This window comes from Nothobranchius furzeri, chromosome 2 (assembly GCF_043380555.1).
Source record: "Nothobranchius furzeri strain GRZ-AD chromosome 2, NfurGRZ-RIMD1, whole genome shotgun sequence".
NCBI classification, from domain to species: domain Eukaryota; kingdom Metazoa; phylum Chordata; class Actinopteri; order Cyprinodontiformes; family Nothobranchiidae; genus Nothobranchius; species Nothobranchius furzeri.
This window is the reverse complement of record NC_091742.1, coordinates 99,707,333-99,759,537: the sequence shown is the minus strand read 5'-3', so window position 1 is coordinate 99,759,537 and position 52,205 is coordinate 99,707,333. Positions and strand designations below refer to the sequence as shown.

General features: G+C 42.9%; 2 protein-coding genes across 11 annotated transcripts; both read right to left on the bottom strand.

Annotated features, from left to right (window-relative positions):
* Positions 1-6,995: 6,995 nt before the first annotated feature.
* LOC139066240 (gastrula zinc finger protein XlCGF57.1-like) lies at positions 6,996-24,687 on the bottom strand. Of its 5 annotated transcripts, none has more exons than XM_070548633.1 (4): positions 24,283-24,687; positions 18,060-18,155; positions 17,890-17,972; positions 6,996-11,157 (listed from the first exon to the last, which is right to left on the bottom strand). In XM_070548633.1, exon 4 carries the CDS (start codon positions 10,934-10,936, stop codon positions 9,566-9,568), a length of 1,371 nt encoding a protein of 456 aa, XP_070404734.1. In that variant the 5' UTR covers positions 10,937-11,157; positions 17,890-17,972; positions 18,060-18,155; positions 24,283-24,687; the 3' UTR covers positions 6,996-9,565. The 5 variants fall into 5 exon arrangements, with proteins under 5 accessions (XP_070404734.1, XP_070404733.1, XP_070404732.1 ...); XM_070548632.1 differs by having other exon boundaries at positions 17,890-17,964; XM_070548631.1 differs by lacking the exon at positions 24,283-24,687 and adding an exon at positions 20,095-21,444 and having other exon boundaries at positions 18,060-19,364.
* A 12,795-nt stretch (positions 24,688-37,482) lies between these two features.
* LOC139061523 (zinc finger protein 235-like) lies at positions 37,483-51,524 on the bottom strand. Of its 6 annotated transcripts, none has more exons than XM_070548526.1 (4): positions 51,154-51,524; positions 46,424-46,519; positions 46,254-46,328; positions 37,483-39,907 (listed from the first exon to the last, which is right to left on the bottom strand). In XM_070548526.1, the coding sequence occupies exon 4, from the start codon at positions 39,684-39,686 to the stop codon at positions 37,812-37,814; it is 1,875 nt and encodes a 624-aa protein (XP_070404627.1). In that variant the 5' UTR covers positions 39,687-39,907; positions 46,254-46,328; positions 46,424-46,519; positions 51,154-51,524; the 3' UTR covers positions 37,483-37,811. The 6 variants fall into 6 exon arrangements, with proteins under 6 accessions (XP_070404627.1, XP_070404630.1, XP_070404629.1 ...); XM_070548529.1 differs by lacking the exon at positions 51,154-51,524 and having other exon boundaries at positions 37,483-39,743; positions 39,823-39,907; positions 46,254-46,336; positions 46,424-48,257; XM_070548528.1 differs by lacking the exon at positions 51,154-51,524 and having other exon boundaries at positions 37,483-39,743; positions 39,823-39,907; positions 46,424-48,257.
* Between the last annotated feature and the right edge of the window lie 681 nt (positions 51,525-52,205).

The window sequence follows — 52,205 nt, the reverse complement described above, 5'->3', positions numbered from 1 at the left end:
GTCCACACCGGAGACTCCATTCTTCTCAAGTAAGCGTTACGTAATGACGCAGTGTGCGTGCCCCCCTAGTGGTGAACAACTAAAAGCACAACCTTCTCAATAACACTTCAGTTTACACAGCTTAGAACATGAGTGAACAAGTTTGAACATCTCAACACCTGTTTTTATACAATGTTCACAGATTTCAGTTTTTTGCTATTTAGGATGATTTTTCTCCATTCTTCACTTACTTTTTGCTTCAACATCTTTCATGGTGAGGAGACACCGTTAGTTCTAGTAACACCTGGGCTCCCAAGGCCTATACTGATAGGATGGACGTTACGGGACCCTTAAGGATTCCAGTTGGACGATTGGAGGATTATTTAGGAGGATTGGAATGAACAAACTGGTTTCAGTGGTGAAGGGTTAAATGAGTGGGTGAACCCACTACCAAGGATGAACTCTGCTAACTTTAAAAATCAGCTGCTCTAAATAAGCATGAAGGTCAGAGAGGAGCTCTAGGATGGACACGGATAAAGGAACTGTAATGTAGAGGTAAAGTAGGGCAGGGCCAACGTTAGCAGCTGTCATACGCTCCATCTGAAATGCCTGACTTTCATTTAGCTTGTTATGTGACAGGTTAGAGCACAGTCTCATGTTAGAGTTTTGTCATGAGAACATTGAGATACCTCACATGCTGATGGTGTCTAAAAATACATTTTTTCTTTCTCAAAATAAAGAATAATTTTAATCACAATCCTAGAAGAACCTCGTCCAATCAATGTGCACGTCCTGTTCTCACTGATTGGATAAAAAGCGTGTTGTGAACTGGCGTTGTGATTTTTCACTACTTAGATGTAGCCATCCTTACACTGACAAAAATGTAACCAAGTATCTTTTACTTTGAGTATATTTTATTTAAGATACTTTTTACTTTTACTTGAGTAAAACTTTAGGCAAGTACTTTTACTTTTACTTGAGTAAAACATTATCAAAGTATTGGTACTCTTATTTAACGGTATAGCAATCAATGTTTTTCTTCCGGGTGGATCACGTCAACCATTGGTCCGCAATAATGTAAATTTCTGGTGAAGCCAACCCTGGGTTTGTTTTCACTTCCTGCGCATGCGTACTCTCTGCACCCCCCGCACTCTCATGGAAATCAGGAAGAGGATAATGCGGTCCAGTCCGCTCTCCACAGACACCCCTGTTGCCGGTTTTCTGCTCGAGAGGTAAGCTAACGTTCTGCATGCTGTTTTTAGAGCCTCCTATTACACATTACGGCCGACAGCTACTTGTAAACAGGTGCTGGGAGAGTGTTGCACAACGTGGAGAGGGCAGTCCTTTCTTGATATTCAGAAACATCGATTGCTATACCTTTAAGTAGGAAGTTGTAGTACTCTTTCCACCTCAGGTTGCACCTCAGACATTACAAAAACAGAAAGAATGGAAAAAAGAAGCTGGATTAGTTGGTACCATTGCCGGTGGATGAACCTTCCTTGGTTTGGGAGTGAAGCAGCTAGACCGATGGAAGTGGCGGGTTTTGTCCAGTTTGCTGAGCGCCACATGAAGCTAACCTGCTTTTGCTACCTTTCCATCCAATGCTTGCCCTGCTAGCGTTAAACAGCAAAGTAAAACCTTCTAACTTGTACATGAACTTTTTCTATATGTCACAGTGAAACTTGGATTTGTAATTACAGAAAGTAAAACGTTATGTGTAGATGTGCGAGGGAGAGCCGCTACACCGTGCAGTGGAGCTAGATCAGGGGTGGGCAATTATTTTTTCCATGGGGCCACATGAGAAACAGAAAATATTGTGGAGGGCCAGGCCAAAAGGCTGAAGTCAATTATGCATAATATTAATGGTATTTCTTTATAAAAAGCAGTAAATACCATTGTTTTTTCAAGCTGGTAAGAGTAGACTATATGTTATAAATGAGCAAAAAGGAAAAAGTGAAGTTGGCTTACAAAAATGTGATTTATTCAAATTTCCCAAGGCAATGGTAAACAAAGTGTACACATTTGGTTTTTGTTAAACATTTGTGACTTATATTAGTTAACAGTTTCAGTCACATTCACTCCAAAACACATTCTGAGTTTCAAATATTGTTGGAAAGAGGTTCTTAGCATTCTACAGACACACAGTACTGTCTTTAAAATAAAATCACTGAACTGTGATCTTGAGAAAGAGGTTTTAAAAAAAAGTGTCCCAGTTCACTGCTAGTTGCCTACATTTGTGGTCCAAACACCTTATTTTGTGTTTTTAAGCGATTTTTTTTCTTATTCAGTGAGAGAAATCTAGTCTCTGCTGGGCTTTAACGAGTGCATCAAAGTCAGGATGAATGTCTGAGGTGGAGATGTGAAGCACAGCTGACAAATGATCATCAGTGAGAGAGGATCTATACCTGGATTTTGTAAACTTCAATCATTGAAAGTGGTTGTTCACAAATGTAGGTAGAGCTGAAGAGAACCAACATCTTCTGAGCATGTCTCCTCAGGTTTGGGAAGTTTTTTTTTTTTTTTTTTTTTTTATCTTTTATTTCATTCACAATGTATAAAATAAACACAAATACAGGATACATTAACATATTGAAAAAAAAACATTTGAATGAAAAGGAGCAGACAGAAGAAAAAAATCTTATGATTTCTGCCCCTTTTTACGAAATAAAATTATCCGCCAAACAAACACAATATAACCTCGGTCACTTTATAATATTTTCACGTCTAATCTTTGACATTATAATTATTCTTTTCATAATTACTAAATACATTAGATTTTATACATTTTTTAAATATTGCAAGTGTAGTTGATTCTTTAAATTCCTTGTTAATGGCGTTCCACAATCTTACACCATTTACAGAAATGTTACATTCCCTCACTTTGGTTCTGAATCTGGTTTCTCAAAGACATCAGTTCCTTTTAACATGTACCCACTTACTCTCTTATGAAACATTTTCTGAATATTAGTTGGTAGATTACTTGTATTCGCTCTGTACATTATTTGCAATATTTTCCACTCTACCAAGTCAGGAAATTTCAGTATTTTGTATCTAATGAATAACTGATTAGTGTGATCTCTATAGTTACTGTTATTAATGATTCTCAATGCTCTTTTTTGCAAAATGAACAATGGTTGTGTAAAAGTTTTGCAAGTGGCTCCCCAAATTTCTAAACAATAAAATAAATATGGTTCAATCAGTGAGTGATACAATGTTAACAACCCCGACACATTTAGTAGAAACTTGACTCTATATAATACCCCTATGGCTTTGGCAATTTTCCCCTTTATATAACCTACATGTGATTTCCACGTGAGACTCTCATCGAACATGACTCCAAGAAATTTGGTTTCTTTTACTCTTTGAATTTCCATTCCATCTATCATTAAAGATACATCACAGCTTCTTTTGTTATTAAACAGTATATAGTTTGTTTTGTTCAGGTTCAGTGACAGTTTATTTATATCAAACCATTTTTTAACTTTAATCAATTCACTGTTTATCACTTGAGTTACTTCATGTATATTTAATCCTGAATAAAACAATGTAGTATCATCCGCAAATAAAACTGTGCCAAGTAAATTCGACACATTTACCAGGTCATTAATAAACAATATGAACAGTTTAGGTCCGAGGACTGACCCTTGTGGCACACCATAATAAATATCTTTTAATTCAGATTTAGCATTATTTATTTGAACAAACTGTTTTCTATTGCGTAAATAACTATTAACCCATTGATGCGCCACCCCTCTAATTCCATACCGGTGTAATTTAAGAAGTAACCTTGAATGATCAATGACATCAAATGCCTTTTTTAAGTCAATAAAAACACTAATGAAATGGTTTTTATTGTCAATTGCTGATGAAATTTTATCTACTAAATCCATAACTGCCATTGCTGTTGAATGTTTGGTCCTAAAGCCATACTGTTCATGATTTAAAATTGAATTTTCGTCAATGAATTTGTCCAACCTTAATGCAAACACTTTTTATAATATTTTGGAGAACTGTGGAAGCAGTGACACTGGCCTGTAATTAGTGAAACTCTGTTTATCACCGCTCTTAAATAATGGAGCCACCTTGGCAATTTTCATTAAATCAGGGAAGACTCCTGTAGATAGTGACAGATTACAGATGTAAGTGAATGGCTCAATAACAGATTCAATTATAGCTTTTACAGTCACCATGTCCAGATCATCACAATCAGTGGATCTTTTGCTTCCCCAGTTTTTTACAATGTTTCTTATTTCCTGTTGATCTACTTTGTCAAGGAGAATACTATTGACATTTCTAGGTATTGTATTCATTGTATCGTGAATTATTGGTTTGCTTTCCACCAGACTCCTTCCTACATTTATAAAAAAATCATTGAATTCATTAGAAATTTCTTTAACTTCATAAATGTCTTTATTGTCCTTTACAAGGTAGTTTGGGAGTCTTGCATTTGTCTTATCTCTGTTAATCACATTATTTATTATTCCCCATATAGTCTTGATGTTGTCTTTGTTCTTATTTAATAGCTCACCATAGTACTCTTTCTTCTGTTTCCTAATTATTGTTACTAATTTATTTTTATATTTTTTATATCTGTCTTCAGCTTCCTTTGTTTGTAACTTTAAGAATCTCATATACAGACTTTTTTTTTGGCACATGCATTTTTAATTCCATTAGTCATCCATGGTTGGTTGTCCCTTTTACCTGTTATTTTAATTAATTTACAACTACTGTTAAACGATTTCAGCAGTATTTTAATGAAGGATGTATATGCATTGTTCACATCACTGACATAGACTTCCGTCCAGTTCTGCATTTTAAGATCTTTATTTAGGTCCTCCAGGGCTTTAACTGATTTATTTCTTTTATAATTAATACAATTATGTTTTATGATATTTTTATTGTTATTGTGATATTTAGACACTACAAAAATAGGTAAATGATCACTAATATCTGTCATCAATATCCTAGTTTTAACAACGTCCTCCTTTCTATTAGTGAATATATGATCAATTATTGTTGCACTTTGGGTTGTGATCCTGGTAGGTTTGTTTATCAAAGGAACCAAACCTAAACTATATATCATATCAAAAAAATCACTTGATGTTCTAAGAGCCACAGGATGTTCTAAGTTAATGTTAAAGTCCCCACTCATAAACAATGTTTTGTTTTTAATATGATCCACAAACTCATTTATTTTATCTGTAAATGACCTGATGCAAGAACCGGGTGCTCTATATACACAACTGATTATTATATTTTTTGATGTGTCATTGATAATTTCCACTGTTACCATTTCCATAACATTATCTTCCATCATAGTCATTTTCTTATCTAATTTACATTTTAAATCATTGTTAATGTACAGGGCAACACCACCACCCCTTTTATTTATTCTATTTACAAAATGAAGTTCATACCCTTCTATTTGTACTTCAGTCATCCTTTCATCATAAAGCCAAGTCTCAGTAATGGCAATGACTTTGAATTTACTTTTAAATTTACCTAAATAGTCCTTTATTGTTGACATCTTGGAAACTAAACTTCTACTGTTTATGTGTATGATTGATAATGAATCATTGTTAGTTAACCCACTATTTAGCTGATCTTCTGCATAATAATTACTATTTATATTTAACTCAAATAAACTTTCGTCTATTTTACTGTCAAGTTCATATATTTTCTCATGGGAATCCATTTATTCTTTATGAATTCATTTGTACTTCCATATCCATAGTTAAACTGTTTCCACTATCCACTAAGTTCTCCTCCTTAAGAGAAGAGTAGAAATCCAGCAGAGATCCTGAATCTCTGCTTTCAAGTGCCAAACCCTCTTCAGCACTTTCCCCAGGCTGAGCCATCTGACAGCTGTGTGGAGTCCTCCAAAAGAGCCACAAACTGTCTGTGATTCATTGCCCGTGCCCTGATGAAGTTTATTATTTTCGTAACAACATCAGTAACATGGTTGATTTTAGCACTGACTTGCACAACACATGTTGGTGTATAATTCAATGCAAAAACACCTATTTTTGATCTGCATCGATTTCTATCACTTTGTCTTGCATGCGTTTCAAAAGTCCGACATTTTTCCCTGTAAGATTTGGACAACCGTCTGTTGTGACACCTGACAGTCTCTCCCATTTCAATCCCAGAGTGTCCGTGCACGCATTTACCTCTGTAAAAAGATCACTCCCTGTCGTTGTCCCATTCATCGACCGCATTGCTGCCAGCTCCTCTGTGAGCTTGAAGTCCGTTATCCCCCGGACCTTGGGCTTCCTGACAGGGTTGCGGAAGGCGCTTTAGAAATAAAGCTTTGATTGATTGTTATCCCCGGACAAATACGAGCAGCTGGGCTGTGTCCCGGACATCACAGCTCTCGTCTAATGAGAAAAAGTCAAAACTTGCCACTTCACGTTGCAGCTGAAGCTCCAGGTTCCCCGCAATGTCCTCGGTCCTCCTGGTCACGGTTCGCCTGGACAGCAGGATTTGCTCAAATGCGCCTTTTTTTCAGGGCATATTAGTGCGGCAGAGTCCACCATGCACTCTTTGACAAACTCTCCCTCCGAAAACGGTTCGCTGTTTTTAGCTATTTTGTGGGATATCACAAAGCTGGTCCTGGTTGCTGCATCCCTGGATGTGTGAAGCTTAGTAAAAAAGCCTTGCTGCTTTTGCAACTTTGCTAGCAAAGCTTCGGATGTCCGTGCCCTCTCAGCATCAGACAAGTTCTTGTATTTTTCTGAGTGTTTCTTGTCGTAATGCCGACTCAAATTGTAGTCCTTAAACACGGCAATCTCCTCCCCGCAAACCAAACACGCGGTTTTGCCTCCGACTTCAGTAAAAAAAATACTTAAAAGTCCAATTTTTGTTGAAAATCCTGCATTCGGCATCTTTTTTTTTTTTGCATGAGCGGACATTTCTGGGGCTATGTCAACCGCTGGCACTTGTTGCTATACGTATTGCGTCATTGTGCACGTAAAAAACAACTTCAAAATAAAAGCAATGCAGCCTTAGCCCATGCATGAGGTAAAATGAGAAAATACATTTATTTTGTAATTTCCAATTAACCTTACGCGGGCCGGTCAAAGTCAACCAAAGGGCCTTATGTGGCCCGCGGGCCGTAAAATGCCCAGGTCTGAGCTAGATGAACTCTGGAATCGGTGAGCAAATCTTATGCTCTGTTATTTCAAATAAGTTTGCACTATTTTACCTGAAAAACATTAAAAACAGTTCATTGTACATATTCTGGTTAATAACTGTTGCACAAGTCTAATTTTTGAGAAAACCAGATTTATACTTTTGCTAACTGTGAATCAGTTTCCAATTGTATTTGGATGTCAAACAATATGGATAATATAGGTATTAATTTTTGATCAGGTTTATTTGCATGACAGATAATTACATGAGTGGATTAATCTGGTGACTTTGCTGGCGAGCCTTCTCACTTTGCAAAACATCAGCATTTACATTTAAACTCCAGAAACAGCGAACAACAAACTGAATAGTGAACAAAGAGATTTAATAAAACACTTTGGTGGCAAACATTTCATTTTCAACCTTTTCTTCTCCAAAAACAAAACATTTAATAAAACTGCTGCCTTTCATTTTCAAGTGGTGCTCGCCGCAGAACCACAAAGGCGGAGCTGCACCATAAGGTGGAGCTGCACCAGAGTCAGCCCCGCCCATTCCAGAATCAGCCCCGTCCATTTCATCAGAGTCAGTCCAATTCCTTCCAGTTGTCAGACTTGATAGCATTCTGGAACCAAAGAGGGTGTTATAGCTAATATCATCTACAATGCAAGATTGAGGACAGAGTTGAGAAGTTAATTGAACAGTTTTTGTAAAGGTTCCATATAATTAAAAATCTAACTTTTGGAACTTTTAATCAAGTTATATTGTCATTTCCTCATAAGAAACACACCAAAGCCATTTTTGGCCTCATTCATGCATTTTCCTCCCATCTCAGCTTCAATTTGGTCTCCTCCCCTGAAGTGGGTCTGGTCTTGGTTCTCAAATCTGGATATTCTGTGAATTTTCTGGCAAATTATTTCTGAAATGACTTCTACTGAGACACCGCCAATAAACCATACATCCTATCTGCAAAGACACACTGGATAGGAATTACCAGTAACGCCACTTACTTTTTATCAGATGTGGTGGGGTAGTGGCTATGGATGTAGATTGACATGTAGTTTTGCGCAGGTTCGCCTCCCAGTAGCAGAAATATTAGGTAGTTTACAACCCCTTTTCTTCATTTCTAGCCACACTTGCCAGTACTATGTTTACAACAATTTACTGGTATACCGTTAACAATATAATGACTAATGTGTTTATTTATTTATTTATTCGTTTATTTAGCCAGTGTGAGTCCATTTGTGAGCAGAGTTTCAACTAAAATGCTGTTTAGGAACGACCAAATTCAAAGAACTTTTAGAGACATAAATATTTTGCTGAAAATAAACATTACAACTAAAATAAAAACAAATTAAATGTTTCATCTGGCTAAATAGATAGACGCCGACCCCACCGAGAATCGAACCAGCATCAGCTGAGGGCAAAGCAAAATTTAACTGAGACAATCTTGCCACTGGACTACCACAGCACATTTGATAATCCACTTGCTGTTGTACGACAGTTTTGTTAGAGCAGCTGTGGGCAGAAAATCGCTAAAAGAAACCTTTTCATTTCGAGATATATTCAGGCTTTGTCATGTACAACAAATCTGTCGGATGAAGTGTACTCTGTATTTCTAGCTGTATCTAGTATGGTTATTATTTATTATTTTTTAACCCATTCAGTAGCGGTCAGTGTTGCAGCCAAACTGAAGAAGCCTCTGACTGAAGACACTCTTCCGTTGTCGGACAGTCTTGTGAAGAGAATGCTCAGGGTTGTCCATCATGTTCTTCATTCTCTGGAGAATCCTTCTTTGCATCATCTCCTCCAGCGGTTCCACAGTCGTCCCCAGAACAGAACCAGCCTTTTTTATTAGGCTGTTGAGCCTTTTCAGGTCCCTGCTTCTGATGCTGCTACCCCAACAGACGATGGCTGAAGAGATTACACTCTCAACAACAGACTTGTAGAAGATCTGCAGCATCTTGCTACAGACATTGAAGGACCTAAGCGTCCTCAAGAAGTGCAGTCTGCTGTGTCCCTTCTTGTAAACAGCTTCGCTGTTCTTTCTCTTTTTGTCTCATTGCGGTCGGTCTTATTGTATTTTAATGTTTTTCTCCCTCTGCAGCATAACTTTTACTTTTACTTTGCTTGGCTGTAAACTAAACAAATTTCCCACTTGTGGGACTAATAAAGGTCATCTTATCTTATCTTATCTTATAGCATTAACATTTGTAAAGCAGTAACAGCCGTAATTCATGTGGGTCAGGTTAGTTTGCGATAAAGTTGAAAAACAAAAACGGAAGTCAGTGGGCTAGGTTGAGTTTGCGTGAATGGGCGGGGCTGACCCTGGTGCAACTCCACCTTTGTGGTTCTGCAGCGAGCACCCTCTCTTCATTTTAGTTAAAAGAGCTTCCAGCTCAGTAGCACATTTCATTCAACACCCTCAGAAGTCCCAAAATATATATTTTATTTACGTTCATTAATTCTGTCCTGTGTGGACTCTCGTGTGAAAGTTTAAACTTATCTTTTGAGCAAATCTTTGTCCACAGAGCTCACAAGAAAAAGGCTTCTGTCCTGTGTGGACTCTAATGTGAGTGTTTAAATATGTCTTTCGACTAAACCTTTGTCCACAGAGATCACAAGCAAAAGGCTTCTGTCCTGTATGGACTCTCATGTGTGAGTCTAAATTTCCCTTTTGGGTAAATCTTTGTCCACAGAGCTCACAAGAAAAAGGCTTCTCCCCTGTGTGAACTCTCATGTGTCTGTATAAACTTGACTTATCACTAAATCTTTGTTCACAGAGCTCACAAGCAAAAGGCTTCTGTCCAGTGTGGACTCTAATGTGAAAGTTTAAACTTGACTTATCACTAAATCGTTGTCCACAGAGCACACAAGCAAAAGGCTTCTGTCCTGTATGGACTCTCATGTGTCTGTCTAAATTTCCCTTTTGGGTAAATCTTTGTCCACAGAGCTCACAAGCAAAAGACTTCTGTCCTGTATGGACTCTTATGTGAGTGTCTAAATTTCCCTTTAGGGTAAATCTTTGTCCACAGAGCTCACAAGCAAAAGGCTTCTCTCCTGTGTGAACTCTCATGTGTTTGTTTAAACTTGTCTTTTGGGTAAATCTTTGTCCACAGAGCTCACAAGCAAAAGGCTTCTGTCCAGTGTGAACTCTCATGTGAATGTTTAAATAAGATATGCTACTGAAACTTTTTCCACAGTCGTCACAACTAAATGATTTTAGTTTTGTCTGAACTTTCCTGCTAGAGTCTACATTTTGCTTCACTCTAACACGTTTCTTATCAACACAACAGCTTGAAGACTTCAGTCCTGAATGACTTGTCACTCTCATGTGTTTCTGGAGAGACCGCTCATGGAGAAACTGTTCACCACACTCTGGGCAGCTGAAAGATTTGACAGCCTTAACATGTGATTTAGAAGACCTGCTCTCCTTCCAGTCTTTGTTATCATCTTTGGTGTTTGGCTCAGAATCTGACAAGAGTTTCAGTTGACAGTCAGAATCGTTGCCATCCTGGTCATCATCTTCATCATTGCTGACTTCAGTCTCTGAAGAGTTAGAATCATATTCATAAAGATTTAGATCTGGATTCCTGGTAGTTTCTGCTCCTCCACAGTCCTCTCTACCACTTTCTGCTTTCATCTGGTCAGTGGTGCTGCTGGTTGGAAGATCTCTGTCTTTAGGTTGGTTCTGATCAAACTGTGACAACAGAACTTCTCTTCCTTCTTCCTTAACCTGATGAGAAACTGCAGAGAATGAAATGTTGGTGGCATCAGCTTTAATCTCATCAAGCTGCTCCTCCTCTTCCTGCTTCATGTTGAGGGGCTCCATGTCCTTCTGGTTCAAAGGAGGCCTCAGTTCTTCAGGAGCTCTTCCTTCTTCCTTAAACTGACACAAAACTACAGAGAATGAATTATCACAGTTTAAAATGAATTTAAATATAACAAAACTTTAAAATGTATTTTACTTTGAAAAACCAGTACTGCCGTTTTCCCCCGTGTGCGAAGGAGCCGGCTTCTGTGCGGTGCGCTGCTCTCACGAGTTAAAGAAAACTACAGGGAGAGAAAAGGTGGAAGAAAGGAACCTTACGTTAGAAGAAGGCATTTTTAGTTCAGACCTGTGAAAACCAGCTTCATGCTAACGCACGCTGCTACATGTGAACAGTAACGTAGTCAATGTGGTCTGTCGTTAATGCGTAATTCCAGATCGGTAACAGCGTACAGCTTCATGTCGGGTCATGTTCCCACCGAGACTCATTTCTGCTCGCATTTTCAGAAGAAGAGGAAGGAAGCCGAGGAAGATGTTGAGGTAACGTTAGATGAAGATGCTCATTGTTCTTTATCGTGACCCAGTTCCCTCTGAGTGATCTGTACCGTGATACGTGTGATATTCCCAACGTTCCTATTGGTGACTGAAGGGAATCTAACATGTGGCTAATATATTAGACAAGTAGGCTGAAGTGGAGGAGGTGAGTGAAGGAGAGACAAGTGGAGAGGCAGAGCAAGGAGCAGCATGATGATGGAGAGAGCAGCAGGGAAGCAGAGAATCTGGCTGGGACCCAAAATGTTCCTCCCATGGCTGTAGCACAACAGTCAAGCATTACAATTCATGTCAAGTTAAATAAATATTTTATTTAATTTTAATTAAACATGAGCTGTTTTACACACTCCTGCATTAATGTTCACCAAAAACACACAGTCTCATGTCTCAGAACGACCGTCTCCATACGTCTCTACCACCCTGCATTTAGGGGCGTGGTCCTGGTCAACACCATCTCCTGAACTCCAAACTGAAGGTCAGAATGGGAAAGAAAGGTGATTTAAGCTAATCTGAGCGTGGCATGGTTGTTGGTGCCAGACGGGCCGGTCTGAGTATTTCACAATCTGCTCAGTTACTGGGATTTTCACCCACAACCATTTCTAGGGTTTACAAAGAATGGTGTGAAAAGGGAAAACCATCCAGTATGCGGCAGTCCTGTGGGCCAAATGTCTTGTTGATGCTAGCGGTCAGAGCAGAATGGGCCGACTGATTCAAGCTGATAGAAGAGCAACTGATAGAGAATTGCTGATCGCTGACATTGTTGCTTAAAATCATAACTGCCTTATAAGTAAAACATCTGTTGCTTCATTAAAATACAAGTGTTATCCTGTGCCAGCCTCCTCTTTAACTTGTCAGTTTCTGCGTCCCCACCTCCTGCTCGCCGTATGGTTAGTTCTCGTTTTCTTAATGAGAGCACAGCTAGAAATTTTTCTGCTGCTTTTGATCCACCCTGTTCTTCTGATAATGACCCAGATTCCTTAACTTCTCAGTTTAACGAGCACTGCCTCTCCATTCTGGACAACATCTGTCCTGTCAGAACCAGATCAGTTCCTGCAGTGAACCCTACTCCCTGGTTTAATGACAGCCTTCGCAGCCTGAAGCGCCAATGCAGAAAAATTGAGCGTTTGTGGAAGAAAACCCATCTCCACGTCCATCTGCTGCACCTAAAGGATCTTCTGACATCCTTTAACTCTGCAGTCAGAGACGCTAGGGTTTCCTATTTCTCCAACCTGGTGTCCCAGAGCAAAGGGAACCCCAAGCTGCTGTTTAACACCATCAGCAGCATCGTCTCTCCTGCCTCTCCTACAGCCTCCATCCACTCTGTTGCAGACTGTGAGAACTTTCTGTCTTTCTGTGTGGACAAAGTCAATAAGGTTAGATCTAGCATCTCTCCTTCAGCCTCCACCACCTCCCTTACCCATGGTGTCCAGTGTTTCCCCTAGGAATTTTTCCAGCTGTGGCGGGGGGGCCGGTGGGGGGTGGGGGGGTAACACATTTCTAAATAAAGTAAAATTTTCCAGTGCAGAGTGGAGACAACCCATAGAAGCACTGATTTGATCTCATTTCAGAGAAAAATAGAACAGGTCAGATGCACCTAATAAATAAAATTACTAACAAACTCAGGAATCTTTCTTTGCTTCACTGTTCTGGTGCTGAGAATATCACTAATGCGGATCAAAGGAGATACACAGATGAATGCACCTCTTATTTATTTATGACTTCCTATCGCTGGTTCCTTCAAAGGCAGTTCGAAATCTGGGTGTTGTGATTGATGAACACCTAAGCTTTAAAGATCATGTTACCTCTGTTGCCCGTTCATGCCGCTTTGCGCTGTATAACATACGAAAGATCAGACCATACCCAACACAACATGCCACACAGCTCCTGGTGCAATCTACTGTCATCTCCCGCCTCCATTACTGCAACGCCCTTCTAACTGGTCTTCCAGGCTGTACTGTGAGACCTCTTCAAATGGTCCAGAACGCAGCGGCGCGTCTGGTCTTCAATCAGCCAAAAAGAGCACACGTCACCCCTCTGTTCATTGAGCTCCACTGGCTACCGCTAGCAGCACGCATCAAATTCAAATTGCTAACACTAGCTTACAAAGTCCGAGATGGTACGGCTCCCATCTACGTGAATCCTCTTGCAAAGGCTTACGTCTCGGCCCGGCCGCTCCGGTCATCACAGGATTGTCGGCTAGCAGTGTCTACACCACGCTCAGGACAATCCAGACTCTTCTCATGCATCGTTCCACAAATGTGGAATGACCTTCCTAACACTACCAGAACAGGAGCTTCCTTTTCTATTTTCAAGAAACTCCTGAAGACCCTGCTCTTCAGAGAGCATCTTCTAAACTAGCACCCTCCCTGCACCCGTCCCCCCTCCCTACTGTCCACTCCTTGTTCCCTCCTCTCCATGATTGATGTCAATTTGTTGTTGTTATTGTTGTTAACCTCAAGGGCAACATGCCGATTATCACTTGTAAGTCGCTTTGGACAAAAGCGTCTGCTAAATACATAAACCTAAACATTTAATATTTGGAGACTACATTTACTGCAGCTGGCAGAGGCAGAGATTGTTTCTATTGATACACGGATTTACAGAATCATTTTAAATGTTAATAGGGGAAGACTGCAGGAGGGAGCGGTAAAATACAGGGGGTCCCCAGCAAAAACAAGAAACTTTACCAGTCTGATGAAACCCGCTGGTTTTCCATCAGGCAGTCACGGGGCAGCTCCAACGACCCAGTGGCTGTGCTGGGTCAATGTTATCGAGCCCAGTCCGGCCGTGAACGAGCCGAGGCGGCGTCGTGCTCTGCTTAAGAAGAGGTGTCATTTTCCTGCTTCAGAAGAAACGTCCAACGTGTTTTTACGCTTTCTCCGACACATGTCACGTCGCTAAGTTGTTAGCGCCGCGCGCTAACACGTCAATAGTGCAGCGTAGCCTGCTTGAGGTTTTAAGGGTTCCGATGAAAACACCCGACCTCTCAGGCTGCTCACACATCGATCTTAAGTTGTCGCTGTTGCGCTCACGCCGTAATACAGTATTGGATGCGGTTAAAGTCAGACATGAAAAAATAAATAAATTTTACATGAATAAGTGATGCTTAGCCTGGTGGAGGGAGGAGAACCTGTCAAGATCGTCAACACTCGTTTATCTTAATGCTGCTGAAACATGTAAACCACAAAGCATTATATCCACTGCTACCTTTCTAATTTTAAACTCAGTAACTTATGCTGTAACTGCACCTTGCCCTGCCTGCTCCTCCTTGCTGCCTGCCGGCTGAGATCACAAGCGACAACATGGTAGTTCCCGCTACTTCTTCGGGAAACAGCACAAAAAATAAAAACTTGGGATCTTGTAGGCGTGGCAGTGGGAATCCAGCCATGGCGGGCCGCCACGGCTACGCCTATGTAAGGGAAACCCTGGTGTCCCACAAGGTTCTGTGCTGGGGCCTCTGCTCTTCCTCCTCTATCTGCTTCCTCTTCAGCACATCCTGAGCTCCTTCAAGGGAATCTCCTACCATCTTTACGCAGATGACATCCAACTGTACATCTCCTTTAAGCCCCATGAGATGTCTAAGCTGCAGCTGTTACACACCTGCTTAGACTCTATCAGAACCTGGATGGTGGGAGCTTTCTTCAGCTGAATGAAGATAAGACTTCGATCCTCATCTGTGCCCCAGACAAGCTGGTTCCCAAAGTCAGAGACTCTCTTGGTCAGCTTGCTTCTCACACCAAACCTTCTGTCAGGAATCTTGGCGTGACCTTTGACCCGGCTCTCACCCTGGATTCTCATGTCAGTTCTCTTGTTCGCTCTTCCTTCTTCCATCTCAGGAACGTTGCTAAGCTGAGTCCCATTCTGTCCCGCTCTGAACTTGAGACTGTTCTCCACACCTTCATCTCCTCACGCTTAGACTACTGTAACTCTCTTTTCACGTGTCTGAGCAGAACCTCCCTGAACCGTCTACAGGTGGTTCAGAACGCCTGTGCTCGGCTTCTGACCAAGTCCTCCAAACACACCCACATCACCCCGCTTCTCCTCCAGCTTCACTGGCTGCCAGTCAACTTCAGGGTTCATTTCAAGATCCTGGTTCTGGTCTATAGGGCCTTACATGGACAAGCACCATCTTACATTGGTGATCTTCTTAGTCCCTACACCCCCAGCAGGTCCCTGAGGTCCAGTGATCAAAGCCTACTGGTTGTGCAGCACCAGGCTAAAGGTCAAAGGTGACAGATTGTCTACTGCTGTGGCCCCGAGACTCTGAAACTCTCTCCCCCTGAGCCTGACATCAGTGGTCTCCTTTAAAAAGCAGCTGAAGACTCACTTGTTCAGGCTGGCTTTTGTATGACCTTCGTGATTTTTATCTTGAGAGGCGCTATAGAAATGATACTTTCTTCTTCTTCTTCTTCTTCCCCGTCCAACAGGGAGGACAACGACCTTCCTCAGACCACGCTGGTCTGCGTTATCAGTTATACTCCCATGGGAAACAGCATGTTGACTGAATGCACCTGGTTTTGTTTGAGGGAGTTGTGGTATTGTTTTTACTCCCTACGTTAAACAGCTTTCCACCTGAATCTCTACGGAGCAGTTTAGGAGTGTGATGTGATGTGTTGTGTGTGCTTGCTAATAAAACCCCTCAGAGAACGGATGTTCCCTGAGAGATCCTGTGAACGATGCTTGGGTGTGTATTCATTTCGTCTCTTTTTCTTCCCCGTGTCCTGTCTGGCTGTGAAGCAAACAGAATTGATGTCTGAATGCTGGTAACAAGCCTTACAGATTTACTCTCAGGTGGACCATCAAAGCGTCTGCTTTTAATGTCACGCCTGATACTTAAAACTTTATTGTTATTGTTGTTGAATGCTTTGTAATTCCGACCAGACACGGAGACAGAGGTGAAAGAGAAAGGAAAAGACAAGAGGCGGGGAGATGGGGGGAAGGGGGTGGGAGGTTCCACAAAAATAAACAATAATGAACTAGAGTCTGCTTCTAGACCTGCAGAAAGAGAAAAGATTTAAAAAAAAAAAGGGACACCCTGAACAATACATCAGGAGCAAGCTATCACTGCGTCAACCTGATGATGAAATATAAAATCAACTTTGTTTAACTGAACAATCACACGATAATAAATCACAGTGCATTTAGTGGCAACGACAGCCTTAAGACCTGTGTTGAACGTGCCCAAGCCCATACTTTTGAGAGCACCTGTGTGTGTACACGCACTTGTTTATGTAAGGTTTCTCTATAGGAGCGTCCAATAGAGAGTGTGAGGGACCACAGATGTGTAGGAGACGGGGGGGGGTCGCTGTCCTGAGCCCATAACCCGCTCCGGCTGCTTCTGTCACGTTCAGCCAACCATCGGACACGCCACTCATCACGGATGAAGCTGAACGTTCAGCTCTCCCGTCAGTAAAACAAGCAGTAAGAACAGCAACTCAGTGTTGTCCACATATATAATATCTGCAACAATGATTAAAGTGGTTTCACTGTGTTAAGCATCAGTCTAATGTGCTCTGTTATGCTCTGTTATGTTATGCATCTGTGTAAATATGTAGATAAGAATGTGTGTGTATATACATGTATGCTTTTATACTGAAAAGTACCTGTAGAGGAAGTTAAACTTTGACCCCATAAAGTGACCAATAAAAGGGAGCATTGGTGTTTAGTGGCTGCAATCAGTGTGTGCTACCACCAGTGAAGGCCCGTGAAACAGACGCTCTATATATGGATTTATTTCCTCCTTTTTAATCCTGGAGATTCATTTTGGAGTCTTGGACCAACCGCTGGGTAAACGAAACTCTGCTAACACACTGAACATCCTAATCATCTATGAAGCACACGACAGCTCTGGATGCTAAAATTCTCCTAAATCATTCATCACTGAATAAATCTGATCACACGATAGCTTACAGATAACTTCTGCTGACACAAATGTGAGCTCTCTCCCTCTCGGTTACCACGGAGACGCATTTGCCGCACACGCGCCACCGGTTCTGTCCTGCTCTCGCTTCATCCCGCCCTTCTTGCTCTTCATGTTGATGCTCGTGTTGTGACACATGGTCAGTGATGTCATCATTAATGTTTCGCTCTGGTTCAAAGTGAAAAGGCTGAACAGATGACGTGTTGATGTCGCTCAACAGTCACTACAGGGTCCCAAAGCCGCCGGTGCAACCGAGGTACAACCATATGACGTCACTACCCAGAGTGCAGTGCGATGCTAACAACAATGGCGACCTACGAGTTAAACCATTTTTACTAATTTTATAAAGATTAAGACATCAAGAAGGTTTTTACACCATTTTAATATAACTGATACTAACATTTATCTTTTAAGAAGCACAGAGTTTTGTAACCTGGGTTCCTTTTAAAATGACAACTTTTGTCGCCAATGGCAGTGAATGAGTTAATGATGATGAGGGTGGCTCCTAGAGGCTGAGGTGTAGGGCTAAAGTGTCATCACTCACTTTGGTCTGGTCCAGACGCCGTCTCTTTACTGGTGCTCCTCAGTAGGTGACGTGAAGCTCCAACATCTGAGCGTTCTGTGTTCCTCAGAGGAGAAGAAAAGTAACATTAGCACTGCCTACATTATTTTTACTAGCATCTCAAGGCCTTGGAGAAGCAGATCTTCACTTACCTAAACATCAGACCAGTTTGTCCCAGCTGAGCTCATCAGGGCGTTAGCCTGACAGCCTGTCAGTGAAACACGGCTCCAGCCTTCTGGATGTGGACTCTAAAAAGCAAAGGAGCCTTTTTACTGTTGTTTTCATTATTTTACAGCTGATTTGATCAGATTTCTGACGCTCATGCAGACGAGTGTCGGTGAGAGTTAAAGCTTTAATGTATTTTCCTGTCTTAAATGTTCTTTTTAAGTAATCATGTTTTAAAGTAAGTCTCAGGGCGTTGTCCTTTCAGCCCTGCTCTGGTATGCTGATAAGACATGTAATTTGTCTCTGTGGGGGTTGGTGGAATAATCTGCCCGGCAACAGGAACCCATAGTTTCTGAGTGACTCAGCAGTTTTTGGCTGACCAGCAAGCAACTCCATAAAATGGATCCTTCCCCTTAGGGAAGACCCAGCCTGAGAACAGCTCTGTTATCAAACACACTTTGTGCTGATGTTACTGGAATCAGCGCTGCTTTCAAACGTGAACGTGACTCCGCTCGGTGTCGTTAATCATTTTTACCGGGCTGACTCCGACACGTGCCGGTGAACCAACCCACCTTCATGTCGCTAGTGTTAGCCCCAGGCTCCGGTTAGCTTCCAGCTAAAAGGCTACAGCACTCTCCTCCCAGTCCCACCCTGCTAAAGAGGGCCTGGAAAAGTTCCCCCACACATCAAAGTGATTTTTCCTTCATGAGCTTTTATAACCTTGTTAATCAGGATAGTTGATTTGCTGCTGCACATAAACTGTCAGTCAGAAGCTCTGCTAGCCGCTTATCTTAGAGGAGCTAGTTCACGTTGTTAGCTTGTTATCAGAATCATAGTTGCAGTTTCATCATCTGAGCTGCTTTTTAAATTCAAATTCAATTTTTATTTGTCACATATAGGGCTGCAACTAACGATTATTTTCATAATCGATTAATCTGTCGATTATTTTTTCGATTAATCGATTAATCGGTTTGTTATTGTTTAGCTATTTAACCTATACAAGTGATGGATGCATTTCAGTTAAGAACAAAAAAACATAAGAGAATTGTGCAGTTGACTGCAATCTATTTTATTGCACATGAACACAGTCAGCAGTATAAAATGAGCTAAACAGTGCAAAATATCAGTCCAGAATAATTTTTAGCATTAGCTGGAAGCCTGCTCCTTCCACCATGGATAGTGGCCTCATGTCTTTTACCAGCATGTTTAGAATAGAGTTTGTAAGTGGTATGAATTGCTGGGGGGTGAGTGTCTTCTTCCCCATGTAGTTGTCCATCGTTGCTTGTTTTTTTCTGCATAAGAAACACAAATAGACTGAAATAAGTACACATATAAAATAAAGCAGCACACACACTATAACACTAAATCAATATTATATTATTTGAATTAATTAACAATATACAGTGATCATTTATTTTGAGGGTTACGTTCTACAAAATAGCCCGCAACAGGAGATATTCAGAAAAAAAGTAAAACATTTTTACTATTAAAAAGCTCTAAGTAAGAAGCTCATGAGGTTTTTACTTTGAGTCGGGAGTGTTTAAATTAGCCAGAGAAATGTGAAAAATGATTATTTTGTGTAATACTGTTTAAGAAACATGATAAAAATGTGTTGTGAGGCGTTTTACAGTGTTAGATAGTAAAACAGCCTTTTAATAGTAAAAAAAATGACTTTTTCTGAATTTCTCCTGTATTTAAAAATTGAAAGTGTACAACTATGCCGCGTTATATTCACCTGGACACAGCTTGTCTGTATATTTTTCTCCGCGGAGTTGTCCTTTTTTGAATGAGGAACATAGTCATGGGTTTGTGCCGTTTTTCTCTTAACGAGAACATTCTTATAAACAGACGTGCTAAATTTGGCAAGCGCATGATACACAACACGGAGGAGATTCACGATTGCATCTAGTCAATCAGAAGTAGAACACCGCAGACTGACGCGGCAAAAAAACATGTTTAACATCCACTATAACGAACTCAGCTAAAACACTAAGTCCAGCTTGTTTATTTTCTGTTACTTACCGGGCTGGCTCTTCCAAATGACGGCTCACTTGACCGCGGTGCTCTTCCTCTGCTGCATCAGCCCCCACATGCTTTCGTCTCAAATGTGCTCCCATACTCGTGAGGTTTTTGTCCGGGGTTTCTCTTCAGTTTTGTCGCTTCTATTTTTCTTCCGTATTTCCTCTTGTTCCGCCATCTCTCACAGCAAGATGAGCGTCAGTAACGTGATACGTCATGAAAACCGAGGGCACCCATTGGCTCATTTCTTCTTCTACGGCTCCACTGGTAGATCAGTGGCTCATTACTGCCACACACTGGCGGCAAATTTAACAGCTTGTAACCGATGTCAGATTGTGGTAAAAAATAGACTTTATGCGGTAAAATATGATTATTAAACAACTAATCGATGACTAAAAAAGTTGTTAACTATTTTAATAATCGATTATAATCGATTAAATCGATTAGTTGTTTCAGCTCTAGTCACATACACATTCATACACAGTACAAAATGCAGTGAAATGCCTTACACAACTGCTCGTGACCTAAGAGTTTAAAATAAAAATAAACTGTACACCACGCATTAAAATGAAGGGTCAATTTAACTGGGAAAGAGTAAAGTAAATTATATCTGAATTAAAGTTGAATAATAGAATAGCTTTACAACAAAATACACAATACAATACAAATTAGAATAAAAGGTAAATTTAGCTGGGAAGGAATAAGATAAAATATATATAAGTTGTAGTTGAGAATAAAGTAACTGTACAACAAAATACACAGTATGTAAATGTATAAGAATGTATGAAGAAATAAAAATATCTGTACAAAACAGCAGCTGAACAAGTATTAAATGGAAATGAAAAAAATATATAAATAATGATGAATAAGATCTAGGTAAACTTGTTCAATTTGGGGTTAAAAACAAACGTTTTCACATATTTTCCATGTGGTTTTTTGCCAGTTCCTCTTCTGAAAGGTAGACAATTGTTTTTCTCTTTCCCTCAGAAAATCTTAATATTCTCCTAGTTTGGCCCAGCACAGTTCACTTCCCAGTTACAGCAACAGCCTTATATCATAACCACATAAGTGGAGAACATGTTCAGTAGCAATGAGAGAATTTGCTGTTGCATTTAAGTGATGTTAACTATTATTTAACATTTAAACTTATTTTATGATGTTTTTATTTATTCTAAAAACCCTGGTAAGGGATGTTTTTCTGTATTTGGAGCATCAGAGAAAGTTTTATGGTGGAGGTGATGTTTTAAAGTCACTGAGAAACTGCATGCTAGCAGTTTGTTGTTTTGCTGCTAATACAGTAGCAGGTGCAGCTGCTAATACAGTAGCAGGTGCAGCTGCTAATACGGTAGCGGGTGCAGCTGCTAATACAGTAGCAGGTGCAGATGCTAATACAGTAGCGGGTGCAGCTGCTAATACGGTAGCAGGTGCAGCTGCTAATACAGTAGCAGGTGCAGATGCTAATACAGTAGCGGGTGCAGCTGCTAATACAGTAGCAGGTGCAGATGCTAATACAGTAGCGGGTGCAGCTGCTAATACAGTAGCAGGTACAGCTGCTAATACGGTAGCAGGTGCAGATGCTAATACGGTAGCGGGTGCAGCTGCTAATACGGTAGCAGGTGCAGCTGCTAATACAGTAGCAGGTGCAGCTGCTAATACATTAGCAGGCGCAGCTGCTAACACGGTAGCAGGTGCAGCTGCTAATACAGTAGCGGGTGCAGCTGCTAATACAGTAGCGGGTGCATCTGCTAGTACAGTAGCGGGTGCAGCTGCTAATACAGTAGCAGGTGCAGCTGCTAATACAGTAGCAGGTGCAGCTGCTAATACGGTAGCAGGTGCAGCTGCTAACACGGTAGCGGGTGCAGCTGCAAATACAGTAGCGGGTGCAGCTGCTAATACAGTAGCGGGTGCAGCTGCTAATACAGTAGCGGGTGCAGCTGCAAATACAGTAGCGGGTGCAGCTGCTAATACAGTAGCGGGTGCAGCTGCTAATACAGTAGCAGGTGCAGCTGCAAATACAGTAGCGGGTGCAGCTGCTAATACAGTAGCGGGTGCAGCTGCAAATACAGTAGCAGGTGCAACTGCTAGTACAGTATTAGGTGCAGCTGCTAATACATTAGCAGGCGCAGCTGCTAACACGGTAGCAGGTGCAGCTGCTAATACAGTAGCAGGTGCAGCTGCTAATACAGTAGCGGGTGCAGCTGCTAATACAGTAGCAGGTGCAGCTGCTAACACGGTAGCAGGTGCAGCTGCTAATACAGTAGCGGGTGCAGCTGCTAATACAGTAGCAGGTGCAGCTGCTAATACAGTAGCAGGTGCAGCTGCTAATACAGTAGCAGGTGCAGCTGCTAACACGGTAGCAGGTGCAGCTGCTAATACAGTAGCAGGTGCAGCTGCTAATACAGTAGCGGGTGCAGCTGCTAATACAGTAGCAGGTGCAGCTGCTAGTACAGTATTAGGTGCAGCTGCTAGTACAGTATTAGGTGCAGCTGCTAATACATTAGCAGGCGCAGCTGCTAATACAGTAGCAGGTGCAGCTGCTAATACGGTAGCGGGTGCAGCTGCTAACATGGTAGCGGGTGCAGCTGCTAATACAGTAGCAGGTGCAGCTGCTAATACAGTAGCAGGTGCAGCTGCTAATACAGTAGCAGGTGCAGCTGCTAATACAGTAGCAGGTGCAGCTGCTAATACAGTAGCAGGTGCAGCTGCTAATACAGTAGCAGGTGCAGCTGCTAATACAGTAGCAGGTGTAGCTGCTAATACGGTAGCAGGTGCAGCTGCTAATACAGTAGCAGGTGCAGCTGCTAATACAGTAGCAGGTGTAGCTGCTAATACAGTAGCAGGTACAGCTGCTAATACAGTAGCGGGTGCAGCTGCTAATACGGTAGCAGGTGCAGCTGCTAATACGGTAGCAGGTGCAGCTGCTAATACAGTAGCAGGTGCAGCTGCTAATACAGTAGCAGGTGTAGCTGCTAATACAGTAGCAGGTACAGCTGCTAATACAGTAGCAGGTACAGCTGCTAATACGGTAGCAGGTGCAGCTGCTAATACAGTAGCAGGTGCAGCTGCTAATACAGTAGCAGGTGTAGCTGCTAATACAGTAGCAGGTGCAGCTGCTAATACGGTAGCAGGTGCAGCTGCTAATACAGTAGCAGGTGCAGCTGCTAATACAGTAGCAGGTGTAGCTGCTAATACAGTAGCAGGTACAGCTGCTAATACAGTAGCAGGTACAGCTGCTAATACAGTAGCAGGTGCAGCTGCTAATACGGTAGCAGGTGCAGCTGCTAATACAGTAGCAGGTGCAGATGCATGTTTTTGCAATAAAAATGTTATGTTGTAATGGAATTCATGCATTAGTTTTTGTTTGCTTTGAACCCAGAGCAGACGTCACACGCCAGACGACATCAACACTGCATACTTTAGTATTTGTTCATTTATCGTGAGTAATATCGATATCGCAATATTAAGCACTGTTATCGAATATCGCAGGTTTTCCTAATATCGTGCAGCCCTAGTTTCACAAATCCAAAACAGGGTTGTATGCAATCTGCTATTGTAGAATAATCTAGAACAGGTTTAACAGAGTGTCTGTTGTAGTTTTTGAGCTACAGCTGTTCCATCTTTGGCCAGATGCTGAAAAACCCCATAAATCAGGCTTTGTTGAAGTTTCACAAATCAGGGAAAGGACCACAAATCCTATACTGTTTAATTTGATCTGCTTTTATAGTAGAATATTCTAGAACAGGTCTGAATAGTGTGGGTGTTGTAGTTTTTGAGGTAGAGGAGATTAAATAAGGTCAGAGTAGAGAAAAATTGTGTGTAATGGCCCTTTAGCCGTTTCCCGAATCGGAAGGTAACTTCAGCCTCGTTTAGTCGCGCTGCTCTTTAGCTGATATGGGATTTATTTACTGGATGCTAACATCACATCACACTCACGGAGTAACACACACAGGCGCTCTGCTGCTACAGTCAGTGGAAGGTTATCATCTGGTGTAAAAAGGCGTTCATCACAATTCCCAGATCACGTTTTATTCCACGAAAATCGTCCGAATCCACATTAATCTGGGTGCTAACATTACTAGCATGTTGTGCTAGCGTTAGCAGGTGGGATGCTAATGCTAGCACGCTGCTAATGCCCGTAAATGAACGTGTACAGTGAAGTTAGCCGACATTTTAGAGTGATATGAAGCTTACCGCTCTGCTGCTGTGTCGAGCTGGGTCCAGCCAGCCGCGGGGCCTTCCTGCTGGGCTAAACTAGTTCGTGTCGCACCGCCACGGCTCAACAAAAGCCACCACACCTATAAAACACACTTTTGTTGCCTTTTCTAAGAGATGCTAATGACTCCAACTTGTTGTTTCCGTTTCGGATCTTTATTCCGGGTTACTGTTGGCCGCAGCCCACGTCTTAACTCCAGCAGAAACACCGTTAACGATCTCCGATCACACTAGCTCGTTTTCTTCTAAACAACCGAACCGGAACTCTGCACACAGCCGGCCAAGAACAGCCCTTCAACATAAAAGTCCAACCACAACAAATCGCAACCCGCATGGCCGGCTCTAGGTAATTTGGCGCCCAAGGCGAGAGTGCCCATGTGCCCCCCCCCCCCCCCCCCCCGCCCACGTGCCTGCACACCTCTCACCCAAACCCAAGTCCACCCGACCACCACACATTGGAAAAAGCAACTCCACAGTGATTCCTAAGTTACGAATTTTTAATTTTAAATATTCACACAGCAACTCTTTAAAGTCAACAGCCTGAAGAATAAATGTCAGCTTGAAAGATAAGTAACCTGAGAATATTACAATAACCAACAACTCAAAATGTTGAGCAAATGTCATTGGAGTGAGGATGAAAAATCAAAAGCAGCATTAAACTGTGCAATCAAAAGCAAAACTCAAATATCAAAGTGTCATCATAAAGAAAGTTCTACTTTCCATTTTGTTCTACTGCTGTGGCCAGTCAGCAGGATCCATGGGGCCAGCAGCTCCTACATGTTCACACACATCTGTTGAAGCTGATGATGGTGTCTCTTCAGGCTGTTGGAGTGGAGCACTGAGTCTGCTGGTGTTGGGTTCTTCTTCTGTGAGAAAATACACACACACACACACACACACACACACACACACACACACACACACACACACACACACACACACACACACACACACACACACACACAGTTTGAAATAATTTAAATATCATGAAATGTAAAATTTTTTTTACCTTATTTTGAAAAACCACAGGCTTCTTCCTCTCTAGCTGCGGTGCTTCGCGTGCGCTTCTGATGAGAGACAGTAGCAGGGCCGTATCCAGAGTTTCTAAACTAGCGAGGGCCACCATCCGTTATGCCATGCACATTGAGAACAAACTGAAGACTAAAGCTGATTTCAGATTTAATAATTTGTTTAACCCTCTGGAGGCAGGCGTTGCAGATTAGCAACGTAAAAACCTACCTACCTGGTTACTCCACATACGTACTTCATGAGCATTTTTAACTCAGAAGTTCCCCTGAAGGACTTAGTTGTTCGTCCTTTAATCAAGACTTATTTTGAGCCTGAGAGGGTTAACACTAAAGTGACTTGTTTTAGTATGACGTTGCATTTTTGGTTCTTTTTAAAACACAGAAAAGGTTTTTTTTAACATTGCTGACAGTTTTGTTCGTGGCTGTAAACTTCCTCAGAGCTGACTCTGATGGTGGCGTCACTTCCTACGCCGTTTATCCGCGGGCAGCAGAGGACGTCGCCCTCTGCTGCCCGCTCTCCCCTCACTGATGACACAGTCCCATGCACGATCCAATGTGTAGACCCCATCGTCTCTGTTCATGGTCCCGCATCCACGTCTCCTTATCTCTATGGCTTCCTTCATCACTCATGACGTTTAGTGAAGGTTTACCATCACTCTTCCTAGTCTAAACATATCTAAAGTCACATATAATCAGTACAATTTATGTATTTCAGTCACGTGTTCAGCAGCAAGCTTCTGGAAATTATAACAACATGTAATAACTACCAGTAACAATGTAATGGTGGCTTATCTATTGTATTATGTACAGGTTGGCAACATAATCCAGACTAAGCTGTATTGAAATATGGAAGCATTTGTGAATTACATGCTACAGCTGCTTGCTACAGCCCTGCTGCGGTGTCTGGAGCAGACTCCAGTTGCCGACTCTCAGCAGCAACAACCTGACTCCAGGTAGCAGCTGCACACATCCACACAACAAGCTGGTGGGGATTTTTCTTCCGCTTGTAGAGATATTCACAACCATCACTTTTTTTGGAACTCCACGTAATCGTGAGCGTGCAACACGCTAGCTTAGCATTAGCCAATCTGCCCGTAGTTCAACTCTTGATCCCAAACTTAGGACCATTTCTTCCTTTTTTCCCATCAGCCAAGGCCAACATTAGAAACCTAGGAGTTATTTTTGATCCAGCTTTAAGTTTAGACTCACACGTCAAAACCATCTCCCGCTCTTGTTCTTCCAACTGAGAAACATTTCAAAAGTCCGTAAACTGGTTTCTACTGCAGATCTGGAAAAAATCATCCATGCCTTTGTGTCATCACGCTTAGACTACTGTAACGCTCTTTTTACTGGTCTCAGCAAAACCTCCCTCTCACACCTTCAAGCCATCCAAAATGCAGCAGCCAGACTCCTAACCAAATCCAGCAGACGAGCTCACATCACTCCAGGTTTACAGTCCCTCCACTGGCTCCCGGTAGAATTTAGAATTCAATTTAAAATTTTAGTCCTGACCTATAGAGCTCTTAACAAGCAGGCTCCAAGCTACCTATCTGAGCTTTTATCCCCACACACCACCTCTCGGAACCTCAGATCCACATCTGAAAACCTCCTGGCTGTTCCTCGAACCAGACTGAAAACCAAAGGGGACAGGGCCTTTCAGACTATTGCACCCAGACTTTGGAACAGTCTACCTTCAAATCTCCGTCTCTCTAACACTGTAGACGTCTTTAAAAATCATCTAAAAACTCACCTTTTCATCCAGGCGTTCCCTCCCTAAATGTTTCAGAATGATGGCTTTGTTCGGGTTCACACCTTCACTTTGTTTATACTCATGATTTTATTTTCTACTTTATCACTGCTATTGTTTTTCTGATGTTTTTATTGGTTAGAGGAATTTGCCCTGATCTTTATCATGTTGTACAACGCTTTGTGATTTATATCTGTGAAAGGCGCTCTATAAATAAACCATTTCTTCCATTTCCAGTCGTTTCTGTCTTTGCTGGTTTCTCTTTTTTCCTCCACAGCACCTAGACCATCTCATGGTGCACCAGTAAATGTGTTCAGACTGTGGTGCGCACAATTAACCAACCTTTGAATCAGTGAGAAATGACTCGAGGAACTTAATGAATCAAACCATTTGAATCGTTCAATGAATCGTTTCATTCCTAAACTCAACACATGAAAATAGAACATAGTAAAGTGAAATAAAGATCATTAAGATCAAAGAAACACAAGAGCAGCGAAACAAGAAGCAGAAAGTACACAAAAGAAATCAGCTGGAACAGACCACTGCACAAGGGAAAACCATGTACTGGACTACAACCGAACACGGATCGTAAGCACAGAAACACAAATGCTAAAGATGGACCATCCCCATACCCCCTTTAAACAGCCATCACACAATGTTTTGTAAAAAGGACACGACTGTGGCACATTACCACCATGATCTAACCTTATAAACAACCTAAGCCTCCCTGATGCCGGCGTGCTGTTTAAGCTAATTATCAGCATTTCTTTCTAAGCAACATTTACATCTTGATGGCCGCAATTTGTGGTTTCCAGGACAGGAAGTGTTGGCTCATGGGCTGGAAGCGACCCCGATCTAGGGTAAAGGACAACAACGTGGGATGCAGCACTTGTATCGAGGATGTACAATCTACAAGGATCATTCCTTCTCTTTTACTTCTGCCCTTTCTTTAATGTTTTTCTTTACGTCAATAAAGAGTTCTGTCACTGATGGCATGAACTCGACTAACTGGTAGTAAATCTTGTGGTTACAGCATCAAGTTCTTCAGTCTTGTGCCACGGTGGAACTAAAACAACACATAAATGCAGTGAGACAGAATACGGTAAGAAGCAACAAAAAATGACACTTATGATACATAAAACATACCTCGTTGGCTGACCCGTGCTTAAAGGCAGAAATAAGTATCTTAAAAGAAAAATCTCTGAACTTCTGTTTAACAGTCCATGCTTGAACCTCTCATGAGCGTGCATCTCTTTTTTGCACCACCGGAACCAACACATTGAAAATGTGTTCCTACATGAGAACCCTTCACAATAAAAGACCAATGTAACAAACAGTGTGCATATTGCAAAATAAAATACACAAACTGAAATTCTGGCAGTAAAGTTCCCACCAAATCACAACCCTACTGTGACTTCACCTCAAAACACATTGCATAATAGGAATATATGTACATTTACTCTGCTTCCTGTTATGTTTTAACTTGCTATGCTTCGCTACTCCCTTTAAGAAGCTAAGAGAAAAAGATAAGAACAGACGAGAAAGAAACCTGGGTATAAAAATGTTTTCCTTATTCAATTAAAACACTCACATTGTTTGTTTGTTACACAGGGTTCACGTGATCTTGGGGCTGGAGGTTCTAACAAATACCACTAGACACACCAGAACCTCGTGGACGGGCAGGACCGGAACCTCGTGGACGGGCAGGACCGGAGCCTCTTGGACAGGCTGAGGTGCGGCCTCTGGGACTGGATACGGTGAAGGCAGGTGGAGCTCAGACTTGGACTGCAGAGCAGGGGCCTCTTGGACAGGCGGCACAGCTCTGGCTTCAGGAGACTGCTGGTGTTGGTGGTGACGTCGACGACGAGTGGATGATCTGCTGGTTAATGGAAGGGGCTCGGGCTGAGGTTGCAGGGGCCTCTTGGACAGGCGGCACAGCTCTGGCCTCGAACAACTGCTTTAGCTCAGACTCGGGCTGCAGAGCAGGGGCCTCTTAGATAGGTGGCACAACTCAGGAGACTGCTGGTGATGGTGGTGACGTCTGCGACGAGCACGGCTCCTAGGAGGTGCGGGGATAACGCCGGCAATGCCAACTGGACCTGGTGGAGGTCTGGTGGCTCGGCCCATCGAAGGTTCCGCGATGGCGCCGGCTGAAACAGATGGAGATGAGGATTGACAGCCCACCGGAGATGGAGAGGTGGTGCTGTCCGGACCGGGTGAGGGTAGGGAGGTTTGGTAAATCCGGGTCGTGGAGATACTGACGGAAGGTGGTGGTGGAGTGGAGCCGAAGGTTAATAATAGGTCCTTCGCGAAGCGCCAAAAGGAGACATCTGTTATGGGGTGATGGTCGAAGTAGCTGGTGGCCCACCGCAGAGCTTTGCCTCCCAGGCAAAGCACCATGAAAGACACCTTGTTGAATTCAGAAGAATTTAAGTCCAGGCAGCCAGCACAGTCCTGAATAAAAGTCCAGCAGGTCTCAGGATCACCATCGTATCTGTACATCTGGAGTCTCTGCTGGGTCCTGGATGGTCGGTCCATTCTGTCACGAGTTGGTGTAGGAGGATGTTTTAGGACCCAAGATGCAGATACCAGAGGAACGAGGCAGAGGTGGAGGATAAAGTAAAAATCCTTTATTAAGGTAGTAATCCAAAGGCAGTGAGCCAAAAATCAAAAATCTAAACGGAGTCATCAAAAACACTAGAGAACTAGAAACACTGGAAGCTAGGAACAGGAACGAGACGAGACTGACAAGAACAATGGGCCGACAACACATAGAGACACAGACAGGGTTATATACACTGGGGAGGATGAGAGGGAGATGAATTGCAGGTGTGTGGGGAGAGAGAGACCAGGTGAACTCAATTACTAATCAGGGAGGAAACTGACATGACCTAAGAATAAAACCTGAAGACAATAAGAGCAGGGAACATAACTTAATAATCGGGGGGGGGGGGGGGGGGCTCAAACACTGATGGGAAAAACACACTAGAGACTAATAATATGAACAGCTGCAGCTAAAGAAAATGACCTAAGAGAAAAACCTAAAGACCAGAAGGGCAGACAAACATAACTAATATTCAAGGGGGGAATCTGAAACTAAAGGAAAACACTACGGAAAGAAAAACTACAGGGGCGTGACTGCAGGGGGCCACGGGAGCACAGGAGGGGAATATCTGAGGAGGGAAACCTAGAGGGCAGAAGATCTGGGGGCAAATGGGGAACACCAGGAGACACATGAGAGCGCTAGGAGACACAAAAGGAGAACCTAGAGAGGGATGGAGAACACAAGGAGACACATGAGGGGAGATGCAGACCATGACAGTAACCAAAGGAAATGCATCTTTAAATCATTTGGTTTTGGTAGCTAACAAAGTCTTAGAAAAAATGGATCTAATGTTCAACAACCCACATTTAATTTTTCTAGTCTTCTGCTCAGTTGAATTTGTTCTAATATTTATGAGATTTCCATGATTTGCTTTAATAAGCCTGATATTTAATCTGTGTGGTTTTGGCCGTGGGCAGGACACTGTCTCTATGGGGTAGTGGGTGGGTAACAGTACAGAAGCTGCAGAGGGGTGGGTTAAACTACGACTCTGCTTCCTGGTCTGGACCCTGGGTAGTCATGGAGGACTAATAAAACTGGCCATGTTCCTAGAAAGAAGAGCTGCTCCATCCAAAGAGGGATGGATGCCGTCTCTCCGCATCAGACCAGGTTTTCCCCAAAAAGTTTTCCAATTATCAATGTAGCCCACGTTGTTTTCAGGACACCACCTAGACAGCCAGCGGTTGAAGGACAGCATGCAGCTAAACATGTCGTCACTGGTCCGATCAGGCAGGGGGCCAGAGAAAATTACGGAGTCCGACATTGTTTTGGCAAACTTACACACCGAAGCAACATTAATGTTAGTGACCTCCGATTGGGGTAACCGGGTGTCGTTACCGCCAGCGTGAATAACAATCTTACTGTATTTACGCTTATCCTTAGCCAGCAGTTTCAGATAAGATTTAATGTCGCCCGCTCTGGCCCCAGGTAAACATTTAACTATGGTTGCTGGAGCCTCTAATGCCACGTTTCTGACTATGGAGCTGCCAATGATCAGAGTCGGCTTGTCAGTGGGTCAAGGCCGGATTAACCATACGGGCAACTGGGCAATTGTCCAGGGCCCACGAACTCTAAAGGGCCCAGGGGAGCAAGGGCACGAGCAAAGTACTGTATCTGTAATCTCCCGCTTTATATTAAACTAGGGTGACCATACGTCCTGTTTTCCCCAGACATGTCTACTTTTCACTCTCTATTCGGGCGTCCGGGGGGGGGGGTTCTTGTATTGATGAAAATGTCCGGTTTTTCATCCAGGAGCAGAGATCGAATTATGGGGGAACTGTATATCCTACACATCCAGGGGAGCCGTTTTCTACCTATATTACATTATTTATGGACTCTTTTGAGCAGAGAGCACAGAGAGCGGCACAGCGCGCTGATCGTTGTTGCGCAGCGATCCAGGCTGCTGCGTCCAGCGCACGGTCCATTCTCAAAGTGGCACAACCAAAAAACTAGAATTAGCACACAATCGTTCATGTCCGCACATGTTCTCTATTTTCTGTCTTATTTGTGCCTGAAGCGCTCTGCTACTGCGGAGCTCATCACCTGTGCTGCGGTGATTTCACCTCACTGACGCAGCATCGAAACGCGCTCTGCGCTTTACGGTCAGGAGATCCCTTTGATCTGCTCAGAAGTAACTGCTGAGGTGAAAAAGTAAGAATCCAGGCAGCAGATTTTCTGGAGAGTTTAGAGGAGACGCAGAAAGATGAGAGACAGACAGGACAGGAAATAGTTCAATAAAAACAAGAAAACAAAGTGTTGAAAAGTCAAAAGTAGGTAGATTTATCTCCACTACACGTTTTTACCTGTATAAAACAATAAGTTATACACATTTACTATTTATACATCTGATACAATTCAGATCACCCTCAAAACTCAGTCACACACCCAGGGTCGTTTCAAGACATTTTGGGGTCCAAGGCAAAATGCCCCCCCCCCCCCCCCCCCCCATAACTGGGCTCCCCAGAAGCCTCTGTGTAATTCATAACCTCTCCAGGAGTGTTAGTTATACAGTGTTTATAAAAGCCCCTCAGACATTACTGACATGTTCTAATATTATCAGATGAAAAACTAAATTATCAGGCACGCTGTCTCATCTGCTGCTTTTCTAAACTTGTAAAAAGTAACAAAACCATTTGAAAGCCACTATTTGTGGATTCTCTGAAAGTTTCCATGGAGTGTGGGACAACTTATGTTTTCATTGACCCTATCGTCTAATCTCACAGCTGAAACAAGCATCCTTAATAATCTGTGCACAGGAAGCGTACCGATGCTGTAGTAAAACAAAAGGTATAATAATTTATTATTAATAAAACCTTGTTGCAGCACTAAAGCAGAAAAATGAGATTTTGCAATAAACATGCTAAATATTTACATATGAATTGTTTTAGAGCCCTTTTATTGACAGAATCTGATATTAATGTAGTTCTTACAAAAAATGGGTCCCAGCGTGGTTTGTGTGGCGTTGCCATAGTGACGTCATAGGCACAGATCCCCTGTCCTCTTGTTTGGAAATGGAAATATGATCACCCTATATTAAACAAACTGTCCACCCGGGCTTTTGCGCTGCACAGAGACGCTTCGCTGCCTACGACTGAACGTCAGTTGAGAGTCAGTCTCATGCAGACTGACCAATGAAGAGACGGCCTCAAGTTAAGACCCTCTCCTCATTGGTCAGTCCACACAAGGTGGGTCAAAGGTTACCCTGAGCGGGTTACGTGATGTCAGGCATTCAAGTATTGAGTATATTTACTGCATATTACAGTAAAATATTCTGTATGTGACCATATTATGGTGATCCTTGGGTCGTGATGATGGGGCCCTTGAATATTGTTGCCCAGGGTACAACAAAGTCTTAATCTGGCCCTGCTAATATACATGCAGCTCTATGCTAAAAGTGTATTTTCAAAGAGGTAATGATGGATTTCTTTGTAAAAGTTGTCCATCTTTCCAACAGAAAGATTTGCCTGGACCAACGTAACGTGATAACAACGTAACGTGATTACGTAACTTCCGTAATGTTCAGCCAATCAACTACTTAGACGTCATCGGCAGTCGACGGACCCCGAGCCAATTTTGCACCCGAGCAGATCCTGTACCGACACCGGCTTTGCTGACAGGCGGCCCTAGGGCTCCATCTGATGAACAGGGTGCAAAATAAAAAGTTTATTAAGTTTATGTTTGTTATATGAAATGCGCTCTCTACACACTCAAAATTCCCCTCTGAAATGACATGAAATTAAAACATCAAAATTTAAATTCTAATAATCTGGCTGCATTTCGAGCTCCCGCTTGGGCCACCGCTCCGATGCATTTGACCGTTAAGGGTGCCATAGATCACGTGTGTGGGTAGCACAGAAGGACATCCTGTTGTAGTTGCTTTTAAACTTTTGATATTTTACGATGAAAAGAACACCTAAGCCATCGGGATCAGCATTCCCAAAGCGAAGGAAGGAAGAAGAATAAAAACGGGCCCAAAGCAGAGGTATGTAGACTTTATAAGTTTGGCAAAGGAACTTTTTGCGTTAGCATTGTAGCTAACTGCCTCTCCTGCCACGCACGGTCCACGGACGGACCCTCGCTAGCTGTTTACACACACAATACAGTATCTGTAACTTTAACCCATTCATTTTACTTTTGAATCGTCGTGTCCAGATGCAGTGAGACAATGTTGAGTCTCACTGTGATGATGAAGAATGTAAGATTTTTTACTGGTTTTTGGAGCTTGATTGCAGCCTTTTATGAATGTTGTTTCAAGTTTTAAGTACGCATACAATATGAATTTAATATTTGTATATCAGAAGAACGTTAGGTGTGGGTGTAGCAAAATTTCAACTTTGTCCTTCACGTCGGGCGGGCGGCACCGCCGCGGCCGTGGCGGGGACTCCCCCGCTGCCGCCGGGCCCGGCGGGGAGTGAGAACTGCCTAAACACAGCATGACATCTTATGCCGTCTCTTTCTTGTTTACGCTGCAGCGTCTTCATCCAGGCATCACGCAGCAGCAGCACATTTACTGAGCTACAGTCTCAGCATCTAGAACCAGGTGAGTAAGTTACTTGTTAGGCTATTTGTAATCAGCAGTAGAAACGGACATTTTCAAATTAAACGGCTTATCACATATATCGATATGCAAAATTAATTTATTTAAATCCACACCAGACACTTGTTTTTGGCACAATCAGTGCAGCATTGATTTAGCATTGAGAATATTAAATAATCTGAACACACACATCTGAAATTGTCTCCTTAAGATGTTATTGTCAATTAGGCTGTAAATTTGTAAGAAAGGATGGACGTTAGTTTTTGTGACATAGTGAGTCATCTTCAGGGTATAAAGGTTTATGTCCTGAAGAAGGTCGTACCGAAACGCGTCGGTGTTTCCTTGTTTAATAAATGAAATCCTCAGAGTGCCTCAGATCACCGGTTCTTCTTCCTCATGTTCTACATTTATTTGATGCTGAAGAGCACCTGAGAGTGAGACATACGTTTTTCCCCACTTCCACCTGTTTTTGATCATTTTATTCATGTTTTCATAGAACAGATTAAAAAAGATCAATAAAATAAAAAGTCCAGTAACATTAAAAATAATGAAAAGCATCACTGCACATGACCGAGGAATACTGAACATGAAAGTGGCGCTGTTCTTAATTCATGCATCAGAGGGTTAAGTTGCTTTGTGTGTGTGTGTGTGTGTGTGTGTGTGTATTTTCTCACAGAAGAAGAACCCAACACCAGCAGACTCAGTGCTCCACTCCAACAGCCTGAAGAGACACCATCATCAGCTTCAACAGATGTGTGTGAACATGTAGGAGCTGCTGGCCCCATGGATCCTGCTGACTGGCCACAGCAGTAGAACAAAATGGAAAGTAGAACTTTCTTTATGATGACACTTTGATGTTTGAGTTTTGCTTTTGATTGCACAGTTTAATGCTGCTGTTGATTTTGCACCCCCCCCCCCCCCCCCCCCATGACATTTGCTCAACATTATGAGTTGTTGGTTATTGTAATATTCTCAGGTTACTTATCTTTCAAGCTGACATTTATTCTTCAGGCTGTTGACTTTAAAGAGTTGCTGTGTGAGTATTTAAAATAAAAAATTAGTAACTAAGGAATCACTGTGGAGTTGCTTTTTCCAATGTGTGGTGGGTGGGTGGACTTGGGTTTGGGTGGGCACGGGGGGGGGGGGGGGGGGGCACATGGGCACTCTCGCCTTGGGCACCAAATTACCTAGAGCCGGCCCTGTCCATCCAGACACAGGTTTGTTTAATAACAAGTTTTAATATCAAGCTGTTTCAAATTGTCATTTTTAAAAGTGTCAGTAATAAATTCTTAACTTTTAAAAACCTGACTCTTCTTTGAAATCAAACACAGAATGGTGTATATATTTTGGTTATTGAATAAGCAAAGATTCCTAACTTCTGATTCAGTAAATAACCTTTTGCTATTATATTTAATTATCTTAAATTAAACATTAATCTTTGGATTAAAATATAGACCAAGACAGTTGGTGTATGAACGATTGCATTAATATCCTAGATATTTGTGCATAATGTAAGTTCATATGCTAATGTCCGATCTTTTCTCAGGATCTAACCAAACTGAAGCAAACAGTGTTAAATCCTAGTATGTAGTTAACCACGCTACAGAGGATTATTTAGGAGGATTGGGATGAACAAACTGATTTCAGTGGTGAAGGGTTAAATGAGTGAGTGAACCCACTACCAAGGATGAACTCTGCTAACTTTAAACATCAGCTGCTCTAAATAAGCATGAAGGTCAGAGAGGAGCTATAGGATGGACATGGATAAAGGAACTGTAATGTAGAGGTAAAGTAGGGCAGGGCCGACGTTAGCAGCTGTCATACGGTCCATCTGAAATGTCTGACTTTCATTTAGCTTGTTATGTGACGGGTTAGAGCACAGTCTCATGTTAGAGTTTAGTCATGAGAACATTGAGATACCTCACCTACTGATGGTGTCTAAAATATATAATTTTTCTTTCTCAAAATAAAGAATAATTTTAATCACAATCCTAGAAGAACCTCGTCCAATCAATGTGCACGTCCATTTCTCAATGATTGGATAAAAATCCCTCCATCAAACTGTGTGTGTGTGTGTGTGTGTGTGCATGCACACAAGCGTGTTGTGAACTGGCGTTGTGATTTTTCACTGCTTAGATGTAGCCATCCTTACACTGACAAAAATGTAACCAAGTATCTTTTACTTCGAGTATATTTTATTTAAGATACTTTTTAAATTTACTTGAGTAAAAATTTAGGCAAGTACTTTTACTTGTACTTGAGTAAAAAATTATCAAAGTATTGGTACTCGTATTTAAAGGTATAGCAATCGATGTTTTTCTTCCGGGTGGATCACGTCAACCATTGGTCCGCAATAATGTCAATTTCTGGTGAAGCCAATCCTGGGTTAGTTTTCACTTCCTGCGCATGCGTACTCTGTGCACCCCCGCACTTTCATGGAAATCAGGAAGAGGATAACGCGGTCCAGTCTGCTCCCCACAGACGCCGCCGTTGCCGGTTTTCTGCTCGAGAGGTAAGCTAACGTTCTGCATGCTGTTTTAAGAGCCTCTTATTACACATTACGGCCGACAGCTACTTGTAAACAGGCGCTGGGAGAGTGTTGCGCAACGTGGAGAGGGCAGTTCTTTCCTGACATTCAGAAACATCGATTGCTATACCTTTAAGTAGGAAGTTGTAGTACTCTTTCCACCTCAGGTTGCACCTCAGACATTACAAAAACAGAAAGAATGGAAAAAAGAAGCTGGATTAGTTGGTACCATTGCCGGTGGATGAATCTTCCTTGGTTTGGGAGTGAAGTGAAGCAGCTAGACCGATGGAAGTGGCGGGTTTTGTCCAGTTTGCTGAGCGCCACATGAAGCTAACCTGCTTTGCTACCTTTCCATCCGATGCTTACCCTGTTAGCGTTAAACAGCAAAGTAAAACCTTCTAACCTGTACATGAACTTTTTCTATATGTCACAGTGAAACTTGGATTTGTAATTACAGAAAGTAAAATGTTATGTGTAGATGTGCGAGGGAGAGCCGCTACACCGTGCAGTGGAGCTAGATGAACTCTGGAATCGGTGAGCAAATCTTATGCTGTTATTTCAAATAAGTTTGCACTATTTTACCTGAAAAACGTTAAAAACAGTTCATTGTACATATTCTGGTTAATAACTGTTACAAAAAAAGTCAATTTTTGAGAAAACCAGATTTATACTTTTGCTAACTGTGAATCCGAGTTTCCAATTGTATTTGGATGCCAAACAATATGGATAATATAGGTATTAATTTTTGATCAGGTTTATTTGCATGACAGATAATTACATGAGTGGATTAATCTGGTGACTTTGATGGCGAGCCTTCTCACTTTGCAAAACATCAGCATTTACGTTTAAACTCCAGAAACAGCAAACAACAAACTGAATAGTGAACAAAGATTTAATAAAACACTTGAGTGGCAAACAAACATTTCATTTTCAACCTTTTCTTCTCCAAAAACAAAACATTTAATAAAACTGCTGCCTTTCATTTTAGTTAAAAGAGCTTCCAGATCAGTAGCACATTTTATTCAACACCCTTAGAAGTCCCAAAATGTATATTTTAATAATGTAAATTAATTCTGTCCTGTGTGAACTCTCATGTGTCTGTTTAAACTTGACTTTACACTAAATCTTTGTCCACAGAGCTCACAAGTAAAAGGCTTCTGTCCTGTATGGACTCTCATGTGTGTGTCTAAATGTCCCTTTAGGGTAAACCTTTGTCCACAGAGCTCACAAGCAAAAGGCTTCTGTCCTGTGTGAACTCTCATGTGTCTGTTTAAATGTGACTTTACTCTAAATCTTTGTCCACAGAGCTCACAAGCAAAAGGCTTCTGTCCTGTATGGACTCTCATGTGTGGGTCTAATTGTCCCTTTTGGGTAAATCTTTGTCCACAGAGCTCACAAGCAAAAGGCTTCTCCCCTGTGTGAACTCTCATGTGACTGTTTAAATGTGACTTTCGATTAAATCTTTGTCCACAGAGCTCACAAGCAAAAGGCTTCTCCCCTGTGTGAACTCTCATGTGACTGTTTAATTGTGACTTTTGATTAAATCTTTGTCCACAGAGCTCACAAGATAAAGGCTTCTGTCCAGTGTGGACTCTCATGTGAGTGTCTACACTTGACTTTACACTAAATCTTTGTCCACAGAGCTTACAAGCAAAAGGCTTCTGTCCTGTATGGACTCTCACGTGTTTGTTTAAACTAGACTTTACACTAAACCTTTGTCCACAGAGCTCACAAACAAAAGGCTTCTGTCCAGTGTGGACTCTCATGTGAGTGTTTAAACTTGTCTTATGACTAAATCTTTGTCCACAGAGCTCACAAGCAAAAGGCTTCTGTCCTGTGTGGATTCTCGTGTGACGGATTAAATGTGCCTTTCGACTAAATCTTTGTCCACAGAGCTCACAAGCAAAAGGCTTCTGTCCTGTATGGACTATAATGTGTTTCTTTAAACTTGACTCATCACTAAATCTTTGTCCACAGAGCTCACAAGCAAAAGGCTTCTCTCCTGTGTGAACTCTCATGTGTATGATTAAACTTGTCTTTTGGGTAAATCTTTGACCGCAGAGCTCACAAGTAAAAGGCTTCTGTCCTGTGTGGATTCTCGTGTGTCTGTTTAAACTTGTCTTTTGGGTAAATCTTTGACCACAGAGCTCACAAGTAAAAGGCTTCTGTCCAGTGTGGATTCTCATGTGTGTGTCTAAATGTCCCTTTTGGCTAAATCTTTTTTCACAGAGCTCACAAGCAAAAGGCTTCTGTCCAGTGTGAATTCTCATGTGAATGTTTAAATATGATATGCAGCTGAAACTTTTTCCACAGTCGTCACAACTAAATGATTTTAGTTTTGTCTGAACTTTCCTGCTAGAGTCTACATTTTGCTTCACTCTAACACGTTTCTTATCAACACAACAGCTTGAAGACTTCAGTCCTGAATGACTTGTCACTCTCATGTGTTTCTGGAGAGACCGCTCATGGAGAAACTGTTCACCACACTCTGGGCAGCTGAAAGATTTGACAGCCTTAACATGTGATTTAGAAGACCTGCTCTCCTTCCAGTCTTTGTTATGATCTTTGGTGTTTGGCTCAGAATCTGACAAGAGTTTCAGCTGAGAGTCAGAATTGTTGCCATCCTGGTCATCATCTTCATCATTGCTGACTTCAGTCTCTGAAGAGTTAGAATCATATTCATAAAGATTTAGATCTGGATTCCTGGTAGTTTCTGCTCCTCCACAGTCCTCTCTACCACTTTCTGCTTTCATCTGGTCAGTGGTGCTGCTGGTTGGAAGATCTCTGTCTTTAGGTTGGTTCTGATCAAACTGTGACAACAGAACTTCTCTTCCTTCGTCCTTAACCTGATGAGAAACTGCAGAGAATGAAATGTTGGTGGCATCAGTTTTAATCTCATCAAGCTGCTCCTCCTCTTCCTGCTTCATGTTGAGGGGCTCCATGTCCTTCTGGTTCAAAGGAGGCCTCAGTTCTTCAGGAGCTCTTCCTTCTTCCTTAAACTGACACAAAACTACAGAGAATGAATTATCACAGTTTAAAATGAATTTAAATATAACAAAACTTTAAAATGTATTTTACTTTGAAAAACCAGTACTGCCGTTTTTCCCCGTGTGCGAAGGAGCCGGCTTCTGTGCGGTGCGCTGCTCTCACGAGTTAAAGAAAACTACAGGGAGAGAAAAGGTGGAAGAAAGGAACCTTACGTTAGAAGAAGGCATTTTTAGTTCAGACCTGTGAAAACCAGCTTCATGCTAACGCACGCTGCTACATGTGAACAGTAACGTAGTCAATGTGGTGTGTCGTTAATGCGTAATTCCAGATCGGTAACAGCGTACAGCTTCATGTCGGGTCATGTTCCCACCGAGACTCATTTCTGCTCGCATTTTCAGAAGAAGAGGAAGGAAGCCGAGGAAGATGTTGAGGTAACGTTAGATGAAGATGCTCATTGTTCTTTATCGTGACCCAGTTCCCTCTGAGTGATCTGTACCGTGATACGCGTGATATTCCCAACGTTCCTATTGGTGACTGAAGGGAATCTAACATGTGGCTAATATATTAGACAAGTAGGCTGAAGTGGAGGAGGTGAGTGAAGGAGAGACAAGTGGAGAGGCAGAGCAAGGAGCAGCATGATGATGGAGAGAGCAGCAGGGAAGCAGAGAATCTGGCTGGGACCCAAAATGTTCCTCCCATGGCTGTAGCACAACAGTCAAGCATTACAATTCATGTCAAGTTAAATAAATATTTTATTTAATTTTAATTAAACATGAGCTGTTTTACACACTCCTGCATTAATGTTCACCAAAAACACACAGTCTCATGTCTCAGAACGACCGTCTCCATACGTCTCTACCACCCTGCATTTAGGGGCGTGGTCCTGGTCAACACCATCTCCTGAACTCCAAACTGAAGGTCAGAATGGGAAAGAAAGGTGATTTAAGCTAATCTGAGCGTGGCATGGTTGTTGGTGCCAGACGGGCCGGTCTGAGTAATTCACAATCTGCTCAGTTACTGGGATTTTCACCCACAACCATTTCTAGGGTTTACAAAGAATGGTGTGAAAAGGGAAAAACATCCAGTATGCAGCAGTCCTGTGGGCCAAATGCCTTGTTGATGCTAGCGGTCAGAGGAGAATGGGCCGACTGATTCAAGCTGATAGAAGAGCAACTGATAGAGACTACTCCCTGGTTTAATGACAGCCTTCACAGCCTGAAGCGCCAATGCAGAAACATTGAGCGTTTGTGGAAGAAAACCCATCTCCACGTCCATCTGCTGCACCTAAAGGATCTTCTGACATCCTTTAAAGCCGGGCGTACACTGTGCGACTTTTTCACTCGTAGCGTTCAGCTTCAGCTCAAACTGTACGACTTCCTCGCAGAACAGATCTCACGAGTCCTGTGCTCACACTGTACGTCTGGTAGCAACACGTCGGCCCTAAAATATGCTAAAAATAGCAGTTTTTACTCAACACGTCAGACTTTTTTGTCTTGTCTTGCCTGTTGTCCTTCGGGACTGCTGCAGGAGGACACACAGGGATTTATGGGGGTTGGATGAGGAAAACGAAATAAGAAAGTAAATCTGTGTTTTGTGATCAGTTTAATTTGACATGAACACGACAAACACGCTTTCTTGACAATCTTTGTGAGTAAAAAAACGTGTAGAAACAAAAACGAACAACGTGTGTTATTAGGGAAATAGCGAGCGACCGGCGTTGATGCAGGATTGCGCGCGCATGCGCCGTGAGCGGTTCTGATACTTTTTTGGGTCGCAGCTGCTCGCAGCGCCGCTTCAACAGTGCGATACCCTCACAAGGGACGAGCGAAATATTAAACACACCAGAAGTCCCTGCGACCTCACGACTGCTGATCGGCGGCTGGTCACGTGGTGTTAATCGCCTCTCGTAACCCCCGGTACACGACACGACGCTCGGCACAAAACTCGCCTCGATGTCGTGGATTCTCGCACGACTGGAAAATCGGCTCAAAAAAGTGAAAAAGTCGCACAGTGTACGCCCGGCTTTACTCTGCAGTCAGAGACGCCAGGGTTTCCTATTTCTCCAACCTGGTGTCCCAGAGCAAAGGGAACCCCAAGGTGCTGTTTAACACCATCAGCAGCACCGTCTCTCCTGCCTCTCCTACAGCCTCCATCCACTCTGTTGCAGACTGTGAGAACTTTCTGTCTTTCTTTGTGGACAAAGTCAATAAGGTTAGATCTAGCATCTCTCCTTCAGCCTCCACCACCTCCCTTACCCATGGTGTCCAGTGTTTCCCCTAGGAATTTTTCCAGCTGTGGTGGTGGGGGGGGGGGCGGTGGTGGTGGTGGTGGGGAGAAATTATGACACATCTCTAAATAAAGTAAAATTTTCCAGTGCAGAGTGGAGACAACCCATAGAAGCACTGATTTGATCTCATTTCAGAGAAAAATAGAACAGGTCAGATGCACCTAATAAATAAAATTACTAACAAACTCAGGAATCTTTCTTTGCTTCACTGTTCTGGTGCTGAGAATATCACTCATGCGGATCAAAGGAGATACACAGATGAATGCACCTCTTATTTATTATATGGAAACTACATTTACTGCAGCTGGCAGAGGCAGAGATTGTTTCTATTGATACACGGATTTACAGAATCATTTTAAATGTTAATAGGGGAAGACTGCTAGCCTGGAAAGCCAGACTAAATAAATGTATTATTTAGTCTGGCCACGCTCCATTGACGGCTCTCGGTTGTGGGGCGGGTTCTACCGTTGTCTTTCAAATGATCTCCGCATTCCACTGGACAATGAATGTGACATCCTCTTGTTTCACTCTGTTGCATCATCCCACCCACCAGGCATATAGAGAGCCCTGATTGGCCCACAAAGCGGATAAAGCTCTGTGATTTGTTCACTAAGCAGATAGAGCACTATGATTGGCCCACCATTATGGACCAATCACAGCTCTTTATGTGTTTGAAACCCCTCTAGAGAGCTGTGATTGGCTAGCCAGAGTCCTGGTAGGAGCTGCGGAGGCTCTAATGGAGCGTGCCTAGACCAAACTTTGCAAAGCAAGAATTTGGTCTAGTTCACTAAGCTAGAAGACTGCAGGAGGGAGCGGTAAAATACAGGGGGTCCCCAGCAAAAACAAGAAACTTTACGAGTCTGATGAAACCCGCTGGTTTTCCATCAGGCAGTCACGGGGCAGCTCCATCGACCCAGTGGCTGTGCTGGGTCAATGTTATCGAGCTCAGTCCGGCTCGGCAGAGGGTGAACGAGCCGAGGCGACGTCGTGCTCTGCTTAAGAAGCGGTGTTATTTTCCTGCTTCAGAAGAAGTGTCCAACGTGTTTTTACGCTTTCTCCGAGACATGTCACGTCGCTAAGTTGTTAGCGCCGCGCGCTAACAAGTCAATAGTGCAGCGTAGCCTGCTGGAGGTTTTCAGGGTTCAGATGAAAACACCCGACCTCTCAGGCTGCTCACACATCGATCTTAAGTTGTCGCTGTTGCGGTCACGCCGTAATACAGTATTAGATGCGGTTAAAGTCAGACATGAGAAAATAAATAAATTTTACATGAATAAGTGATGCTTAGCCTGGTGGGGGGAGGAGAACCTGTCAAGATCGTCAACACTCGTTTATCTTAATGCTGCTGAAACATGTAAACCACAAAGCATTATATCCACTGCTGCCTTTCTAATTTTAAACTCAGTAACTTATGCTGTAACTGCACCTTGCCCTGCCTGCTCCTCCTTGCTGCCCGCCGGCTGAGATCACAAGCGACAACATAGTAGTTCCCGCTGCTTCTTCGGCAAACAGCGCAAAAAATAAAAAAATAAAAACTTGGGATCTTGTAGGCGTGGCGGTGGGAATCCAGCCGTGGCGGGCCGCCACGGCTACGCCTATGTAAGGGAAACCCTGGTGTCCCACAAGGTTCTGTGCTGGGGCCTCTGCTCTTCCTCCTCTATCTGCTTCCTCTTCAGCACATCCTGAGCTCCTTCAAAGGAATCTCCTACCATCTTTATGCAGATGACATCCAACTGTACATCTTCTTTAAGCCCCATGAGATGTCTAAGCTGCAGCTGTTACACACCTGCTTAGACTCTATCAAAACCTGGATGGTGGGAGCTCACCAAACCTTCTGTCAGGAATCTTGGCGTGACCTTTGACCCAGCTCTCACCCTGGATTCTCATGTCAGTTCTCTTGTTGGCTCTTCCTTCTTCCATCTCAGGAACGTTGCTAAGCTGAGTCCCATTCTGTCCCGCTCTGAACTTGAGACAGTTCTCCACACCTTCATCTCCTCACGCTTAGACTACTGTAACTCTCTTTTCACGTGTCTGAGCAGAACCTCCCTGAACCGTCTACAGGTGGTTCAGAACGCCTGTGCTCGGCTTCTGACCAAGTCCTCCAAACACACCCACATCACCCCGCTTCTCCTCCAGCTTCACTGGCTGCCAGTCAACGTCAGGGTTCATTTCAAGATCCTGGTTCTGGTCTATAGGGCCTTACATGGACAAGCACCATCTTACATTGGTGATCTTCTTAGTCCCTACACCCCCAGCAGGTCCCTGAGGTCCAGTGATCAAAGCCTACTGGTTGTGCAGCACCAGGCTAAAGGTCAAAGGTGACAGATTGTCAACTGCTGTGGCCCCGAGACTCTGAAACTCTCTCCCCCTGAGCCTGACATCAGTGGACTCCTTTAAAACACAGCTGAAGACTCACTTGTTCAGGCTGGCTTTTGTATGACCTTCGTGATTTTTATCTTGAGAGGCGCTATAGAAATGATATTTTCTTCTTCTTCTTCCCCGTCCAACAGGGAGGACAACGACCTTCCTCAGACCACGCTGGTCTGCGTTATCAGTTATACTCCCATGGGAAACAGCATGTTGACTGAATGCACCTGGTTTTGTTTGAGGGAGTTGTGGTATTGTTTTTACTCCCTACGTTAAACAGCTTTCCACCTGAATCTCTACGGAGCAGTTTAGGAATGTGATGTGATGTGTTGTGTGTGCTTGCTAATAAAAACCCTCAGAGAACGGATGTTCCCTGAGAGATCCTGTGAACGATGCTTGGGTGTGTATTCATTTCGTCTCTCTTTTTCTTCCCCGTGTCCTGTCTGGCTGTGAAGCAAACAGAATTGATGTCTGAATGCTGGTAACAAGCCTTACAGATTTACTCTCAGGTGGAGCATCAAAGCGTCTGCTTTTAATGTCACGCCTGATACTTAAAACTTTATTGTTATTGTTGTTGAATGCTTTGTAATTCCGACCAGACACGGAGACAGAGGTGAAAGAGAAAGGAAGAGACAAGAGGCGGGGAGATGGGGGGAAGGGGGTGGGAGGTTCCACAAAATAAACAATAATGAACTAGAGTCTGCTTCTAGACCTGCAGAAAGAGAAAAGATTTAAAAAAAAAAAGGGACACCCTGAACAATACATCAGGAGCAAGCTATCACTGCGTCAACCTGATGGTGAAATATAAAATCAACATTGTTTAACTGAACAATCACACGATAATAAATCACAGTGCATTTAGTGGCAACGACAGCCTTAAGACCTGTGTTGAACGTGCCCAAGCCCATACTTCTGAGAGCACCTGTGTGTGTACACGCGCTTGTTTATGTAAGGTTTCTCTATAGGAGCGTCCAATAGAGAGTGTGAGGGACCACAGATGTGTAGGAGACGGAGGGGGGGGGGGGGGGGACGCTGTCCTGAGCCCATAACCCGCTCCGGCTGCTTCTGTCACGTTCAGCCAACCATCGGACACGCCACTCGTCACGGATGAAGCTGAACGTTCACCTCTCCCGTCAGTAAAACAAGCAGTAAGTGTAGCAACTCAGTGTTGTCCACATATATAATATCTGCAACAATGATTAAAGTGGTTTCACTGAACATCCTAATCATCTATGAAGCACACGACAGCTCTGGATGCTAAAATTCTCCTAAATCATTCATCACTGAATAAATCTGATCACACGATAGCTTACAGATAACTTCTGCTGACACAAATGTGAGCTCTCTCCCTCTCGGTTACCATGGAGACGCATTTGCCGCACACGCACCACCGGTTCTGTCCTGCTCTCGCTTCATCCCGCCCTTCGTGCTCTTCATGTTGATGCTCGTGTTGTGACACATGGTCAGTGATGTCATCATTAATGTTTCGCTCTGGTTCAAAGTGAAAAGGCTGAACAGATGACGTGTTGATGTCGCTCAACAGTCCCTACAGGGTCCCAAAGCCGCCGGTGCAACCGAGGTACAACCATATGACGTCACTACCCAGAGTGCAGTGCGACGCTAACAACAATGGCGACCTACGAGTTAAACCATTTTTACTAATTTTATAAAGATTAAGACATCAAGAAGGTTTTTACACCATTTTAATATAACTGATACTAACATTTATCTTTTAAGAAGCACAGAGTTTTGTAACCTGGGTTCCTTTTAAAATGACAACTTTTGTCGCCAATGGCAGTGAATGAGTTAATGATGATGAGGGTGGCTCCTAGAGGCTGAGGTGTTGGGCTAAAGTGTCATCACTCACTTTGGTCTGGTCCAGACGCCGTCTCTTTACTGGTGCTCCTCAGTAGGTGACGTGAAGCTCCAACATCTGAGCGTTCTGTGTTCCTCAGAGGAGAAGAAAAGTAACATTAGCACTGCCTACATTATTTTTACTAGCATCTCAAGGCCTTGGAGAAGCAGATCTTCACTTACCTAAACATCAGACCAGTGTGTCCCAGCTGAGCTCATCAGGGCGTTAGTCTGACAGCCTGTCAGTGAAACACGGCTCCAGCCTTCTGGATGTGGACTCTAAAAAGCAAAGGAGCCTTTTTACTGTTGTTTTCATTATTTTACAGCTGATTTGATCAGATTTCTGACGCTCATGCAGACGAGTGTCGGTGAGAGTTAAAGCTTTAATGTATTTTCCTGTCTTAAATGTTCTTTTTAAGTAATCATGTGTTAAAGTACGTCTCAGGGCGTTGTCCTTTCAGCCCAGCTCTGGTATGCTGATAAGACATGTAATTTGTCTCTGTGGGGGTTGGTGGAATAATCTGCCCGGCAACAGGAACCCATAGTTTCTGAGTGACTCAGCAGTTTTTGGCTGACCAGCAAGCAACTCCATAAAATGGATCCTTCCCCTTAGGGAAGACCCAGCCTGAGAACAGCTCTGTTATCAAACACACTTCATGCTGATGTTACTGGACTCTTTGCTGCTTTCAAACGTGAACGTGACTCCGCTCGGTGTCGTTAATCATTTTTACCGGGCTGACTCCGACACGTGCCGGTGAACCAACCCACCTTCATGTCGCTAGTGTTAGCCCCAGGCTCCGGTTAGCTTCCAGCTAAAAGGCTACAGCACTCTCCTCCCAGTCCCACCCTGCTAAAGAGGGCCTGGAAAAGTTCCCCCACACATCAAAGTGATTTTTCATTTATGAGCTTTTATAACCTTGTTAATCAGGATAGTTGATTTGCTGCTGCACATAAACTGTCAGTCAGAAGCTCTGCTAGCCGCTTATCTTAGAGGAGCTAGTTCACGTTGTTAGCTTGTTATCAGAATCATAGTTGCAGTTTCATCATCTGAGCTGCTTTTTAAATTCAAATTCAATTTTTATTTGTCACATACACATTCATACACAGTACAAAATGCAGTGAAATGCCTTACACAACTGCTCGTGACCTAAGAGTTGAAAATAAAAATAAACTGTACACCACGCATTAAAATGAAGGGTCAATTTAACTGGGAAAGAGTAAAGTAAATTATATCTGAATTAAAGTTGAATAATAGAATAGCTTTACAACAAAATACACAATACAATACAAATTAGAATAAAAGCTAAATTTAGCTGGGAAGGAATAAGATAAAATATATATAAGTTGTAGTTGAGAATAAAGTAACTGTACAACAAAATACACAGTATGTAAATGTATAAGAATGTATGAAGAAATAAAAATATCTGTACAAAACAGCAGCTGAACAAGTGTTAAATGGAAATGAAAAAATATATATATATAATGATGAATAAGATCTAGGTAAACTTGTTCAATTTGGGGTTAAAAACAAACGTTTTCACATATTTTCCATGTAGTTTTTTGCCAGTTCCTCTTCTGAAAGGTAGACAATTGTTTTTCTCTTTCCCTCAGAAAATCTTAATATTCTCCTAGTTTGGCCCAGCACACTTCACTTCCCAGTTACAGCAACAGCCTCATATCATAACCACATAAGTGGAGAACATGTTCAGTAGCAATGAGGGAATTAGCTGTTGCATTTAAGTGATGTTAACTATTATTTAACATTTAAACTTACTTTATGATGTTTTTATTTATTCTAAAAACCCTGGTAAGGGATGTTTTTCTGTATTTGGAGCATCAGAGAAAGTTTTATGGTGGAGGTGATGTTTTAAAGTCACTGAGAAACTGCATGCTAGCAGTTTGTTGTTTTGCTGCTAATACAGTAGCGGGTACAGCTGCTAATACAGTAGCAGGTGCAGCTGCTAATACGGTAGCGGGTGCAGCTGCTAATACGGTAGCAGGTGCTGCTGCTAATACGGTAGCAGGCGCAGCTGCTAATACAGTAGCAGGCACAGCTGCTAATACAGTGGCAGGTGCAGCTGCTAATACAGTAGCGGGTGCAGCTGCTAATACAGTAGCAGGCGCAGCTGCTAATATAGTAGCGGGTGCAGCTGCTAATACGGTAGCAGGCGCAGCTGCTAATACGGTAGCAGGTGCTGCTGCTAATACAGTAGCAGGCGCAGCTGCTAATACAGTAGCGGGTGCAGCTGCTAATACGGTAGCGGGTGCAGCTGCTAATACGGTAGCAGGTGCAGCTGCTAATACAGTAGCGGGCGCAGCTGCTAATACAGTATTAGGTGCAGCTGCTAATACATTAGCAGGTGCAGCTGCTAATACAGTAGCAGGTGCAGCTGCTAATACGGTAGCAGGTGCAGCTGCTAATACGGTAGCGGGTGCAGCTGCTAACACTGTAGCGGGTGCAGCTGCTAATACAGTAGCAGGTGCAGCTGCTAATACAGTAGCAGGTGCAGCTGCTAATACAGTAGCGGGTGCAGCTGCTAATACAGTAGCGGGTGCAGCTGCTAATACAGTAGCGGGTGCAGCTGCTAATACAGTAGCAGGTGCAGCTGCTAATACAGTAGCAGGTGCAGGTGCAGCTGCTAATACAGTAGCAGTTGCAGCTGCTAATACAGTAGCAGTTGCAGCTGCTAATACAGTAGCAGGTGCAGCTGCTAATACAGTAGCAGGTGTAGCTGCTAATACAGTAGCAGGTGCAGCTGCTAATACGGTAGCGGGTGCAGCTGCTAATACAGTAGCGGGTGCAGCTGCTAACACGGTAGCAGGTGCAGCTGCTAATACAGTAGCGGGTGCAGCTGCTAATACATTAGCGGGTGCAGCTGCTAATACAGTAGCAGGTGCTAATACAGTAGCAGGTGCAGCTGCTAATACAGTAGCAGGTGCAGCTGCTAATACTGTAGCGGGTACAGCTGCTAATACGGTAGCAGGTGCAGCTGCTAATACAGTAGCGGGTGCAGCTGCTAACACGGTAGCAGGTGCAGCTGCTAATACAGTAGCAGGTAGAGCTGCTAATACAGTAGCAGGTGCAGCTGCTAATACAGTAGCGGGCGCAGCTGCTAGTACAGTATTAGGTGCAGCTGCTAATACATTAGCAGGCGCAGCTGCTAACACGGTAGCAGGTGCAGCTGCTAATACAGTAGCGGGCGCAGCTGCTAATACAGTATTAGGTGCAGCTGCTAATACATTAGCAGGTGCAGCTGCTAATATGGTAGCAGGTGCAGCTGCTAATACAGTAGCGGGTGCAGCTGCTAACACTGTAGCGGGTGCAGCTGCTAATACAGTAGCGGGTGCAGCTGCTAATACTGTAGTGGGTGCAGCTGCTAATACAGTAGCGGGTGCAGCTGCTAATACAGTAGCGGGTGCAGCTGCTAATACTGTAGCAGGTGCAGCTGCTAATACAGTAGCGGGCGCAGCTGCTAATACAGTATTAGGTGCAGCTGCTAATATGGTAGCAGGCGAAGCTGCTAATACAGTAGCAGGTGCAGCTGCTAATACGGTAGCAGGTGCAGCTGCTAATACAGTAGCGGGTGCAGCTGCTAATACAGTATTAGGTGCAGCTGCTAATACATTAGCAGGCGCAGCTGCTAATACAGTAGCAGGCGAAGCTGCTAATACAGTAGCGGGTGCAGCTGCTAACACTGTAGCGGGTGCAGCTGCTAATACAGTAGCAGGTGCAGCTGCTAATACAGTAGCGGGTGCAGCTGCTAATACAGTAGCGGGTGCAGCTGCTAATACAGTATTAGGTGCAGCTGCTAATACATTAGCAGGCGCAGCTGCTAACACGGTAGCAGGTGCAGCTGCTAATACAGTAGCAGGTACAGATGCTAATACAGTAGCAGGTACAGCTGCTAATCCAGTAGCAGGTGCAGCTGCTAATCCAGTAGCAGGTGCAGCTGATAATACAGTAGCAGGTGCAGCTGATAATACAGTAGCAGGTGCAGCTGCTAATACAGTAGCTGGTGTAGCTGCATGTTTTTGCAATAAAAATGTTATGTTGTAATGGAATTCATGCATTAGTTTTTGTTTGCTTTGAACCCAGAGCAGACGTCACACGCCAGACGACATCAACACTGCATACTTTAGTATTTGTTCATTTATCGTGAGTAATATCGATATCGCAATATTAAGCACTGTTATCGAATATCGCAGGTTTTCCTAATATCCTGCAGCCCTAGTTTCACAAATCCCAAACAAGGTTGTATGCAATCTGCTATTGTAGAATAATCTAGAACAGGTTTAACAGAGTGTCTGTTGTAGTTTTTGAGCTACAGCTGTTCCATCGTTGGCCAGATGCTGAAAAAAAAAACATAAATCAGGCTTTGTTGAAGTTTCACAAATCAGGGAAAGGATCACAAATCCCATACTGTTTAATTTGATCTGCTTTTATAGTAGAATATTCTAGAACAGGTCTGAATAGTGTGGGTGTTGTAGTTTTTGAGGTAGAGCAGATTAAATAAGGTCAGAGTAGAGAAAAATTGTGTGTAATGGCCCTTTAGCCGTTTCCCGAATCGGAGGTTAACTTCAGCCTCGTTTAGTCGCGCTGCTCTTTAGCTGATGTGGGATTTATTTACTGGATGCTAACATCACATCACACTCACGGAGTAACACACACAGGCGCTCTGCTGCTACAGTCAGTGGAAGGTTATCATCTGGTGTAAAAAGGCGTTCATCACAATTCCCAGATCACGTTTTATTCCACGAAAATCGTCCGAATCCACATTAATCTGGGTGCTAACTTTACTAGCATGTTGTGCTAGCGTTAGCAGGTGGGATGCTAATGCTAGCACGCTGCTAATGCCCGTAAATGAACGTGTACAGCAAAGTTAGCCGACATTTTAGAGTGATATGAAGCTTACCGCTCTGCTGCTGTGTCGAGCTGGGTCCAGCCAGCCGCGGGGCCTTTCTGCTGGGCTAAACTAGTTCGTGTCGCACCGCCACGGCTCAACAAAAGCCACCACACCTATAAAACACACTTTTGTTGCCTTTTCTAAGAGATGCTAATGACTCCAACTTGTTGTTTCCGTTTCGGATCTTTATTCCGGGTTACTGTTGGCCGCAGCCCACGTCTTAACTCCAGCAGAAACACCGTTAACGATCTCCGATCACACTAGCTCGTTTTCTTCTAAACAACCGAACCGGAACTCTGCACACAGCCGGCCAAGAACAGCCCTTCAACATAAAAGTCCAACCAATCCAATTTTATTTATAAAGCGCATTCAACAAGGCATTACAACCAAACAAGGTGCTGTACACTAAAAATGTTAGTTAGTTAGTCGAACACAGTTAAAAGATAAAAAGGAAATACAAAAAAATTCCCAAAACTAACAGCTAAAATTCAATAAGACACAGGGAGAATAAAAAATTAGAAAAACATTTTTAAAAATAACCTCAATAGTACGGAAGGTGATATTGTGAATTCCGAGGGCCACCATCCGTTATGCCATGCACATTGAGAACAAACTGAAGACTAAAGCTGATTTCAGATTTAATAATTTGTTTAACCCTCTGGAGGCAGGCGTTGCAGATTAGCAACGTAAAAACCTACCTACCTGGTTACTCCACAAACGTACTTCATGAGCATTTTTAACTCAGAAGTTCCCCTGAAGGACTTAGTTGTTCGTCCTTTTAGCAAGACTTATTTTGAGCCTGAGAGGGTTAACACTAAAGTGACTTGTTTTAGTATGACGTTGCATTTTTGGTTCTTTTTAAAACACAGAAAAGGTTTTTTTTTTTACCTTGCTGACAGTTTCGTTCGTGGCTGTAAACTTCCTCAGAGCTGACTCTGATGGTGGCGTCACTTCCTACGCCGTTTATCCGCGGGCAGCAGAGGACGTTGTCGCCCACAGGTTTTTTTGTTGCCTTCACTATTTTTCAGCCTCATGTTCAGCTCTTTCAGAGTTTTGGGGCA

Bases quoted from the DNA above. Each gene is read 5' to 3' on its own strand.
- LOC139066240 (XM_070548633.1), bottom strand. From the start codon at position 10,936: ATGGAGCCCCTCAACATGAAGCAGGAAGAGGAGGAGCAGCTTGATGAG.
- LOC139061523 (XM_070548526.1), bottom strand. From the start codon at position 39,686: ATGGAGCCCCTCAACATGAAGCAGGAAGAGGAGGAGCAGCTTGATGAG.